The sequence below is a fragment of the Schistocerca gregaria genome, chromosome 5 (genome assembly GCF_023897955.1).
Source record: "Schistocerca gregaria isolate iqSchGreg1 chromosome 5, iqSchGreg1.2, whole genome shotgun sequence".
Taxonomy (NCBI): domain Eukaryota; kingdom Metazoa; phylum Arthropoda; class Insecta; order Orthoptera; family Acrididae; genus Schistocerca; species Schistocerca gregaria.
Genome location: NC_064924.1, coordinates 115,030,130 through 115,102,218, shown reverse-complemented (window position 1 = coordinate 115,102,218; position 72,089 = coordinate 115,030,130). Strand labels below are relative to the sequence as shown.

The window sequence follows — 72,089 nt, the reverse complement described above, 5'->3', positions numbered from 1 at the left end:
GCTGTGTCATTGGCTGGCGTCGGAATTACGGAAAATTGCTACAACTGATCACGATATCTACTATGGTGCTTATTACAGTAAATCGTCCCACACTACGACCTCTTTTCCATCTCGTATGTCCACTGGTATACTGTTGATTAGCACTTAGTCACTGACTGACACCCCTTGTTTGATGTGGAGAGAGCCTTGGTGGAACACTCAACATCTGTTTCTATATGCTGCGATGCCCTTCACATTTCTTTTTTACCAATAAGATAACAGTACCTCTTTATTTCTACCACCCCGTGTATGTTGTTAACAGCACCTTCCAAGGATAGTAAACACCGGAATAGCCATCATGTACAAGGCTGCAAAATGAGGAAGCAATGCTTTTGGTGTCCTCAAAATGGAGCACCGAGACTTCTGCTACCCCGTCACTGTGGAAGATGAGGTTAAATGTATAGGTCGTCACATTCACTTTTGGACATGCTCCAGAGTGCAACAAAAGTTTCCGATTTTCATATTTTCCATATTTTTGTCTACAAAAAACATCGGCTCCGTATTTTATTTCTACCATACTGTGTACTGTGGGAGTAGCAAAGTTCACACCAAGTGACTTCGATCACTGGACACTTGCTCCAGTGGACTAGTATGTGTTTATGTAACATACTTTTTATTAACACACATATGATAATTGGTTTTCGATATATCAGAAGATAGAGAGAGATATGGTAAAATGTTATAGGAGGTTCTATTACAAGGAGTATTATGACTGGTTAATGTTTGGACTCAGCTGTTTGTAGTTTATTTTTACCCTACTCTGGATGTTACAAAACAACGATAAGGAGTGCTCTCAAACGCAGTAATGCCCTTAAACATGACAATTTGTAATTTGAACATGCAGAATGCTCTCAAACTACACTAATTTTTCTCATAAAACTAATAGAAATCATCTGTAGCTGTTCTCATGGACTAATGACAATTTTTGTACTGATCATCATGATTGTGCCTCTGAAAATAAATTTTACCACAAGTCCTGCCTTACTCCCTACTTAATAATCTCTAGTTATGTAAATAGCCACCACTAGAATTATAGTTCTTTGTGAAACCTTGAAATGATAGTGTCTTTCTTGTTATGTGAGTAGATTGTCTGAAACAGGCTGTTCTTTTTATGACCAAATTGCTTACAAAATTATCATGCAAGAATCTGCTGTTATTGCAAATAACAGTTTGCAGGATGTAGACTTCTTAAAATACTGGTGACAGAAATAACACACACAGGTCAGTTCAGGGGAGTTATGGAGCAAATAAGGCAGCACGTTGATGGTATTTGTTGTTCATGTATCAGAGGAATCTTATAAAGTTCTCTACTAGGTGACATTTGGAGGTTCTATTTCAAGGCATGTTCTCACGATTTGTTTTTTACATTTCGTAAATGCCAGTGTGAAATCGCATCGCATTAGCTAAATGGGACCTGCATTAGTGTACAAAACAACAACATTCTCTTCAATTATAGTTTGTTTATGGAGAACGTTAAGTGATGGTTTTTGCCGGCACGTGAACAAACGGCTTGAGAGGCTGTAGTCTGTAATGTTATTTCACGCATGTGAAACGTTTATAATACACATATACAGGACAATACATTTACAGACTCAAATCCGACTGTCAGGAACACTCACAAACCATGAATGTTGTCCATCAAACTGAACGAAATAACCTATCATAAACTTAAATTCTAGCGTTTTCTTTACTCCAACGAAATTTTCGAAACAACGAGGACATTCTGCAGTGATTGGTACTTTTCACAGCAAACTAGCGAAAGTTCCTTCAATTTTGAGCACGGTACACATATATAGGAAATGTAAGATAAGTTAATAAATCTATCAGAAGTTCTGCTATAGAGCTCCAACATCTGCAGTTTGCTTATCGGTAATTGGCAGCAGTGCTGTAATTTTGTTTCGACATTGTTTGATGTGGCAGAATAATAGGATGCAGAGAGAGAGAGAGAGAGAGAGAGAGAGAGAGAGAGAGAGAGAGAGAGAGAGAGAGAGAGAGAGAGACAGAGCGTAAAAGGATGGCTGTATAGATGCCATGATATATTGATAATTGAATCCTCTGAAGAGAGTGCAATGTCCTTGTGCATGACAATTTATAATTTGAACATGAAGTATGATCTCAGAGTATAATTATTTTGCTCATGAAAGTTATTTTCATCGAAACAGGAAATTAGTTATCGTCATGATTATTATTTTCTTTTTGGTAAATGCCCTCTTATAAGATTTATATTGGCGTTCAATACAGCTGTTAACAGTGAAATGTCTTCCCTTGCAAGATGGCGAGCACTTGGTGGTTGGGATGTTGCCAACGTGGGTCATGCTGCCACAGCTACACTTTTAGGCAACCAACATACGGTCGTGGTACAAATCATTTATTTTACTTTCTTCTGTGGCTTGCTGTCCTATTGCGTATGAGTAGCTACTGTCGGTGTCGGTAGCGCTGGCTGGCTGGACTGCCTCGGCCTCTGCAGGAGAGGCTGCTGAAAGGCACTGCCTGCCTGCTGGATGGGTTCTGCGGCGGTGTGCAGAAGCAATAGCGGCTGGCCATTTTCCAACTAGCAGACGTTTGAAAAATGGTTCTGGAAAGTTCTCTGAAATTTCATTGTTGTTCCAGGAGGAAGGTAACGGTAGAAGGGTGGGGGGAGGGTAGGTGGACAGCAGTCTTTCCGAGAACTACGTTTAACATTTTGCAGGAAGCGTCATGTTCTTTTTCTCCATCGGTGACTGATTTCCACAGACCGGAGACAGTTTATCAATGCCACTAGATGCTTCTTTTTGGGAACCATCGACGGCACAATACCTACCTACAGTGAGGAGCGGGAGTGATAGGTAGTGATAGGGGGAGGATGTATGACGGTAAACCCCACATCGAGGAGAACACATGTGCAACTGCTGACTTTCTATCCTGGTGATATCTTTTGGAGTAGTTTTTTGCGATAGTTGTATTGTAACGATGTTTTCTCATTCCCCAGTACGTATGTTGTGTAACGACCAATTGTTTATGAGTGTTGGTAATTAGAACAGTGAAGCGTTTTCCAACAACTGTGACAGCTTGTACTGGTCTTCGTGTATCTCGACCACCAAGGCTGTAGTTTTATTTTTGAGCAATGCAGCAGGAGGCATATGAAGCGAACTCAGACATCAAACAACGATAGAGTTCTCGGGTGTGAGCATACAGGTAATACTACTGTTAAACTCCTTTCTGTACAACAAAAACATCTCGTCAGTTCAATACATATCTCTCCAAAAATTAAGATAGTACCTTCCACGAAAGCTTTTTTCCAACCATCTTGTAGGTGAAGGGATCATCCTATGTAGAGTCTGAGTATGTATGCCACTAGTTTCGAATGACGTTGTGAACCTCTTTCCCAGCTGGATAACACAAGTTCCATGACATCGTCTATTTTTGGTACGTATTACGATTTTAGACGCTCTTTGTGTTGCGCTATGCAAATAAACGTATGATTATACCTGTGATTTAAAATTAATTACGTAACTATGACTGTTTTTACTTCAGTTTCCCACCAAAAATAGCACCTGAACTGTTTACCTGTCAGGAGGAGCACTTCGGCTATCCTTCCAGGAGGGCCCGGGTTCAAGTCCCCGTAAGGCTCCCGTGGTCTAGGGGTAGCGTCTTTGATTCATAATCAAAACGTCTTCGGTCCCGGGTTCGATCCCCGCCACTGTCTAAATTTTGATAAATAATCAGCATTGGCGGCCGAAGACTTCCGGCATAAGAAGTCAGCCTCATTCTGCCAACGGCCTTGTCAAGGAGGGCGGAGGAGCGGATTGAGGTTCAGGGCACTCTCTTGTCCTAGGGGTGGGAAATTGCCCCTAAAGGCGGAAGAATCAGCAATGATCAACGACATGAGGATGCAGAAGGCAATGGAAACCTCTGCATTAAAGAAACGTAATGTGTATAGGGGGGGTGGGCGTAGGTCAGATGGTAGAGCGCTCGCTTAGCGTGCGAGAGGTACTGGGATCGATACCCAGCGCCTCCAGAATTTAAACGAAGTCGGCCTTTGGCTGTGGAGCGGTGCGGTACGTCCCGGCCGCTCCGTGTCGCGTTTCCGGGTGTGTTGTTGTTTACCGCGCCGGCGCGCTAGTGTTACGTATTGCCGTCACGTTCCTGACACACGATGGCTCTTTCCTATCGGAAAGACACGATCAAGCTGCAGTTCGACACTACGTATTCTAGACCCAAGGCCCACGAAGTAGAGCGTTTTTTACGCGATGTGGTACATGTTGATCCTAACGAGCTGATCGGTATCCACTTATCTATTGTCTCCAGCGTCGTATATCTTAAGTTCACTGACGACGAAGAATGTGACAAACTTCTCAGACGCTCGACGGCAGGTTATCGGTTCTGCCACTCAGACGGAAACGTGGGTGTGGTGACGCTTGAACGTGCTGGATTGGGAATCCAAAATGTGCGCGTGTTTGAGCTCCCTTTTGAAGTTCCAGCGGATTTGGTCACCCTTGCTCTTCGACCCTATGGAACAGTTCTCGGCCACACGGCCGAAAAATGGAAGACCTTCGACACCTACCCTGTCCTTAACGGAGTGCGACAAGTCCGTATTGACCTGCATCGCCATATTCCTTCGTATCTCACGATCGCTGGTTGCAGGGCAATAATTATTTACGACGGTCAGCCGAGAACCTGCTCCGGTTGTGGCCAGACGGACACATGCGTACCGAATGCCTGCAACGCCGTCTCGTGCAGACACCCTCGACCGACCAGATTCGTCCGTCGACACCGACCTCTCTGCCGATTACGTATGTTGCGGCGGCGAGACGGGAGACGCCAGCTGTATATGACGACCCCACTGTATTGGTGCGAGCTTTGGAGGACCCTGCAGTAGCTTCCACGGAGCCCCAAGCGTCTTTCAGTGCTGATGCTACTGATGTCCTTTCGTCGGACCCCGGCGCACCGTCACAACGGCTCGCCGACGGTGCGATGGAAGTTGAAGCACAGGATGCAGCGTCCTCCCCTTGCCCTACGTCGGAAACAGAGGCGCGGCAGCGTAAGCAGAAATCACCCAAGCGTCATAAGAAGCGGCGCAAGACAACCGACGACGTAGAACAGCCCGAGGCGACACCGCTGGATGACGAGGTGCCTCAACCGCTCCACCGCGCCGACACAGGCGACCCTACCGTCTCACACGGTTCGACGTCTTCTCCCACTACCGCTGGGTCTGGACCACATGGGGATGCGGGAGATCACCGCAGCTCCGACACCGGGGATGCACCCTTGCCTCCGTCTGCCTCTCGAGATCCAGTGGTGTCAACGTCCCTGGGCAACTGGGCGCAGGAGATGGAGTTGCAGGATGCGTTTCAGAACCAAGACGATGCACCGATGCCGATGGCAGCGTCTACGCGGCCGGCGACAGACGCCTAGGACGGCATGAGCACCTCTCGTCGCTGCCTAGCACTTCGCAAGACCGGCGCTCCACGTCACGACTACTGCCCTCCTGTCATACCATGGTCACCTCCCGAGACTTGATGGACCAGGCATACCGCCTCGCCACGATCAACGTCAATAGCATTACATCTGATGTCAAGACCCGTATGCTGAAGGATACGTTACGCGCTGCGGATCTGGACGTTGTTTTCCTTCAAGAAGTCCGATCAGGACTCTGTCTCGATGCCTACGGATATGACGCCTACACTATGCCTGCAGATGTGGGCGGCGGAGGTACGGCGATTCTACTGCGGGAAGGGATAATGGCCACTGATGTCTCCTATTTACCGTCGGCCCGGGGGGTCGCACTCACGATTGGTACAGTACGTCTGGTGAACTTATATGCTCCTTCAGGCACCGGCAAAAGGAGAGAACGGCGCACCTTTTTTGCCGAAGATATAGCCCCGCTCTTCCAGGGCAATACCGACCACTTGGTAGTAGGCGGCGATTTTAATTGTGTGCTCCGCCCATCCGACCAGGAGCCACACTATACCACCTGCCCGGCACTCCAGGCACTTGTACAGGACTTGGCCTTGTTGGACACCTGGATCATCCAACACGGCGACCGTCGAGCACACACCTACTTTACTAGTCACTCCGCGAGCCGTTTGGATCGAGTCTACGTCACCCGCGGCCTACGATCGGCCGTTGTCGACGCTGAGATGTGGCCGGCAGCGTTCACGGATCACCTCGCAAATGTGTGTACTCTCACCCTTCCCCGCCAGCGCGTCCGCCGAAGCAGGGGTCCGTGGCGCCTCAATGTGGCCCTTCTTGATGAGATACATTGCAGACGCGCAGGCGAGTCCACATGGAGCAATTGCCACCGGCGTTTACTCGCCTACCGTTCTGTACTTCAATGGTGGTTACGGTGTGCAAAACCCGCACTGTGCCGAACATTAGTCAACTATGGACGCGACCGAGCGCGCTGGTATACTGCGACTACTCATTTTTACTATACTGCGCTCCGCGAACTGGCTGTACAACCGCCGTCGCCAGAGCGACAATCAGCAGTACAACGCGTCAAGGCACAATTGCTTCGTATCAACGCCGTACGTCTTGCGGGTGTGCGGGTGCGAGCGAGGACGACTGATGATGTTCGTGGTGAACGACCTTCCCTCCACCATATCATTCAAGAACGCCGAAGACGCAAGAGGCAGCTCATTACCGAGGTTGAGACGGAGGACGGGCGACGCGTTGACGCACAAATGGATATCGTCCGAGCGTTCACACAGTCATATAAACTTCTTTACGAGAGGGAGTCCCACATGAATGTAGGGGTCAGGGAAGTCCTATCTGACCTACCAGTCTCTCGGAACCTACAAGATGATGCTACGCACTTGTCGGCGGTGACTTTGGAAGAACTGCGAGAGGCTCTGTTGCGTGGCTCTCCCAACAAAACGCCTGGCCCTGACGGCCTCCCTCTTGAATTTTACAAGCGGTTCTTTGATCTCATGGGCCCAATGTGGGTCAGGATGTACAGTGAACTCCTGGACGCCGATTTTCAGGTACCATCTGACTTTACTGAGGGTCTCTTGATCCCTGTGCCTAAACCCGGCGGAGGCCGTCTCCCTCTTGATTTTCGCCCGTTGACAATGCTAAACACTGACTATAAGCTGTTGACACGCATGCTCCGTGAGAGGCTCAAACCTACGGTAATGGCGGCCATTCACACTGATCAAACCTGCCTCGGGGGTGACACTAATGTGTTTACGACTTTAAGCACCTATAGAGACGTGGTGGCGCTCATGCAAACTTGCCGCCTCCAAGGCGCTCTTGTTGCGCTGGACTTCGACCATGCTTTCGACCGCGTTAACCATGGTTTCCTGCGTACTGTTATGGAACACATCGGTGTCCCGCGTCTGACGACGTCTGTTGTGCTTCGATTGATCCATGGGGCTGTCACGAGGATTATGATCAACGGCTGTCGGTCCGCCCCCGTCCGTGTCAACAGGTCCGTCCGGCAGGGTTGTCCTCTTTCTGCCATGCTCTTCGCCGTTGCCCTCGAACCAGCTCTTCACGGACTACGGCGACGCTTAGAAGGACTTACCCTCCGTTCCGTAACCTTTCGATGTGGTGCATACGCCGACGATGTGATCTTCTTAGCACGGTCTGGTGACGAAATACACACGGCGTTTTCCTGGCTCCACCAGTATGGGGCGGTGGCAGGCAGTGTGCTCAACCTTCGGAAATCACGCTACATGGAGGTAGGACGAGGAATGCCTGCAGGTCTTGCCGTACCTCTGACAAAGGTCCCGATGCTCAAGTGTTTAGGGATATCACTCCATCGACAAATACAACGCACGGCGGCCTTTACGTATCGTATGGTCTTACGACGACTCCGTTTAGAGGCTCGTCTCACTAAATTCAGATCATTGAACATTTTGCAACGCGCCCAATACGTTAATGTGTACATGGCTTCTCACCTTAACCATTACGCCCATGTACTGCCGATAACGGACACGATGGCTTCCAGGATACAGGCAGTGTTTGGACACGTGGTGAACGATGGTGCTGTTTTCAAGATCCGTTTTGTTACGCTTACTTTACCCTTCGACAAAGGCGGTGTTGGACTGACTCACGTCAAGCACAGAGCGCTGGCACTGTATCTCCGTTCCATGAGGCGACTCTGGCTTTCACCAACAGCCAGTCTCCCCGGCCTACTGATTGAAGAAGTGGCCCCACGTACGCTGTACCCACCGGTACCAGTTGGACATTTATCGCCCTCGCTGTCACACATTAGAACGTTTTTCGTCGAGCATAGCTATGTGTTGCGGGTTATATCGGAGACACGGAATCCGACAGCGAAGACTTATTATAGTGCTCTCCAGCACTGGACTCCGGATAACGACATTGTACGGCGCCACCCTACGGTCGACTGGCCACGAGTATGGCGAGCCATCCACGCGCCGTTCCTGTCTACTTTCGTGCGATCGACGTGGTATGTGGTCGTTAACGAGAAACTTCCAACCCGACAACGGCTGCATGCCATTCACCTAATTGACGACCCTGTGTGCCCCCGTTGCACGACGTTAGACACGGACGAACATAGACTGAACTGTGGCCCCGCGCGTGAGTGCTGGAAACTGATCCGCCAGATCCTGGCTTTCCTGCTCCGCCGCCCCTACGTTTCGTTTTTACCCCAAGAACTCTTTCATCCCGACGCTGTCTATTTCCCTATGACCCGGATGAATGCGGTTAATTGGGTACGAGGAATGGCGATACACTACATATACCGCGATGGAGACAAAGACGTCCTCGATTTATGGTACTATATGATCGACGAGTTTCTGGTCTTAACGAACAGACAGGATTACCGGAACGTTTTTGCGAACTATTTGGGTTCGTCATTCATGGACCCACCACCCAGCTGGGGTGTGCCGGGTGTGAGAAGACATTAACTTGTAGATGTGATCTTTCCACGATTCCCCTATGGTAACAGAAACAGTCTCTGACTGTGTGCAGCGGCCCCGGGCGCTCCAACGATTGGTGGCTGGTGATGTCCAATGCAATGACGACCGCCCGTTCCTGGCCGCCCGCCTAGCAATGTGACCGCGGCGAGCAAGATGGCCCTTTTTAGTTCACTTTATTGGCAACTTTTTGCGCATGGCTGCCTTGTTTTTTTTAATGCATTCTCAAAAAAAAATGTAGTTAGTAGTTTGTGAAATAAGCATTGTAGGCTGTGATTATATTTTTGTTGAGCTTAATAATTAGTGTGTGTAGAAACACCATTTTCTTTAAGTATTCATTGACATATTTCTGTACATGTTATTTGCATAAGTGCCTTAGTACAACTTCAGTTTTGTGGCTTTGTCATCGCATTTCCATGAAAGTAACCAAAAAGATGGGAGGTTATTTTATGCACAAACTGATTTTTTCTTTTCTTTTTTTGTAATATTTTTATTTTCCATTTGAAGAGTAAAATATGAGCTTAATAATAAAAAAAAGAAAAAAATTAAAAGTAAAAAAAGAAAAAAATGAAAAAAAAGAAAAGAAAAAAATAAAATGAAAAAAAGGTAAAGCAACAAAAATAGAAAAATAAAAACAAAAAAATAAAAAAAAAAGAAAAAAGAAAAAAAAAGAAAAAAAACAAATGAGAAAAAGAAAAAAAGGGGTAGCGTCTTTGATTCATAATCAAAACGTCTTCGGTCCCGGGTTCGATCCCCGCCACTGTCTAAATTTTGATAAATAATCAGCATTGGCGGCCGAAGACTTCCGGCATAAGAAGTCAGCCTCATTCTGCCAACGGCCTTGTCAAGGAGGGCGGAGGAGCGGATTGAGGTTCAGGGCACTCTCTTGTCCTAGGGGTGGGAAATTGCCCCTAAAGGCGGAAGAATCAGCAATGATCAACGACATGAGGATGCAGAAGGCAATGGAAACCTCTGCATTAAAGAAACGTAATGTGTATCCACAGGACATGTGGCCTGTAGTTGAATATGTGACATTATGATCTCTCCATTGGCAAAAGATTCCGGAATAGTCCCCCATTTGGATCTCAGGGCGGGGACTGCCAAGTGGGAGGTTACAATGAGAAAAAGATTGAATAACCAACGAAAGGATAATGTTCGACGAGTCAGGGCGTGGAATGTCAGAAGCTTGAACGTGGTAGGGAAACTAGAAAATCTGAAAAGGGAAATGCAAAGGCTCAATCTCGATATAGTAGGGGTCAGTGAAGTGAAGTGGAAGGAAGACAAGGATTTCTGGTCAGATGAGTATCGGGTAATATCAACAGCAGCAGAAAATGGTATAACAGGTGTAGGATTCGTTATGAATAGGAAAGTAGGGCAGAGGGTGTGTTACTGTGAACAGTTCAGTGACCAGGTTGTTCTAATCAGAATCGACAGCAGACCGACACCGACAACGATAATTCAGGTATACATGCCTATGTCGCAAGCTGAAGATGAACAGATAGAGAAAGTGCATGAGGATATTGAAAGGGTAATGCAATATGTAAAGGGGGACGAAAATCTGATAGTCATAGGCGACTGGTATCCAGTTGTAGGGAAAGGAGTAGAAGAAATGGTTCCAGAAGAATATGGGCTTGGTACAAGGAATGAAAGAGGAGAAAGACTAATTGAGTTCTGTAACAAGTTTCAGCTAGTAATAGCGAATGCCCTGTTCAAGAATCACAAGAGGAGGAGGTATACTTGGAAAAGGCCGGGAGATACGGGAAGATTTCAATTAGATTACATCATGGTCATACAGAGATTCCGAAATCAGATACTGGATTGTAAGGTGTACCCAGGAGCAGACATAGACTCAGATCACAATATAGTAGTGATGAAGAGTAGGCTGGAGTTCAAGACATTAGTTAGGAAGAATCAATACGCTAAGTAGTGGGATACGGAAGTTCTAAGGAATGACGAGATACGGTTGAAGTTCTCTAACGCTATAGATACACCAATAAGGAAAAGCGCAGTATGCAACACAGTTGAAGAGGAATGGACGTCTCTAAAAATGGTCATCACAGAAGTTGGGAAGGAAAACATAGGTACAAAGAAGGTAGCAGCGAAAAAACCATAGGTAACAGAAGAAATACTTCAGTTGATTGATGAAAGGAGGACGTACAAACATGTTCCGGGAAAATCAGGAATACAGAAATACAAGTCGCTGAGTAATGAAATAAATAGGAAGTGCAGGGACGCTAAGACGAAATGGCTGCAAGAAAAATGTGAAGACATCGAAAAAGATATGATTGTCGGAAGGACAGACTCAGTATACAGGAAAGTCAAAACAACCTCTGGTGACATTAAAAGCAACGTTTGTAACATTAAGAGTGCAACGGGAATTCCACTGTTAAATGCAGAGGAGAGAGCGGATCAGTGAAAATAATACACTGGAAGCCTCTATGAGGGTGAAGATTTGTATGATATGATAGAAGAAGAAACAGGAGTCGATTTAGAAGAGATAGGGGATCCAGTATTAGAATCGGAATTTAAAAGAGCTTTGGAGGACTTACGGTCAAATAAGGCAGAAGGGATAGAAAACATTCCATCAGCATTTCTAAAATCATTGGGGGAAATGGCAACAAAACGACTATTTAGGTTGGTGTGTAGAATATATGAGTCTGGCGATATACCATCTGACTTTCAGAACAGCATCATCCACACAATTCCGAAGACGGCAAGAGCCGACAAGTGCAAGAATTATCGCACAATCAGCTTAACAGCTCATGCATCGAAGATGCTTACAAGAATAATATACAGAAGAATGGAAAAGAAAATTGAAAATGCGCTAGGTGACGATCAGTTTGGCTTTAGGAAAAGTAAAGGCACGAGAGAGGCAATTCTGACGTTACGGCTAATAATGGAAGCAAGGCTAAAGAAAAATCAAGACACGTTCATAGGATTTGTAGACCTGGAAAAAGCGTTCGACAATATAAAATGGTGCAAGCTGTTCAAGATTCTGAAAATAGTGGAGGTAATATATAGGGAGAGACGGGTCATATACAATATGTACTACATCCAAGAGGGAATAGTAAGAGTGGACAATCAAGAACGAAGTGCTCGTTTTAATAAGGGTGTAAGACAAGGCTGTAGCCTTTCGCCCCTACTCTTCAATCTGTACAGCGAGGAAGCAATGATGGAAATGAACGTTTCAGGAGTGGAATTAAAATACAAGGTGAAAGGATATCAATGATACGTTTCGCTGATGACATTGCACTTCTGAGTGAAAGTGAAGAAGAATTAAATGATCTGCTGAACGGAATGAACCGTCTAATGAGCACACAGTATGGTTTGAGAGTAAATTGGAGAAATATGGAGGTAATGAGAAGTAGTAGAAATGAGAACAGCGAGAAACTTAACATCAGGATTGAAGGTCACGAAGTCAAAGAAGTTAAGGAATTCAGCTACCTAGGCAGTAAAATAACCAATGACGGACGGAGCAAGGAGGACATCAAAAGCACACTCGCTATGGCAAAAAAGGCATTTCTGGCCAAGAGAAATCTACTAATATCAAATTCCGGCCTTAATTTGAGGAAGAAATTTCTGAGGACGTACGTCTGGAGTACATCATTGTATGGTAGTGAAACATGGACTGTGGGAATACCAGAACAGATGAGAATCGAAGCATTTGAGATGTGCTATAGACGAATGTTGAAAATTAGATGGACTTATAAGGTAAGGAAAGAGGAGGTTCTACGCAGAATCGGAGAGGAAAGGAATATGTGGAATACACTGATAATGAGAAGGGAGAGGATGATAGGACATCTGCTAAGATATGAGGGAATGACTTCCATGGTACTAGAGAGAGCTGTAGAGGGCAAAAACTGTAGAGGAAGACAGAGATTGGAGTACGTCAAGCAAATAATTGAGGACGTAGGTTGCAAGTGCTTCTCTGAGATGAAGAGGTTAGCACAGGAAAGGAATTCGTGGTGGGCTGCATCAAACCAGTCAGTAGACTGATGACTAAAAAAAAATTCCCACTGACATCGAGTTGTGGATGTGATGGGACAGCAGGAAGGAAATCCCCAACATTTTTGAAATTCGCAGCACTTTTTAATTTCCCTCCAAAATTCGAAACCCTCGCCATAATTGGGATTTCTCGCCAATATTCGAAATGGCCGCCTATAAGGCGGGAGGGATGGGGAGGAGAGCGGGAGAGCGGGGACCCACGTTCCAGCTGGAGAAAACTCATGACGTTATATGGGGATGGACGGTAATTAATTTATCAGTTTCATTAAATTGTGTATCAATTTGATATCAAAAGTGTCCTCATGCCGCCAGCATCCCACTACTCATGGTGGCGCATCGAGTAGTCCCCTATTTGACGTGTTGTGGGACTACAGCGTAGCGAATGCCGTTTGCCATTAAAAGTTATGAAATGCTGGCCTGTCCTACCCTTGTAACATCGAGGATGGGTCTCACACGCCATTGGATATTCAAGGGCCATTAGTGGCATACTCTAAATTAAGATTGTGTGCCCATTTCTGTTCCTCCGGTTACGGGGCCATGTGTGACGAAACGAAGAAAATGGTTCAGGATAAAGGTTTATAGATTTTGCTGTAAAATAATTATCTGCAGTAATAAAAGGGTTTTCCAATTACAGATTTCAAAGTTGCCTCGCACCGCCCTCGCAGGAGGTGGGTGGTTGGTGGAGTGTGGTATGATTGAATGTCCTCCTCCGAGACAAACAAATTGGAATTATAACACTTTTGATCCAATGTGTAGTTTTTCATGTAATTAAATGTCTTTAATAGAAATCAAACACCCATTATACTCAGAGTTGCTCTCTAAACATTCATGGTGGTGTCTGTTTATTCTATATCGTGTCTCCCTACCACTTTTGCGCAACGACGCTCTGAGTGTGTTTTTTAGGGAATTAATTAGTTTGAACCTGTGACCTGTTGATGGTAAGGAGACACCAGACCACACATGACATGTAGAATTCAGAAGAGTTCAGTGAGACTAGCGATGATATAACCAAATACTTAATGATCTCAGCGTCAGCTCCACTGCACTCCCTGTGAAAGAATCTTAATACTAACTAAATTTAGTGGTAGGGGTTCTAGGCTTTCTTATTTTTATTTAGCTGGTAAAATAACGTCGAAAAAGCAGTTAAGTTTACCATTGGAAATTTTATTCTACTCACAAAACATTGTTTATAAGTTGGACTATTGATAAAAGGAGATGTTGTAATACAGGATGGTAAAAACCAACTGCGTTCAACAAAAATGTGAACGAATATTCCCTGAATGGGTTTCCAAGTTCTACGCTGGATCGAAGGATGACCTATACCATATAACATCTGTAATCTAGGTTTAATTTAAGTTTCACAAAAGAAAAAACTATCAAAATAGTCTGTAGTGACCCTCAATTATCGTTAATTACTTGTCTAACTTGTCGTAAATTACAGTGGCTGATGTGGCTTCTCAATAACTATATAAAAGAAAAATCATCGCGTTTCAGATCTGTTCTTCAAGGAGCCAATGTGAACACCATGAGTTTCAATTAACGATTGACACTAGTATTACGTAAAGAAGGGGGTGTAACAAATGAGACTTCTGCAGTTCTGAGTGAAGCCTTATGCGCTCAAAAATGCGGCATCGCGTGCGTTCATTACCTTGTTGGTGTTAGGCAGCGTCAGGGCAGCGGCGGGCAGCACAGCTCCGCTCACCTCGCCATCTCGGAAGCAACTCTTGCCTAACTTCTCGTTACTACATTTACTGAAGTTGGTTTAAAAAAAAAAAAAGTATCTGGCAGTGTTTTGATCTGACCAATCAGGGTCTCAGTGTTAACCTTAAGCTCTGCCTATAAAAATTCTGTCTATCCAATAAGAAATGTTATACTTTTCGTGGTGGAGCACTGTTTTTTAAAGTTTGCAACGTAACAGAGACGCTAAAAAGTCTCACACTAAAACCTGCAGCTGGTGTGGTCCTTTTAGAGTTATCGTAATATCTATACTGTTCTTCTCGAGGGCTCTATCTTTTAACATGGGCTGGTGGGTGGTTCTTGACGTACCTCAGACGCGAAAAAGTCTCACGCTAAAACTTACAGGTGGTAGTAGCCCTTTTTGTGTTATCATAAGATCTATACTGTTTTTCTGAAGGGCTCTAGCTTTTAACATTGGCTCGGGGGTGGTCCTTGACGTAACAGGGACGCGACAAAGTCTCACGCTAAAACGTGCGGATGATAGTCTTAGAGGCTGCTGGCGACGTGGGTGTCCAGTCCGTCCCTTATCGTAGGGCCTTCTAGCTTGACACGGTTCTGCTCTCAGCTTCTATCCTCATTTCTCTCCTCGGAACTGCGTCGGTCTCACAGTGGGAAGGTACGACATGCATATAGGCATTCTTGTGTTAGTCTGTGGTATTCCATTTGCTCACTCGTTACTCGTATTATTTTGGTTAATTTAATGTCACGATTTATTCGGAGCTATGTGACATACTACTGGATTTGCTTATCATGTCAGGGGTTTCATGGAAAGTGTTGGATTTGCCTGACACCTTACATATCACCACCATTCGAACTTAATTTTTGCACTGAAGTTAGGCAATGAATAAATCGTTGTCTAAGACAGTCCAAATTATTCCGGTGTCTAAATTTTGTTGCCTACTGTTCAGCCATGTTATTCTGTTCTATGCTAGTTCGTATTAGCAATTTATATTTTTATATTCTTCAACATTATAATTAAAAATGACAAGAGAAGAATATTTTATGCTATTATTAATTTTTAATTATTTTCTTTCTTTATTTAAGTGTGAAGTTTGTTTTTTAAGAAGTTTGTTGTCAAAAGTGAGTAGTCTTTCACATCGATTTTCTTAGAAGAATTGTTTTTATAAATATAGTAATTAAGTAAAATCTATTCGTAAGACATTTTCTAAATAACATGTGCAAGTAAAATGTTTTTGTTTCTAGACACTCATTTCAACATTTTTACACTAACAAATAAGAATTATTTCCAAGAATTGCTTTGACAAAGTAATATTCATACACAAGTATTGAGATATTATCCTAACAAATGGTATAAATGTTAAAAAAGGGGAAAACATCCAACAAGATAATATTTATTCTTTGTTTTTATAAGGAGAAAATAAGTAAAATATAGTTATTCTTTTCTTTTTATGAGGAGAAAATAAGTGGCATATTGTTTCTTTATATACTGTCCATTTCAGAACTAATAACTTATTTTTATCGATAGTCTATTTTTTACTTAAGTCCATAGTCAATGACTGTTATTTTCTAGTTTATTAGCTGTCTGGTGTGCTTAACTTATTTAGTTTTTCACACGTTTCTCTTGCACAGTTCCTACATCACATAATTTGATTTCACACGTTCACACAATCCTATGAATGTTTAAGCATAAGGTTGGCGAATGTTTTCGCACAAAGGTGATGGACTTGAGCGAGATGGTTGTGGGCAAGTATTTGATGTACAGCTTCGTTTGTCGTTCCTTATCGGCTTTACATGCATGTGTTGCTGTTGTGGAGGTCCCATAATGGAATGTAGCTGTGAGTGCAGAATCTCACGGTTTACTGGCTTTGTATGCGTGAAAGTCATCGTTATATGTCGGTGAATGCGGTCGTTTTTTGTTGTAATACTTCGCAGACGACTAGTTTACAATACGATAGGTATTTGGGAAGGTATGTCGTGTATTCTTCACCCATCTTCTTTCTTGGTCTCAGTCTTGCGAATCTTCAACTTCTTTTCTTCCTGCTTTTTCTCTGCTTTTTACTTGCTTCTTGGTTCTTCTCTGGGCAGGATATGGAAATATTTATTGATAACTAGTCGCTTTGAAGTCCTCTTCCTAGTAACAGTTTGATAAATTGTTCGGGCGTGTCATTTTTAATTTGTGGAAATTCTTCTTCAGTTTTATGCATCAGCGTGCTGTTTAATAGCAGTAGTGTGACTTTTACGCATATTTTTTGCCTCTGGTGGCTTGCTCCGCTGTGTCGGGGGCGCCCCGGGGTTTACAAGCGGTGAAAATCCAGTGTCTCTGCATGGTCGCTTCTGACGTTCGGGGTTCCCCTGCGTCTCTGCAGGGGTCTGTCAGTCTGCGGCTACATGTTCCATCCTTGCAAGGTTCCTCCTAGAGGGTAAATTTATTGCCCACTTTCTATACAAGGGCCTTCTGTTGGTTTCGCTGTCCTTTCCCTTCTCTCGACGCTCCTGCTATGTAGGAATCGTGTCTTGCTAATTACATTCTTTTCTTTCTTGATACATCTCGCGTTGCAACTTGTGGGTCGTTACATCTCTTCCTTGCTGGAGTTTTTACAATGGTTCTTACAATAAGTTTTGCTTATAATCATCTAACATATGTCTAGTATGTACTTGTTTTACGCCTTCATAAAAAGCTTTACAAATTTCGGCGCCCTTTCCATTTTACAATTCTAAGATATTTGGAGTCTTAACACCTACTCAAGAATCCTCAAATTCGTTTTTTATTTTTGTGTAGTGTCGTGGTGTATAGCATTTTAGTATTTCATGCTGTTAGACTATCTAAGCTTTATCTCTTCACCTTAATCTATGGTACTATTGGTGTCATTATTGAAACTACTTTCTTTTTCCCACCTTCATCTCTCTTCATTCTTCTTTCTCCTGACGATCTTATCTGCAACATAATCTTGAAATATTGTGCTGATTATTTATCAGTAATGAAATTAATCTTCGAACTTGTACTGAAAGTGTTTCATACTGCCAGCCTTAGGTAAAAATACCTCTGCTTTATCTCGTAAAATGCCCTCTAATTCTCTTATAGTGTGTTCCGAAATACCTTGAACTTCTTGCAATATTTCGTCGATTCCTTTATGGACTTCTAACATGAGTTGAGGCGATTTTTTCTTTTGTGCATACGATTCTAATTCTTCATCCTCTTTATCTCGTGTCATTCTTAATTATTTGTTTATAAATGGTATCTCTTCAAATTTTAGCTTTTGCTCAAAGAGAAGTGTGACATTCCCAAATGTTATGTTACCTTTCCCCATATCTATTATGGCTCGTCTCTCATTTCAAAAATCTGCACCTATAATCAAATCACAGCTAGTTTAGGTATAATCACGAAGTTGGCTTCGATCTTTGGACCTTCGCACAAAAGAGTTAACCTTGTTTGTCTTGTAACTTCAGCAGCATTGTTTCTAATAGGACCTCTTACTTTAATCTGACATGTTTTCAGAACTGGCAATTCCTCATTGGCATTACATTGCATGAATAAATTTTCTAAGATCGCAGTCAGTTCACTTCCGCTATCAATTACAACATTGACTGTGATATGCTTTACCATGGCCTTCACAATTGGTTGAATTTGACAGGGTTGGTTCTGTTCTTCTTCTTCTTGCATTAACGAATCCTCCACTGAATCATACATGAGTCTTTTTAGGAATTTCCCTTGTGAATTCGAACTTTCTGTAGGATAAGCTTCGACTGGTACTTCTCTCTCTTTTATTTCCTCTTCTCTATTTCCTCCTTCATTTACGCTTTCTTCTACATTCTCTACTTTTTTCTCATCCTCGTCTATCTTCTCCTTCTTCGACGCTACTTCCACATAATCGCATGTCTGGATTGCGTTTAATCCACGTGCCTGATTCATGTGGTTTTATCACTTGCTGTTCTACGTTAATATGTAGAGAGGTGTTTTTGGTAACCAACTGAGCCATTTCTTCTACCTAAGTCTTTATATGGCAGGCTTACTACAATTTCCTTGCAAGAGCATTTCCAGAAAAAGACTGCGCATGTGGTTCCAGCATGACGGGACGTGGGCATACTTTAGTCGTTCTTTGCCTCTGTCTTTCATCCAACTGTTTCCAGGAAAGTGTAGAGGGAAAGGTGGTCCTATACTACGGCCAACTTGATACCCTGGTTCGTTGCCTGTGGACATTTTGTGTGAGCTATGTGAAACCTTGTTTACAGAACTGCTGTTGACTCAGAACATGATCAGGCTCCCCAGATAGTAACAGCAGCTGAGGAAACGTAGGGCACTTCTGCAATTTTGATAATGTTTGACATATCATGTCGTTCCACTATGGTTCAAATGGCTCTGAGCACTATGGGACTTAACTTCTGAGGTCATTAGTCCCCTAGAACGTAGAACTACGTAAACCTAACTAACCTAAGGGCATCACACACATCCATGCCCGAGGCAAGATTCGGACCTGTGACGTATCGGTCGCGCGGTTCCAGACTGTAGCACCTAGAACCGCTCGGTCACTCCGGTTGGCCGTTCCGATGTGTTTAAGGTCATTATAGACAGAGCACCTGTTAACTTCCGGGAAGAGCTGGATGAAGAAACTGGTCGTATAGTTTACGTAAAAATCTTCCTTTATTGATTTTGGGACACCACAGAGCACTTACACCTGGCTGTTCAAATAGGGGTATGAAACGCAGTCCTCCCAAGTGTCAATCCAGAAACCCACCACTATGCTACCTGATTTTACCAATTAGTTTTTCCCATTGGCAACGCGTGTTCCTTTGAGTGTAGTACGTGAAATTAGATTCACCAAGTAGGTAACTTAAGGCATCCAGTTGAAGGTAAATGCTGACGACGACGTTACCTTCCACAACTATTCATTTTCAACACAGATAAGAAAGCTTATTTTAAATGAAATCATAAGCGTATCAATCTTTTCATCCGAACACGTAATCCACATGACGCCACTCGTAGCGGCAGTTTGCTACTTGTGACTCATACATTGAGTATTTATTATCTATTCCAACGCTACTGGAGAATTCGATTGCAGCTTCTAAATTTAAAATATGTACTCACATAATAACTGTAATGAATGACAACTGTGCCGTATTTGCATAAGACGCACAGTAACCGCAGATCAATGATCCTTGCTTTAGATGTCTTAATAAAAATACATGTCCACCCGCTTCGCTGGGTGGTAACGTGCTTGCCTCTCATGCACTGGTCCCGGGTTCGATTCGCGGCCGGGTTGGAGATTTTACCCGCTTAGGGACTGGGTGTTGTGTTATCATCATCATTTCATCCTTATCATCTAGCTCCAGTAGCCCAATGTAGCGCCGACTCAAATAAGACTTGCACTTCGTGGCTGAATCCGAACGGGATCTCCCGGCCAACAATCCCATACGATCATTTAATTATTCAATGAAAATGCATGTTTTATTAATTTTTCCTAATATTTGGGCATGGCTTAACATATATAAGTTGTACATGCACAATCCAATCTGTAGTAAAATTTGTCACTTCAAGAATTATCTGAAATGCAGCGTAAGAAAGTATAGAAGTGTTGCTACGAATATGTATATAGCGGTTTTTAATTTTCTTCGATTTATGTTAATTGAGCTTGGATATAATTACAGTGAACATTGTCGTTGTTCATCCTTTGAAACAGTGAAGCACTGGTGCTGATCACTGACATACCGGACTTCGAAAAACGGAAAACCGCAGCCAAGATGAATTACATTTTCAACTGTCTTATAGAAAGCATTCCGTACGAATGTGAAGTGGTATGGGACTATAAATTGCACGAACAATGCGTCACGCTTTGAAGTTTACTTTACAATAAGTTTTAGAGGGGCTTCATTAAAACTACTTAAGAAGTTCACAATGGTATAAATGGGACATTATATGCTTTATAGCTATTCCATTACCTTTAAGTGGAAGAAATAGTGCTTCAATGCAAGTTTCAAACTTCGTCAATGGACTTTACTACACTTTTGTATGTTGGGATAGACAAGACAAAATTAAAACGTTATGTAGTACCTGTAGAACATTCAGGTCCAGGACTCAATCAAAGAGATAGCACGTTAAAACAAGCAGGTAACAGAAATGCTATAAATTGTTCCATGTTTGTAGAAGCAAAGACACAGAAGTAAGAGGTAAATGAAATTACTTCCAAAGGAAGGTGGCCCGCAGTACGAACCAAAGCAGTATTTACATCATAAAATCTTCTTAAGTTGTATACAAGAGAAAATCTGTAAGAAACTGATATTGAGAAGCATGACAATGTAAATTTCTGTCTAATACACTGTAAGAGGGAAACCGAAGATATTTGGTCATTTGATTATAAGTACAAAGTACTTCTGTAACTTTTTTTTAAAAACGCTGCTAATGTAAGACTAAATTTTGATTCTTTTATGTGTCTACGTAAACTTATCTCGTTTTATTTGGCGTTCACGAACAGTGGAATTAAATTATTTTCGTTTGTCTCCAGTATCGCTGTCAGTTCAGCAGTAAGTTGTTCTGTGGCGGCGCAAATGGAGTTGGTGACATGTTCTTCAGTGTGTGAAGATGACGCAAAAAAAATAATAAAATAATAAAAAACACCATGAAGTAGAACACTAGTAGCACTTTACCATGTCTTGCTCTGTACTACACATCTGATGCTCTCACATCTGTAGAAAATTATTGTTGTTGTTGTTGTCTTCAGTCCTGAGACTGGTTTGATGCAGCTCTCCATGCTACTCTATCCTGTGCTAGCTTCTTCATCTCCCAGTACCTACTACAACCTACATCCTTCTGAATCTGCTTAGTGTACTCATCTCTCGGTATCCCTCTACGATTTTTATCCTCCACACTGCCCTCCAATGCTAACTTTGTGATCCCTTGATGCCTCAAAACATGTCCTACCAACCGATCCCTTCTTCTAGTCAAGTTGTGCCACAAACTTCTCTTCTCCCCAATCCTATTCATTACCTCCTCATTAGTTACGTGATCTATCCACCTTATCTTCAGTATTCTTCTGTAGCACCACATTTCGAAAGCTTCTATTCTCTTCTTGTCCAAACTAGTTATCGTCCATGTTTCACTTCCATACATGGCTACACTCCAAACAAATATTTTCAGAAATGACTTCCTGACACTTAAATCTATATTCGATGTTAACAAATTTCTCTTCTTCAGAAACGCTTTCCTTGCCATTGCCAGTCTACATTTTATATCCTCTCTACTTCGACCATCATCAGTTATTTTACTTCCTAAATAGCAAAACTCCTTTACTACTTTAAGAGTCTCATTTCCTAATCTAATTCCCTCAGCATCACCCGATTTAATTGGACTACATTCCATTATCCTCGTTTTGCTTTTGTTGATGTTCATCTTATATCCTTCTTTCAAGACACTGTCCATTCCGTTCAACTGCTCTTCCAAGTCCTTTGCCGTCTCTGACAGAATTACAATGTCATCGGCGAACCTGAAAGTTTTTACTTCGTCTCCATGAATTTTAATACCTACTCCAAATTTTTCTTTTGTTTCCTTTACTGCTTGCTCAATATACAGATTGAATAACATCGGGGAGAGGCTACAACCCTGTCTCACTCCTTTCCCAACCACTGCTTCCCTTTCATGCCCCTCGACTCTTATGACTGCCATCTGGTTTCTGTACAAATTGTAAATAGCCTTTCGCTCCCTGTATTTTACCCCTGCCACCTTTAGAATTTGAAAAAGAGTATTCCAGGCAACATTGTCAAAAGCTTTCTCTAAGTCTACAAATGCTAGAAACGTAGGTTTGCCTTTTCTTAACCTTTCTTCTAAGATAAGTCGTAAGGTCAGTATTGCCTCACGTGTTCCAACATTTCGACGGAATCCCAACTGATCCTCCCCGAGGTCCGCATCTACCAGTTTTTCCATTCGTCTGTAAAGAATTCGCGTTAGTATTTTGCAGCTGTGACTTATTAAACTGATAGTTCGGTAGTTTTCACATCTGTCAGCACCTGCTTTCTTTGGGATTGGAATTATTATATTCTTCTTGAAGTCTGAGGGTATTTCGCCTGTCTCATACATCTTGCTCACCAGGTGGTAGAGTTTTGTCCTGACTGGCTCTCCCAAGGCCGTCAGTAGTTCTAATGGAATGTTGTCTACTCCGGGGGCCTTTTTCGACTCAGGTCTTTCAGTACTCTGTCATACTCTTCACGCAGTATCGTATCACCCATTTCGTCTTCATCTACATCCTCTTCCATTTCCATAATATTGTCCTCAAGTACATCACCCTTGTATAAACCTTCTATATACTCCTTCCACCTTTCTGCCTTCCCTTCTTTGCTTAGAACTGGGTTGCCATCTGAGCTCTCGATATTCATACACGTGGTTCTCTTCTCTCCAAAGGTCTCTTTAATTTTCCTGTAGGCAGTATCTATCTTACCCCTAGTGAGATAAGCTTCTACATCCTTACATTTGTCCTCTAGCCATCCCTGTTTAGCCATTTTGCACTTCCTGTCGATGTCATTTTTGAGACGTTTGTATTCTTTTTTGCCTTCTTCATTTACTGCATTTTTATATTTTCTCCTTTCATCAATTAAATTCAATATTTCTTCTGTTACCCAAGGATTTCTAGCAGCCCTCGTCTTTTTACCTACTTTATCCTATGCTGCCTTCACTACTTCATCCCTCAGAGCTACCCATTCTTCTTCTACTGTATTTTTTTCCCCTATTCCTGTCAATTGTTCCCTTATGCTCTCCCTGAAACTCTGTACAACCTCTGGTTCTTTCAGTTTAACCAGGTCCCATCTCCTTAATTTCCCACATTTTTGCAGTTTCTTCAGTTTTAATCTACAGGTCATAACCAATAGATTGTGGTCAGAGTCCACATCTGCCCCTGGAAATGTCTTACAACTTAAAACCTGGTTCCTAAATCTCTGTCTTACCATTATATAATCTATCTGATACCTTTTAGTATCTCCAGGGTTCTTCCACGTATACAACCTTCTTTCATGATTCTTAAACCAAGTGTTACCTATGACTAAGTTGTGCTCTGTACAAAATTCTACTAGGCGGCTTCCTCTTTCATTTCTTAGCCCCAATCCATATCTACCTACTATGTTTCCTTCTCTCCCTTTTTCTACACTCGAATTCCAGTCACCCATTACTATTAAATTTTCGTCTCCCTTCACTATCTGAATAATTTCTTTTATTTCATCGTACATTTCTTTAATTTCTTCGTCATCTGCAGAGCTAGTTGGCATATAAACTTGTACTACTGTAGTAGGTGTGGGCTTCGTATCTATCTTGGCCACAATAATGCGTTCACTATGCTGTTTGTAGTAGCTTACCCGCATTCCTATTTTCCTATTCATTATTAAACCTACTCCTGCATTACCCCTATTTGATTTTGTGTTTATAACTCTGTAATCACCTGACCGGAAGTCTTGTTCCTCCTGCCACCGAGCTTCACTAATTCCCACTATATCTAACTTTAACCTATCCATTTCAATTTTTAAATTTTCTAACCTACCTGCCCGATTAAGGGATCTAACATTCCACGCTCCGATCCGTAGAACGCCAGTTTTCTTTCTCCTGGTAACGACATCCTCCTGAGTAGTCCCCGCCCGGAGATCCGAATGGGGGACTATTTTACCTCCGGAAAATTATAAAATCGAAATTTAGTGGAACCACAATGTAATAACCCGCAAAACAATTGCGTCTCATGTAATCACGGTCACGCTATATAAAAGTGCTGCTCCTTCATGGATACTTCCCGAGCATATAATTATAAGATGCTCCGAAGGATGTCGAAATACAAAGAAAAAATACAAACTAAACATTACAGCAATGGAAAACTATACAGTATTATCTCATCGATAGTGTTAATTTCTGAGTCCGGTATCATTACACACACATCACTAACAGCTGTATAGTGCGTGATAATATGAGTTTTGCTGGCAACAGTGACCTCGTCATCCATCGGTGTCAGAGGTAATTAAGATCTCGTTTCCTTTCTCGTGCTTTGTTCAGTTTCCACCAGCAAAGTAAGGTACCGTAGCGGTCTACGGAAAAAAATCAAGACTGTAGTGATATGTTTCCTATTCACTGTTGTAAATAACCTCGGTGTAAATGAGTGAACCAGTAAATAACAGCATTAGTAAATACTGAATTGGACAGAGGCTTCAAGTCGTAAGCTCCTTCAGATAACATTATCAGTTTCCTATTCACAACATGCCCATCCACGTACCGTCCATACAATAAAAAATACACTGAAGAGATCTGACTTATATCGTGCTGGGCCGCAGCGAGCACGCAGAAATGCCGCAACACGACGTGGCATGGACTCGACTAATGTCTGAAATAGTGCTGGAGGGAAATGACACTATGAATCCTGCAGGACTGTCCATAAATCCGCGAGAGGCATCCCAGATATGACAATAATGTTAATGTCTAGGCAGTTTGGTAGCCAGCGGAAGTGCTTAAACTCAGAAGACTGTCCCTGGAGACACTGTGCAGCAATTCTGAACGTGTGGGATGTCGCAATTTTGTGCTTGATTTGTCCAAGTCGGTCAGAATGCACAATGCACATGAATGGTTGCACGTGATCACACAACCTTACGTACCTACGTCACCTATCAGAGTCGAGCCTAAATGTATCAGGTGGCCCCTATAACTCCAACTGCACACGGCCCACGTCGTTGTACAGCCTCCACCAGCTTGAGCAGTCCGCTGCGGACTTGCAGGATCGATGGATTCATGAGGTTGTCTCCACATCCGTACACGTCAATCCGCTCCATACAATTTTAAATGAGACTCGTCCGACCAGGCAACATGTTTTCGGTCATCAACAGTTCTATGTCGGTGTTGACAGGCCCAGGCGAGAGGCGTGAAGGTTTGTGTCGTTCGATCATCAAGGATACACGAGTCGGCCTTCGGCTGCGAAAGCCCATACCGGTGATGTTTCTTTAAATCGTTCGCGCGTTGACACTAATGGGCCAGCATTAAAATCTACAGCAGTTTGCGGAAGGGCTGCACTTCTGTCCAGCTGAACGATTCTCTTCAGTCGTCGTTGGCCCCGTTGTTGCAAGATCTTTTTCCGGCCTCAGTAGTGTCGGAGATTTGATGTTTTCCGGATTTCTGATACTCACGGTACACTCGTGAAATGGTCGTACCGGAAAATCCCCACTTCTCCGCTACCTGGGAGATATTGTGTCCCATCGCTCGTGCGCCGACCGCTACACCACGCTCAAACTCACTTAAATACTGATAAGCTGCCATTGTAGCAGCAGTAAACGATCTAACAACTGCGCCAGACACTTGTCTTGCATAGGCGTTGGCGACCGCACCGCAGTATTCTGGCTGTTTTCAAATCTCAGTATTTGAATACGCATGCCCATACCAGTTTCTTTGGCACTTTAGTGTAAAATTTCATTCACATAGTATAAAATACGTGAATCGGAAAGTTATGTTGTCTTTTTTTTGTATCCTGTTTACAATGTCAAAATTTCCTTTCTTTGCAGCTAAACGCGAGTTATGCGACGTCCTGAAGTAACTCTTCGTCACGTTAAGTGATTCGCCGGCGGCTGGTGTAAGAGGAAGCCGGCGCCATGTTGTCCATGGCGAACGCCACGGAGCTGATGGCGCGGTTCAACCTGTCGTGGGAAGAGTGGGCCATCCTCATCAACTTCTCAATGCAGACTGTGCCGCCGCCATTCGTGTGAGTACAGCCACATGTTACGTTCCACTTGTTGCTTGCCCCTCTTCACGCTTTCCGCACCGAAATGCTGCCTGACCGTACGTCACGCACCGTAAGCTTCGCATCGACAGCTCACTGTACACGTAGTCTGAGAACAGCGTGCTGAAACGTACTCCAGCAGAACGCTGGCTGAAGATGTTCCTCTTGCTTCAAAGCAGTAACTAAAGTACAGGAATGTGATCCTGGGGTAATGATTGCAAAATTGCTATATTGTTAATTGTTGAATTCCATAGAATTACGGTAAATATTTCTAATAGAGTGTTACAAAGAGTAACTGCAGTGATTTTTCTGTGGTGTAAAGCAGATATACAATGCCTAACGAAATAAGTGAAACGCCCAGTAGGTGAGGGGAAACAGAACGAAACTTTGATTTGATGGCGCATGTTATGTTATTTCAATAATTTCAAAATCGAATCAGATGTGTAAAGAATAAGACAACACGAGTCCAGTGATCAGTATCACAGAATGTACGCATTGATCCGGTTGGGAATGGTGTCAAATGGTGTCATAAAGCAGTTCGAACCCCCCCCCCCCCCCCCCTAATGCAAAGTGTCCCAGTAATTACTGAACTGTCCCTTCATATCCTGGATACGACCTTTCATATCCCGTATACTGACACTGGGAAGGAGTCGACATGAGAACTAACCCCACAAAGGTACTATGGGGGACAGATCTGGCGAACATGCTGGCTATGGATTACCTCAGCATAACGTAGACAGGCTTTACAGACAGGTGCGTGGACGATCATTGTGCTATTGAAAAACAGCAATACGACGACGTCGCGCGAGAGGTAACTCGCGAAGATGCAGGATGTTCATGAGGCATTGTTGTGACTTCACAGTTACATAAATCACTTGATATTACACCTGACGCCTCCGCAGATAATTAAATATTTATGGTGTGGTTTTATGGGACCAGACTGCTGAGGTCAACGGTCTCTAAGCGTACACAATACCTTAATCCAACTTCAACTGACATACGCTAAGGACAACACACACACTCCCATGCCCGAGGGAGGACTCGAACCTCTGATGGGGGAAGCCGTGCAGATCGTGACAAGGCACCCCAGACAGCTCGGATATACCGAGTGGCACGCCTCCGCAGAATATGCTTCTCATAAACATGGAAGAAAGGGCGCTCTCCACAGGTGACACCAAACACGCAGACGACGTTACCCTGGAGTAGTAAAGTACCACAATTCATCGAACACAAGGCAATACTACTCATAAACAGTCGTTAGTACCCAGTCACAGCACCACTCAATTCTGAACCGCAGATGGTGTGAACTTAACGGCAGCCTATCCACAGGACGCTCTTTTCATAATCTGGAAGTTGCTAGACTCTGACCAGCGATGTGTGATGGCGTAGAATAGTCTAGGATGGAAGGTGCACATGTGAATCTATTATAACGTGCATGGTACCGTTACGAGCCACCGTAGGATATGAAAATAAATTAAACTTTTCTCTTAAATTCACGCTAGCGAATCCACAGGCGACACCAGGCAGATGTGTTGACATAGCTTGCTGCAGAATGGAGAGCTATCAGCACTGTAGATTGTTCGTGGTCATGAGCAGACGTTGTTATATTGGCACTGATCACCAGGCATATGTTACACACGCCGCAGAGCGTTCACCGAGATGCGGAGAGACAGAGATATCTTCGACCGCTCTTTTCTCATGGAACTAGCTATATGACAGACACAAAAACACGTATCATACACTTTATAATGCAGTTAATAGCCTGTAATTAATTGTTAACCAAGAACAGCGGAACTGGAACCGCTGATCACTATTAAGAAGTAGACCACATTCTTTCATAATGAAGAGAGGTGCACGTCGCTGCTTCGTACCCATCTCCATAAATACTGCACTTCTTCAGCTCTGAATTCAGTTTCTCACTAGTACCGATGGCGTTCGCACTGATGCAATCGACTCAACGATTATTATGGCGTACTGACATTCATGTACTTGCTAAACATGTTGCTTTCCGTTTTGGAGATAGAAACATCAATGTAAGCTTGATCTGCCACTCCTGGGAAATCACATTGACTGTCTGCCTTATCACTGATGGGGTCTTCCAACAAAATCACTTCTTGGGTTGCTTGTCATATAAACAAAATCGTCATTGCTGAGTGACAGGGGCATCTAGTGCTCCTGTTACTGATCACCGCTGCTGGCACCTCAAGGTTCCAGTACATGTTGGTCCGGTCGGGTCAGGATCTGCCAACTACTCGACTTCTGTACATCTTGATGGGTCACTGCCTACAGCTTCGCCTACCAGGCATCAACTCACAGGATTTCGGTTGGACTGTTGATATAGTGGGATTTGGTACCAGCACAACCTAGCTGACTACAGAAGTCTGTGGAATTCCCCCTTGTCATTGGCATAAGGCATCCGCTGGCATTAGCTACCAGCACAGATCTCTGACGACAGAAGTAAGCAGAAGCCCTCTCTACCACTGGCACAGGACAACAGCTGATCCTAAACTGAAGGCAAAGAATTGTATATCTGAATATTAAAATCCTAATCATTTGTTATTAGCTCCAAAAGTGCTCTACAGGTTCCACAACATCATTCTGACAATGTAGAACTGTTTCCACTTGGCACCCCTACAATTTGGCGCCATAACTGGTTCACTGACGACATCCTTATGACACATACGTCCTGGAATGATTGATGAGCCAGGAGAGGAAGTTATATCGTTAGCAACAGCGTTCTGACATATCGAACGGCGTTCACACGTCTCAGCTAAGACTGCAATGTGATGAGTTAAACGAGCATTTTCTACTAACATTTTCACATTTTCTTAATTTATGGCCACGATCCGATGTAGAAATTGGCATGCAGCGTGGAATCTTTCGTCAGACCTGAAGAACCTGTAGACTTTTCGCAATTTAGAGGAAGTAAGGACTCTTATTTTGTACCCACGAAATGTAGGATTTGTAATATAACTGGATAGTGTACCAAGTAATACACTGGAACAAGCAACTTGCACCACTTCTAAGCATTATGGTCAAGCTCCACACGATGGTACCAAGTCACTGTGTAATGATTAGATATAAAGATTAGTTTAGATTGTTTCTATGAATTGTGGACGCAGTCATGTCTGTTGAGTTTTGCTGTTCATTTTGAAAGTAGAAGTGTTTCTTCTGTATTAGTGTTGTAACTGTGAAAGTGATAACAAATTGAACAAAGATACTGGAAAAAAAGGATGCTGTATCCCCTGTGATGGGACAGCTGTTGAAATTGTTAGAGGATAATAACCAGCAGAAATTGCATAATCATGAACTACACAAGCAATTAAAAGCTTTGAAAACTGTGCGACAGTTCCTCTCGGGCTCATATGGGGTTAAAGCAGTAGTGACTGTACTCTTGTCCTCCTCTTCCATGGATCACTTAACAGATAACTTTATAACACCATTCTTTGCTAAAACTGCAAAGGACCTGACAGTTCAAAAATGGTTCAAATGGCTCTGACCACTATGGGACTTAACTTCGGAGGTCATCAGCCCCCTAGAACTTAGCACTACTTAAACCTACCGAACCTATGACATCACACACATCCATGCCCGAGGCAGGATTTGAACCTGCGACCGTAGAGATCGCGCGGTTCCAGACTATAGCGCATAGAACCGCTCATAAATGATGTATTGGCAACAGCCGAACTGAGGAACTGGGAAGAGGAAAAAAGTCCTCAGATGAGCAACCTACGGCTGCATAATGAGAATCAAACGTATGTGACATACATCGAAACATTTAGCGAAGCTCGCACATTTCAATAATTAGCAGACCGTTACGTTAGAGATATCGTAAACTGTGCTATATTTTTTAGAGAGGAGTTGAGCAGCTAATGCAAGAAGTCAATCAAACTGTTTCATCGTTTGTTATAGAATTAGAAAAGTTAACACAAAGACGTATGAAATGACACAGATTCCTGAAGTGGATCGAGCCATTCCCAGAGAAGCGGAAAAGATAGTTCTAGACGTCTATCTACACTCCTGGAAATTGAAATAAGAGCACCGTGAATTCATTGTCCCAGGAAGGGGAAACTTTATTGACACATTCCTGGGGTCAGCTACATCACATGATCACAGTGACAGAACCACAGGCACATAGACACAGGCAACAGAGCATGCACAATGTCGGCTCTAGTACAGTGTATATCCACCTTTCGCAGCAATGCAGGCTGCTATTCTCCCATGGAGACGATCGTAGAGATGCTGGATGTAGTCCTGTGGAATGGCTTGCCATGCCATTTCCACCTGGCGCCTCAGTTGGACCAGCGTTCGTGCTGGACGTGCAGACCGCGTGAGACGACGCTTCATCCAGTCCCAAACATGCTCAATGGGGGACAGATCCGTAGATCTTGCTGGCCAGGGTAGTGACTTACACCTTCTAGAGCACGTTGGGTGGCACGGGATACATGCGGACGTGCATTGTCCTGTTGGAACAGCAAGTTCCCTTGCCGGTCTAGGAATGGTAGAACGATGGGTTCGATGACGGTTTGGATGTACCGTGCACTATTCAGTGTCCCCTCGACGATCACCAGAGGTGTACGGCCAGTGTAGGAGATCGCTCCCCACACCATGATGCCGGGTGTTGGCCCTGTGTGCCTCGGCCGTATGCAGTCCTGATTGTGGCGCTCACCTGCACGGCGCCAAACATGCATACGACCATCATTTGCACCAAGGCAGAAGCGACTCTCACCGCTGAAGACGACACGTCTCCATTCGTCCCTCCATTCACGCCTGTCGCGACACCACTGGAGGCGGGCTGCACGATGTTGGGGCGTGAGCATAAGACGGCCTAACGGTGTGTGGGACCGTAGCCCAGCCTCATGGAGAAGTTTGCGAATGGTCCTCGCCGATACCCCAGGAGTAACAGTGTCCCTAATTTGCTGGGAAGTGGCGCAGCGGTCTCCTACGGCACTGCGTAGAATCCTACGGTCTTGGCGTGCATCCGTGCGTCGCTGCGGTCCGGTCGCAGGTCGACGGGCACGTGCACCTTCCGCCGACCACTGGCGACAACATCGATGTACTGTGGAGACCTCACGCCCCACGTGTTGAGCAATTCGACGGTACGTCCATCCGGCCTCCCGCATGCCCACTATACGCCCTTGCTCAAAGTCCGTCAACTGCACATACAGTTCACGTCCACGCTGTCGCGGCATGCTACCAGTGTTAAAGACTGCGATGGAGCTCCGTATGCCACGGCAAATTGGCTGACACTGACGGCGGCGGTGCACAAATGTTGCGCAGCTAGCGCCATTCGACGGCCAACACCGCAGTTCCTGGTGTGTCCGCTGTGCCGTGCGTGTGATCATTGCTTGTACAGCCCTCTCGCAGTGTCCGGAGCTAGTATGGTGGGTCTGACACACCGGTGTCAATGTGTTCTTTTTTCCATTTCCAGGAGTGTATGAGGAATTCCCGTGGAACTTTCAAGTAGAGTCTGGATGCAGAATCCAGATGATATAGTCGCAGCACTTTGCATTGTAATGCACTTACAGGAAAGCGACACTGCTATGAAAATAGGCAATGATCGACAAATCATTGCCTCCGAAAAATCATTTTTATCAGTGTGCGAAGAAAGGACGTTTGAAGGTGCACCGTCTTCGTCTTTGTGTTATAGTTGTGAATGCTTTGGTCGCAAGGGAAACAAATGCAGAAATAAGAAGTAGGTTAAACGAAACCGAAATAGGCGTTAAATGCAAATGGGAATATTTCTTCCGTCAGGAAGATTTACAGCAAACCAAACTCCAGCAAAGACATGGGCAGTCACAGTTTGTTGCTTGCTGGGCTTAGTATATGGCAAGTAACATAAATTCCTAGCAATCACTGGGACACGTGTATGTCAGCAGTCAGGACCTCGACAGCAGTAGAAGACTAAACGCTCCTGACAACAAATTACGTGGGTTAGAAATTAGTGACATGAAGCCATTGCAAACAACACACCTCAGCTTTATGATATGAACTAAAGGGTTTCGTGAGCAAACGGAAGTGTTGCCAACTGTTGGTCAAGAATATTCAACGATTGACTTCCTAGACAGACTGCACACCAAAACTGATGATAGGCAGCTTTCTGTTGAACTTAGCGTAAATTCATTCCTTGAGTGCAACAGCTGTAAATTTTTCTATGTAGCAAGGCACAGTGTTTGCTAAAATGTCACCAACTGAACTACGAACAAGTGCATTAAACGTAGTTTCGTATGACAAATTGCCGGCATGTACTGGGAAGTTGATTTGGGTACCGTGAATTTCGATGTATTAATTGTAGTTGAAACTGGAGAACAAGGAAACATTAGATAAAAGGCATTGTTTTGTATGCAAAAGCATAGTGCACGTGAGCAATGTACATCGCGAATTAACAGTTCCAAAAAGCATGGATGGTTTTTAGATGGACTACATGAGTCTCCTGAAGAGATTAAAAGTAGTAAATTTAGATACGCGCGATGAGGGTGATATCGATAGATCAATCAGATGAGCACAGCAGCAAGTAAATCGTCAGTGCATCTGCACTGTGTGCCAGGGGTAGCCACATAAAGTACAGTGACCAGGAAGACATTGCAACATTGTTTTCTTCCTTACGATGAGGAGCAGGATGCAGGCACTACCATTGACTGTTTCCCGCCCACATTCATAGTACTCGTCTGGAATATGCAGCTCTGGCCAGGACTTTTCAGAACTTTTGGATTACAGGAAAGGCCTACCTATCGTCTCAGGGTGGGACTCACGAGGAGAGCACAACAACTACCATAATTCAATTTCTTGCCAATTTTTCTCTGTGAAAGAGGAATCATAATAACCGAACACGTATATCTTCTACGTTTTTCAGGTACTTTATGTTCCTTATACCGAGTATGCAGTTCAAATCACAGTGGTGGCCTAGTGGACGTGCAGCTTTCGTACTGTTACTTTTATTTTTATTTTTAATCTATCAACCCATGGCTGTAGAATGTTACTACACTAATGATTTCGCTGTGTATGCTGAAGCCGGCCAGGGTGGCCGTGCTGTTCTAGGTGATACAGCCTGGAACCCCGCGACCGCAACGGTCGCAGGTTCGAATCCTGCCTCGGGCATGTGTGTGATGTCCTTAGGTTAGTTACGTTTAAGTAGTTCTCAGTTCTAGGGGATTGATAACCTCAGAAGGTAAGTCCCATAAATCTCAGAGCCATTTGAACCAATTTTAGTATGTTGAAGTACCTTTGTCCTTATTCGTCTACTAATTGTACGTCTGCTGAATATTTAAAAAAAAGAAACAGCAAATTATAGCAAAAATTGTTTTTAACTGTTTTCGGTGAAATGACTGTAATGTATTTTGATTCATAATCAATCCCAAGCAGCAGTTTTCGGAAAAGTTATCCGTTATGTGTAGTTGTCTGCGGCATTGTTCCCAACACATGAAATTATCAACAATATTAACGACATATCCACCTCGAGTGAGATTCTTACTAAGAAATGTCGCTGTAGCAAACCTGCCTTCACACAATGCTCGTGGTGTTCCGAATTTCTGTGTTTTGAATGTTTCTACGATCGGTATCATCGAAGAGAATGCACCAAATATTCCTGAAGGAGAAACGTACGAATAAAATATAAGAATTAAAAATTGACATAAGAATGAAACGTAACGATACTGCTATGATAATTAAAAAAGATTACAACTCCTGAAAATACCGCACACATAAATTACGTAATGAATGTATGGCACTTATTGTGAAACCCAGCTGTAATGTTACAATTAAAATAACATCTTAGGGGATACAAATTGATGAGTAACATTCATGTAGTAGCCTTCTGCGGACATCGGTAGATACATGAAAAAATTAAATAAATCAATGTCCAGGTTTCGAACACTGGATGCAAAAGTGAGACGTCGCGAAACTACCCACCACATCTCTATCTGAGCTGTGCTTCTCGTTCCCTAAAATGCTTCTACAATATGTCAGAAACTATGACGGTCGTTTTCTCAGAAGCAATCTAATGTCTATGGATAATCTGAGACAGGTGTTTGCTTATTTTCACTCCTTTCCCACTGAGCGAAGTTTCTGGTTCATAATGGCTCTGAGCACTATAGGACTTAACTTCTGAGGTCATCAGTCCCCTACAACTTACAACTACTTAAACCTAACTAACCTAAAGCCATCACACTCATAAACGCCCGGGGCAGTATTCGAACCTGCAACCGTAGCGGTCGCGCGGCTCCAGACTGAGGCGCGTGAAACCGCTCGGCCACAGCGGCTGGCGTAGTTTCTGGAGATTCCAGTTATGGCACTTGTCGTGTTCTCCTCATAGGCCTGCTTGTACGAGATTTGTACAGGAGAGGTGAAATGCCCATGAGAGCAGAGGGAGCAGACAGCTCCACAAGTACAGCCAAGAACAATATTTTGCAAGCTGGAAAGAGAATCCAGCAGACCAAGGTACTTGCAAGATAAGAGAATGAAGACTCTCTTACTGAATTTTGATGATTGGTTTCGTGATGTCACAACGTTTCGACGAGTTTGTTTTCCCTTCATTAAAATTTCACTCCCCTGTTCCATATGGGCAGGGGAGGGGTGGCAATGGCACAATCCACCCGCTTTTCAGCCAATTGGCTTCACAATAATACAAAAGAGAGATTACATAAAAAGGAGGGGATAAAACGCGGACATAAAAAACAGTAAATGGAGATAATGCGAATTCAAATATACACTAAGATGGGGACATGCCCGGAGAACAGTTAAAAAGTAGACATAAAGTTAAAATAACACAGGTGGCAAATCAATGTGCACTTAAAATAACACTGGAGGCCAACACAAGTTAAAAGTCGGCCACAGGATAAAAATGACACAGAGCAATACACTTAAAAATCGACTGGAAACTAGGGAGCACTCATGAAGAATAAGAAGCTGCTGGTAGGGAACTGGAAAGAGATTGGAGGCTGGAGAGGAGGGAAAAAGAGGAGAGGAAGGTGTGATGTGGGGGCTGGGGGGTGGGAGGAAGAGGAAAAAAAGGTTAGGGGGTGCACCAAAGGGCAGGAGACATGCCGGGCGGGAGATGAAGAAAAGGACAGTGCAGAGTGCAGAGACACTGGAGCACAGGAGAGGCAGAGGATGCAGTAGCTCAGGAGCTCAGGAGAAGGGCGGGGCAGAAGAGGAAGCCCTGAGGAGGAGGCAGGAAGAAGGTGGTATTGGAGTTGGCAGGAGGGGTAGACGTCAGGGTGAAGCTCATCATCTGGGAGGGGTAGGTGTTGGAAGTTGGGTTGGGAAAGGAGGTGGATGGCGTGGAGATGGAGAGAGGGTGGTAGACAACGGTAAAGGCACGGCAATGGGCTGGGAGCCAATTAGGTTGGGGGACAAAAGTGGTTGGGAGGAGGGGGATCGAGTTGACGGGCAACATACAGGGTGTAGAACTGTTCATGGAAGAGGAGAAGGTGGGCGAAGGGGATGAGGTAGTACAAGTTGTGTGTAGGGGACGGAAGGCGGATACAGCAGGTGAGTCAGAGAGCAAAGCATTCTACTATTCTACGAGTTTCCTCCTCGTCATCTTGAGGGGATAATAACGCCAGAACATGGGGACTATGAATCTCGTTGAAACGTTGCGACAACAATACACTATGGTAGACTGTTAACAAATCGACCTCATGCGTATCTGTGCCAGCACTGGCAGGTCTAAAGTTTTGTGCGACCCACCAGTGTTCGCCACAGCAGATTCCTGAGATGTGCGCCGCCCTCGTGCGCAGGTCGGCGTGCTACTGCGGCGGCGCGCTGCAGGAGGCGCTGCTGGCGTACCGGCGCGCCCACGGCTACTGTGCGCTGCTGGTGTGTGCGCTGGGAACAGCGGCCAACGCGCTCAACGTGGCGGTGCTGACGCGGCGGGAGCTGGCCGCCGCGCCCATCAACCGCCTGCTGACGGCGCTCGCCGTCGCCGACATGCTGCTCATGCTCGAGTACGTGCCCGTCGCCGCCTACCTGTACGTCGTGCTGCCCGAGCAGCGGGAGTTCCCCTACGGCTGGGCCGCACTTCTGCTCGCGCACGCCCACCTCTCCTTGCTGCTGCACTCGGTCAGCGTCTGCCTCACGCTTGCGCTGGCTGTCTGGAGGTACATCTCTCTCAGGTGAGTGCCTGTCGTTCACTGCTGACACGCCTAAAGGAGCAGAACAAAACTGCCCCAGAAAATACTTCACTCACCTTAAGATAGGCAATCCAAATGTGTGTGTGTGTGTGTGTGTGTGTGTGTGTGTGTGTGTGTGTGTGTGTGAAGTCCTAAGGTACCAAACTGCTGAAGTCATCGGTCTGTAGACTTACACACTACTTAAACTAATTTAACCTAACTTATGCCAACATACACTCACCCATTCCCAAGGGAGGACTCGAACCTCCAGTGGGAGGGGCCACACAATCAGTGACATGGCACCTCAAACCACGCGGTCACTCGGCTCAGGAGGCAACCCAACTTGCTACATCCGATAATGGGGCATAAGATGTACTGAGATGTTATAATTAAAGTATAGCTACTCCCTTAGGCCTAGTGTCTCCTGTAAATGTTGTCCAGCAGTGAAACTTGGTAGATACATTAATGTGTTAATTCGGAGCCAATTTAATTTCTTTTACTAAATTTCACTTTCACAGTTCGTTCAATATCAGCTCAGGATGCCAACTAGATGCTTTTACCATAAAACGACGTGATTTGCAATTCCTCGCAGCAGGTCCAGTGACATCTGAACCCCACATCCCTATATACTGGCCTTCAGGACACGTAGATAGCGAATATGTTACTGGTAATTTCCACTGGGATATGATGCCATACTCTTCGTCATGTCACACTCACCTCACCTATATTTTCGAATTTTATCATCAAATTCTTTAAACTATTTAATGACACTGGTCCTCTCCTCAGACTGTCCAGTCCGTGATACTCTCACACTGCGGCATTTTAATTGCTAGTGTTGGCAAAAAACAGTTTGACAAGCAGTGGTGGCGCCACATTCCTCGGTGCATTGTGTGTTCCCACCACTCACTGCATCAAATGTAAGTCCAGGATCAGTACTCAGACTGAGTCACTTCTCATCCGAGTCCAGTATGGAACCCAACCCCTCGCTGATACAGTCTCTATTCTGTTTCCACAGTCTCTCTTCTCGACAGCCTTATTGTTCACTCATATTATTGCCTGTCCAGTGACAGCATGTATGTCACACTATCAGTATACAGTGTCAAATGTGTACCTGGTGGCAATAGTTGGAACTATTATTTTTCTACTGTAAATCAGTTCCACTTCAACACGTTAGCATACCTATCAAGTTTCGATGCATTATGATGATTACTGCTGACACCGCATCTCTGTGAATAGCTTCATTTTGATTATAACCACACAGTATTCTGTGCACCTTAAGACGAACACAACCTACATCATCCAGTCCCAGGGCATATGATGTATAGGACATGATCAAATGAGAACAAGAATACAGTTACATGAAAAGAAATGTTAACAACGTGGGGAACAGTGTAAATATACACAATTGATGTTGAAAATAACACACCAATCTCAAGGCATAGGAAGGGAGTGAATCGCTTTAGTGTAAAAATTCATGGATTACTGAAGGATCTAGTTTACCACAGTGTTCTGCACAGGTGAGCTTCTGATCATCCACAGATTTATTTAAGGAGCTGAAGATGAGTAATATGGCGAGACAAGGTTGTAAGAATAATGTGATCTCCCCCAGAAATTTTGTAGTAGTTCAAATGTACTGTAGCTTTGTCATGGAAAAGTACTATCTCTTTCAAGAGCTTTCACCTGTGCTTGTTCTTGATGGGCTGCTTGAGCCTCAGAACTGTGCTGCAATACTGCTCAGTCGACGAGAAGAGGTCCTTCTTCATAGAAAAAGATACTTATCATCACTTTTCCGAACTCTGGGGCGAAATGAGCTCCCTTCGGACAAGGGGATTTGGGATGCCACCATTCCACATTCATGTATTTTGAGGCAGTGTCGAAGTGATGATTCCACATTCCTCAGTGCATTCCGTGTTCCCACGAGTCATGCCATCCAAAGTAAGTCCAGGATCATTACTCAGATTGAGTCTGCTCTCATCCGTGTACAGCATGGAACCCAACTCCTCGCTGATACAGTCTCTATGCTCTATTCACGATCCCACACGGTGCCTTCGATGTGGGAGTGTCAACAGGATACAGCGTACTGCTCGTCAGGCAGAGACCACACCTATTTAGACACTGTAATACAGTGAGGTGTGAGATTGCATTCCTTGGTGTCGTGGTAACTGTGATTGAAACTGAAACTATTGTTCGACTTGAGTGCGTTGTTGCCTGTTGGACAAAGCAGCGGTCTTCTACTGGTGTAGTTTACTATAGTCGACCATTGCTCCCCTTCAAGCAACAGTGCCTGTGGTTTGAAACAAACCCCACACAAGTAATTATGATGTGAGCATTACTGGACTCCTGAGCTGCACTCATCACACTTCGTCCGACTTCTAGTTTCATTATAATTTTCTTCCCCATTTGAAGTAATCTAAATGTTGTCTGAAGCCACAGTGTAATGAATTACACCATTCGTGTGCACCGTACGTCCTACATAACTAACACACACAATCTTCTAGCGTTCTTGAATTGCCACTTGTTGGAGGTCACCGCCATGTTGCGATGCTCCCACATTTTCATTTATTTCCTCCCTGTAGTTAATATGTTAATTTATTAAGGACGTCCATAAGTTCTGCGCAGTAGTGGCTTTCGTGCACCTCACGATAGGCAACCCGAGTTACAGCCTCAGCTTCCAGGACAGATGGCGTGAGCTGGGTTGCCTACCTTGAGGTCCACGAAACGTTTTCGAGGCCTCTTCTACCTTGTCCACCGTGCAGCAGGCCGACGTAACTCACGTGCTGACTAACCGCAGCGCCCCTTCCCCTGCTCTCCGGCAGGTACCCGGAGCGCGCGCGCACGCTGTGCACGCTTCGGCGCTGCCACGCGGCCATCGCGCTGTGCTACGCACTGCCCGCCCTCGCCTGCAGCCCGCCCATCGCCATCTTCGAGATCCGCGAGACGCAGGTGCGAGAGCCGGAAGGAGAGGTGACGCTCTACCACGTGGGGCTCAGCGACGCCGCCGAGCGCGACGACCGGCTGCTCTACCACGCCAGCTTCTGGCTCTACTCGGTCAGTACTGTGTCAACACTTTGACCAGAAAATCTGTCTCTGTTACACGTACTTGATATTATCAGCGTGGAATTATAAAGCATGGCTCGAGCTCAACACAATATCCTGCATATCAACAGATATATTCTGCAAGTGTAACCGCTACAAGCTTCAGATATTTCTGTTGGTGACTGATGAAGATGTACTGAATAATATTTCATCAGTGGTTACTTCATTTACAGATCTGAATTATAGCTAGAAGAGTAGTATGTTTTATGTTGGTTATTACCTCGAAGTACATCATGTGGACGCAAAACAAGTAGTCCGTACTGACAGATCTAGTCCATTTAGTGGTGTAGTTGGAGCCAGGTCATAAATTCTGTGAGGTGTTACTGGGAAGACTTTTCGACGTAGAAAAAAAAAAAAAAATCAACACACTGATGTGTGTTCACATTAAGGTAACACATATAAAAATAGCTGCATATCTGTATATTTCGATATGTTTAGAAATGTTCGACAGTGTACTGTGCTGTACTCTGTTAACCAATTCTCAACCCCGGCTCAGACAACCTAACAAAAAGTTCTAAATACAGAAAGACCGTCCAATGCGATGGAATCACGAGAAATGTAAAGTATGAGTATAGGTTTAAAATGGTACCACACTGTAGTTTCGGTAATGAATGTATTATTTAGCAAGGTGAACTGCAATTTAAAGAACGTCGTCTTTTATGTACTCAAGTATATACAGGTGTATCGTAATTAATAGCGTAAACGCATAATTTGAAATTACACGATTCTAGAAGCAAAGAAGTCTCAGTAAACATACGGTCGAAAATGCTTACCTTAAGAGCTACAAGGAATTTTTCATTTTCTTTACTCTGAAACAAACCTCTTCCACTGCAAGTTCTTTGCTTTTCATATTTTGGGAATTGGTAGTATGGACCAAAATAAGAAAAAATGTGCAGCAAACATGTGCTCTAAAACGCATACATTAAAAGTTACCATTACTTGATCATTAGAAGAGTTGTGTTTCAAAGTAGCCAAGATGATCAAATGCTCATAACTCTTAAGGAATGTAAGAACAACATCGCAGCGGGTCAGAAATCGTTGGTTAATATATTAAAAAACTAGAAACCCGCCTCAATTGCCAAAAAGCGCCTAGTATTAACCTAGTTTATGGCGGGTCATGGCCCATCGAACATAGGCCGGTGTGAGATGGAGGTTACACCATTAAGTTTAGTAATGGTTTAGACTTTGTACACATGTACTGTTTGTGTTTCCCCTTTTTTTTCGTTTATAAATGTATAGCTATGGTGTTCTTTTAATCATTGACAAAGGTCTTCTTAGGCACTTGTAGGTTTTATTGTTCTGAAGAAGGTGTAGTTATCTTCGCAATCGAGGCGGATTTCTAGTTTTTTAATATCTTAAGGAATGAATTTTAGAGCACATGTTTACTGGAAGTTTTTTCTTATTTTGGTCCATACTACCAGTTCCAAAAATATGTAAAGAACTCGCAGTAGAAGTGATTTGTTTCACAGTATCGAAGATGAAAAATTGCTCCTAGCTCTTGCGGTATGCATTTTCGACCCTATGTTCACTGATACTTTTTTGCTTCTAGTATCGTGTATTTGCAGCTGCATGCGTTTACGCCAATAATTATGTTACACCATACTGCAGTTATAATTGTTACCACTGCAACTATTAGTTTCTAATGTTTAATGTTTTAGACGAAAGTCTCAAACAAATTTTCGACAATCCCTAACAAACATTAATTTCACTCAACTTTACAAGTCGAACAAACTGTCTCACCAATGCTAACTTTTACGCTACTAATTTTCTTAGAAAGGAAGTTAAGTCTTTTTTTTTAAGTAATTGTGTGCCACCTTTCACTTACGATGAACCCTTTACTTGAAACTGATCCCTCAACAGAAAAATTTTGCCATCGAAATTAATAAATAACTCACCTTGGTGGATCCGCTGTCCCCCCACCTTATGTTTTCAGCAATGTTATCTTTCTGCTGCAGGATTGGAACTACCTCCAACATACACTTTTATCCTTTTCGATACATCCTATTTTTCTTCAGTTATTAATTTTTTTGGCTCTCTGACTCTTTCTTTTTTATCTGAACAACTCGAATAATCGGATATACCAACTTTTGTTCGTCTTATGGAGTGTTTCAAGCGGTCAGTAATCACAATTACTTCTATTTAAAAAGCATACCAAAACATATCAGACATCGTCGACATACCGATATTTCTCCTATTAAGTTGACCAAAGCATCTATTTCAGCATAAATTTGCTTTGTTGAGGTTCCAGTCAGTGAGAGTCTACTGCTGTGTGACTGGACTGAAGGCTTTTTGTAAAATGAGGATTGTCCAGAAAGTAAGTTCCGATCGGTCGCTAATTGTAGACTACAATGAAAATCAGAAACATTTTACTTGCAAGAGTTAGCTACACTTTGCAGATACCTCTCTACGTAGTCGTCTCTCCAACTTAGACACTTCTCGGAGCGTTATACCAAATTTCCAACACCATAGTCAAAGAAGGCAGCCGCCTGTGCTTTCCGATAACTCTCTACGCTGGTCTATAGCGCGTAGTCTGCACCCAAGTGTTGTTTTCGTATCCAGCGTTTCATGTGAACAGAGATGATAGTCAGGACGAGCCAATTAGGGCTGTTTTCTGGGTGATCGAACACTTCCTATCGAAAAGGCTGCAGGAGTGTCTTCACTGCCCCTGGAGACTGCGCCTAAGAATTGCCATCAAGAAGGAAGTGTGTGGTAGTTGTGTTAGGTGAGTCGCATTCATTAAGGCGAAGCCTCTCAACGGACCCTCCTACATCGCGGGAGACATCGTTGTTCTAGGCACTTTTACTCGTTCACAGAGCGCTCACAGCTGAAAAGAGTGTCTTGATACGATCGACGGTCATACTAGAGACACTACCCAACACATCTGTGGAAAGCTTCATCGGATTTTCCACTGTGGTGTTCATTTCGCGTCTGACTGGAACTTACTTTCTGGGTAACCCTCGTAATAAAATGGTTCAAATTGTACTCAGCAATATGAGACTTAACATCTGAGATCATCAGTTCCATAGACTTAGAACTACTTAAACCTAACTAACCTAAGGACATCAAACACATCCATCCCCGAGGCAGGATTCGAACCTGCGACCCTAGCTGTCGAGCAGTTCCGGACTGAAGCGTCTACAAACGCTCGGCCGCCCTCATAACAGAACCTACGATTTTCTAGTGTGTAGCGAGTATTCATCAGAGACCAGGGTAACCTCAGAATTTAAGAACCCTTAACATCGCAGCATGTCAGCAATCGTTGGTTAATATATTAAAAAACTAGAAATCCGCTTGGATTGCGAGAAAGCACCTAGTGTTAACCTAGGTTTCGGCGTAGATAACTACACCTTCTTCAGAACAATAAAATCCACAAGTGCCCAAGAAGACATTGGTCAATGATTAAAAGAACACCACAGCTATACATTTATAAACGAAAAAAGGGAAAACACAAACAGTACATGTGTACAAAGTCTAAACCGTTATTTAACATAGTGGTTTAACCTCCACCTCACACCAGCTTATGTTCTGTGGGCCATGACCCGCCATAAAAAAATGGCTACAAATGGTCACTCACTTACACGCCCGACCCGCTACCTATGCACATGCGCAAGACAAGGGCAGTTACTTGAATGCCCATGGGCATACGAATACGTGAAAGTTTATACATAGATCTTGGCTAAATAGCCCTTATATTCCCAACCGTGGATCAACATATATAAAAAAATAGAATGGACAGAATAAGTAACTTGCTAAATAGGAGTTGAAGCTTAAAAATAACCGCACACGGTTGTTTATGCTAGGAAAGAAACATATATGAAGCTACCTATGACAACAGGAGGAACTCTTAAAAACTATTCCTAAAGCCAACAGTATTCTGAAAAGAGCTAAGGCAAGCATGTTTATTGACTTTATTAAACAGTGTAGGATGCTCAACCTCTCCCTAAGTTTTATTGATGGTTTCCTAAGTAAATACTGCCGTAAAATGCAGTCCTTAGAAAGAAGCTGCGTTATCAGATATTTAATGCTAGAATATCCGATATATATGCCAAGACCGATATTTTGAATGAAAGAGCATATATGATGTACTTAGAAATTTAGAAGGTTTATTCTGTTCACTTTAACTTTCAAATGGATGCTTTTTGGTTCAGGGAAAATGAGTGGTTGGCTCTACCATTAAAAGAGATTGCCAACAGACATGAGGAAAAAAATTGCTAACTTAGTTGAGAAGGAGGAGCATCCCAACAAAATGACTCACACTAATTTTACAGCTGAACCTAAGAAATTCTTTGACCTGGTCATTAATAAGACAGAAATTGTATTTTCGCCCCAAGAGGGGTCTCTCTAAAGGATTAAAATTTAATTTCGAGCCTAGGACCGCAAATCGGAAAGTTCTAGAAGACACAATAGTTGACTTGAAAATCGGTCTAGATTATGCCAAAATGTCTAACGAGAAACAAACCCGATTGGCCTACGAGGCCTACAAAATTATGAGTAAGGTCACAAACAGTGCACATAAAGAGGATAACATAAATAGGGTTTCAAAGAGTATTAATTGCTCTTTTGAATAGAAATACTTTTCGTTTATTTTATGCTATTCAGTCACGCTACGACAGCCCAATATTGACTAATCCTCGTATCCGTTCCCACGCTCGTTAGTATCTGAGGATTATTTGTTGCTATGAAGTGAAGTGTATTTTCACAACCATTTACTATTAGGTGGGCTCATGAACTAATTGGTTCAGACAATTTTCAGAAATGCGTTTACCACAATTTCGGGGTGTCTCCGGATTTAAATATGTACCTTTGTCAACAGATCGACGTGACATTGAAGTCACAACCAACTATAACTGAATAAATCGTGAATGTGCTTGAAATTTGACTCTAGTTTTCTTTGAGCCTTTCTGGGATTGTATGATCTGAGTTGGGTGGTCGATGAAAAGATCCAATTATTGCATTACCCCGGTGGCCAAGAAGGATCAGTATCCACAATAACCAAAAGATAAAGCAATTCCAATAGCAACAAACACGTGGGCGCCAACTGTATTGAGCCGAATGCTTCTGAACAATGTTAGGTCCTTCACACGAATTTCAACTCAACTTATCTTTGGCTTCAGACAGCTTCTGTGTTATAACGATTACAGCATCAGTACTTTCTATTACCGCTTGGAGCTCTGGTACTTTCCCAACATTGCCACGACTATCTACAGCAGTTGTACCGATAATATCTAAATCCCTGTTCTTCCTGTGTTAGAACTGCACCCTTTGAGACTGGAGCCCTTTCTGTGTTTCCACAAGGCCCTCTAACCTAATAAACCTCCAAGTCCGTGCCACACAGCCCCTGCTACCCATGTAGCATGTAATGGTTTCCTGACCAAGTCAGTGGAACCGGAAATCCTACCACCATATGCAGCATATGTCGTAAGTCCAGGAATCAACAGGCTGCACAGTCACAGAATTGTCTCAGCCTCTGACTCAGAACCTCCCCACTCCGTTCTTTAGCAGAGGTCTGCAATCGGTCCTATCGACTATGCTGGAAGTGGTGAGCTCTGCTTCCATCTTGCAAGCAAGACAGGCAGTCTGTACCACTTGTGATAGCCACTCTAAAGTAGAGAGAAAATTTATGTATCCATGGCAACTCATATTATAGGTACCGACATGAGCCACCACCTGCTGTGGGCAGCAACCTCTGCTCTTGATGGCAAGGACCCGTCCATGTCTGGAATGACTCCACCCGGTATGCACACGGTGTGCATATTGCTTCCTTCTCTTCTTGGCAGGCATGCCCAAAGGGGCCCTATAATGCGCCTAATACTGCAACTCACAGCTACCAATAATTGCATGGACCTTGAAGGCTGAAAGTTTTCCTTTGAAACAGGACAAATGACTGTTTGTACCTGAGAGACATTGCCAGCCCTAGAGAGCACCTGGTGACCTTATGTTCCGCCTTCTGGAAACTATTTTGCAAAGTCTCAAGCCCAAAGGCGTCCTCCCACTCGTCCATGGTTGATGTGTCAACCACACTGCGGACAGTACTTGGACTGGCCACGAGTACATACCTACTGGCGGATTCGTGTGTCATACTGAACGCCTGTTGGATCCCATGGGTAGTCTACTGCTGTGTAACCGAAGACTACACAGCCTGGAGCTAAGTGAGCTGCGTCACAAACTCAGTTCGCATCTGGACACAACAATCATATTTCCTATTCATACTAAAGACGAGGGAAAATTACTCGACACGAACGACATGTTTCTTTGGCTTGTTTGACGGATACTATTTTGAGTTTGCTGTGTGTTAGCCCCTTATAAGAAGTTATGATGGCATATTTTATAGGCGCTGGCGGTGTTCCGTGCACGTACTGCTAAGATAAGTAACGATTTTTGCTGAGTGGTTACCTAGTTTAACGTCATATGGGGAAATTTAGATGGGTAGATAGGTTGATATATACGGATTTGTTCACCACGATACCCTTTGGGTGGTCCTTGGTGACACAATGGTTTATCCGATTGATTTTAGACTTCAAAATTTTAACACTTTTAATGTTTCGCTTTTTAAAAATCTAGAGCTCTGCAGTATCTGGACAGCAAAAGTAGGACTCGAGCAATTGTCGTGCCACTACTTTATATTAGGAATGTATGAGGTATAACCCAAGTGTTTGTTTTGGGATTTAATGAAATTGCCCATCCTCTCGCATAATTTTTTTTTTCCAGTTGGTAGAGTGGTGTGAGTTGTTGTTTCGAGGGTTCTACTTCGGCAGATATGGCCCATGAATATTACTTGGCTGTAGGTCGATGGGCAGATGGCTGCCATTGACGTGGTTGCTATTGGCTTTAACAGACGGCGCCTAAGACGTTTACGTACGTAAGCTGGTCACATTGTTTTAGTTTAAGATGGATAATGTTGGTTATATTTAAACTGGTGGTATTCTCTTAGATATTTGGTAGGTTGAAAGGTTTATTCATGAAGGAATTCCTCCATATTACTTATTTTATATTGACATGTGGTTTGAGTTGTGCTTAGTCCCCCTACTGGCTACAGATATATTACGGCAAAGTAAAAATTTGGAAGTTTCTAAAAAATTGCTTTCAAAAATCCTTTAGTGTTAACGTGTACAGAACAACCATTTCGCTTGCTAGTCGTAAATACACCCTGTTACATGTTATATGCTGAGTATATTATTATTAAATTGCATTTTAACGCATGGAGCACATGACCATGCGGCACCCCCTACCGAGGGGTTTCGCTGCTAGTTGACTTGTTTAGCGTCAGTATACGCTCTGCTTCAAAACTGCTTGTGACGCAGTTATAGCCATATGTTATTGGACACTTTCTTTGAGTTGTGAAGGCTGTACGCCTAGTTGGTTAAGAAGGAATTGAAATTTGTGGTGTTTAACTCAAATGACCCGATATCATTTTCTGTGACATTGACATGTTGAGTGTGCTGATCACTTATGTCTTGTACTTTTTTGTAATAGATGTCTGAAGATGGGTGTAATCCCGAAACGCATAACATGTTCTAATAAAAGAGTCAGTTTAACATCTCATGACTTTATTGCGATTGTACAGCATTGGTGGCCAATTTTAATTAACAAACCAGCGACCATCGACATGCACTATGGAACTTTGCTATAGACAGTGACTAAAATACGACAACTGTGTCTAATAAATTTTGGTAACATACACAGATTCAAAAACTAAACCACGAAAGCTCACACGTGACACTAGTTAATTCGCTTCTGGCTGCTGTTGTTGTTGTGGTCTTCAGTCCCGAGACTGGTTTGGTGCAGCTCTCCATGCTACTCTATCCTGTGCAACCTTCTTCATCTGCCAGTACTTCCTGCAGCCTACATCCTTCTGAATCTGTTTTCTGTATTCATCTCTTGGTCTCCCTCTACGAATTTTACCCTCCATGCTACCCTCCAACGCTAAATTTGTGATCCCTTGATGGCTCAGAACATGTCCTACAAACCGGTCCCCCTTCTTGTCAAGTTGTGCCACGAAATTCTCCCCAGTTCTATTCAGTACCTCCTCATTAGTTATGTGATCTACCCATCTAATCTTCAGCACTCTTCTGTAGCACCACATTTCGAAAGCTTCTATTCTCTTGTTGTCCAAATTACTTATCGTTCATGTTTCACTTCCATACATGGCTACACTCAATACAAACAACTTCCTGACACGTAAATCTATAGTCTATGTTAACAAATGTCTCTTCTTCAGAAACGCTTTCCTTGCCATTGACAGTCTACATTTTATATCCTCTCTACTTCTACCATCATCAGTTATTTTGCTCCCCAAATAGCAAAACTTCTTTACTACTTTAAGTGTCTCATTTCCTAATGTAACTCCCTCAGCATCACCCTACTTAAATGGACTACATTCCATTATCGTCGTTTTGCTTTTGTTAATGTGCGTCTTATATCCTCCTTTCAAGACACTGTCCATTCCGTTCAACTGCTCTTACAAGTCCTCCACTGTCTATAACAGGATTACAATGTCATCCGCGAACGTCAAAGTTTTTATTTCTTCTCCATGGATTTTAATACCTACTCCGAATTTTTCTTTTGTTTCCTTTACTGCTTCCTCAATTTACTGGTTGAATAACATCGGGGGAAGCTACAACCCTGTTTAACCCCTTACCAACCACGGCTTCCCTTTCATCCGCCTCGAGTCTTCTAAATGCCATCTGGTTTCTGTACAAATTGTAAATAGCCTTTCGCTCCCCGTATTTTACCCCTGCCACCTTTAGAATTTGAAAAAGATTATTCCAGACAACATTCTCAAAAGCTTTGTCTAAGTCTACAAATGCTAGAAACGTAGGTTTGCCTTTCGTTAATCTTTCATCTAAGATGAGTCGCAAGGTCAGCATTGCCTCACGTGTTCCATTATTTCTACGGATTCCAAACTGATCTTCCCCGAGGTCAGCTTCTACCACTTTTTCCATTTGTCTCTAAAGAATTCGCGTTAGTATTTTGCAGATGTGGCTTATGAAACTGATAGTTCGGTAATTTTCACATCTGTCAACACCTGCTTAATTTGGGATTGGAATTATTATATTCTTCTTGAAGTCTGAGGCTATTTCGCCTGTCTCATACATCTCGATCACCAGATGGTAGGGTTTTTGTCAGGACTGGCTCTCCGAAGGCCATCAGTAGTTCTAATGGAAAGTTGTCTAGTCCCGGTGCCTTGTCTCGACTCAGGTAATTCAGTGCTCTGTAAAACTCTTCACGCAATATCTCCCATTTCATCTTCATCTACATCCTGTTCCATTTCCATAATACAGTCCTCAAATATATCGCCCTTTTATAGACCCTCTATATACTCCTTCCACCGTTCTGCTTTCCCTTCTTTGCTTAGAACCAGGTTTCCATCTGAGGTCTTGATATTCATACAAGTGGTTCTCTTTTCTCCAAAGGTCTGTTAAATTTTCCTGTTGGCAGTATCTATCTTAACCCTAGTGAGATACGCCTCTACATCCTTACATTTGTCCTCGAGCCATCAATGCTCAGCCATTTTGCAATTCCTATCGATATAATTTTTGAGAAGTTTATATTTCTTTTTGCCTGATTCATTTAGTGCATTTTTATATTTTCTCCTTTCATTAGTTAAATTAAATACATCTTCTGTTACCCATGGATTTCAACTAGCAGTCTTTTTACCTGCTTGATCCTCTGCTGCCTTTACTACTTCACCCCTCAGAGCTACCAATTCTGCTTCTACTGCATTTCCTTCCCCCGTTCGTGTCAATTGTTTTCTTATGCTCTCCCTGAATCTCTGTACAACCTCTGGTTTAGTCAGTTTTTCCAGATTTCAACACGTTAAATTGGCACCTTTTTGCAGTTTCTTCAGTTTTAAACAACATTTCATAACCAATAGATTGTGGTCAGAGTCCACATCTGCCCCTGAAAGTGTGTTACAGTTTAAAACCTGGTTCCTAAATCTCTGTCTTACCATTATATAATCTATCTGATACCTTATAGTATTTCCAGGATTCTTCCATGTATACAACCTTCTTTTATGATTCCTGAAGCAAGTAATAGCTGTGATTAAGTTATGCTCTGTGCAAAATTCTACCAGATGGCTTCCTCTTTCATTTCTTACATCCAATCTGCATTCACCTATTATGTTTATTATGTTTTTTTCCTCTTTTTTTTGTATCCTGTTCTCTAATTCCAGTCACCCATGACTATTAAATTTTCGCCCCCTTTAACTACCTGAATAATTTCTTTTATCTCATCATACATTTCATCAATTTCTTCATCATCTGCAGAGCTAGTTGGCATATAAACTTCTACTACTGTAATAGGAGTGGTCTTTGTGTCTATCGTGGCCACAATAATGCATTCACTATGCTGTTTGTAGTAGTTTCCCTGCACTCCTATATTTTTAATCATTATTGAACCTACTCCTGCTTTACCCCAATTTGATTTTGTATTTATAACCATGTATTCACCTGACCAAATGTCTTGTTCCTCCTGCCACCGAGATTCACTAATTCCCACTCTATCTAATTTGAACCTATCCATTTCCCTTTTTAAATTTTGTAACCTACCTGCCCTATTAGAGGATCTGACATTCATCGCTCCGATCCATAGAATGCCAGTTTTCTTTCTCCTGATGATGACGTCCTCCTATGTAGTCTCGCCTGGAGATCCGAATAGGGGACTATTTTACCTCCAGAATATTTTACCCAAGAGGATTCCATGATCCTTTAACCATACAGTAAAGCTGCATGCCCTCAGGAATAATTACAGTTGTAGTTTCCCCTAGCTTTGAGCCGTTCGCAGTACCAGCACAGCAAGGCCCTTTTGGTCAGTGTTGCAAGGCCAGATCAGTAAATCATCCAGACTGTTGCCCCTGCAACTACTGAAAAGGCTGCTGCCCCACTGCAGGAACAACATGTTTGTCTGGCCTGTCAACAGATACCCCTCCAATGTGTTTGCACCTATGGTATGGCCATCTGTACAGCTGAGGCGCAGAATCCTCCCCACCAACTACAAGGTCAATCGTTCATGGGCTAGGAACTTGGCGACAAAATCATACACAAAGGAATAGGCGAGATCTTGGTCTATTGAATATTATATTAACATGCAGAAATTCAAAAACTAAACGAACAAGGCACACAGATGAAAATATAGAGTACACAGCTGGATTGGAACTTGTAAAAGTCAAAACGTTGGTTACTTCCCTCTTGCTGCTCTGTCTTGATCGGCAGCTGCTGTCATGACTGCTGCAGGCAGTGTCGTTGTCGCCAGCTTGCTACGAAGCGTTTCAATTGTTTCGACGCCACAGATGTTGCAGGTGGTGCTGCGGCTGGTGCCGTGCGCCATGCTCTCACTGCTGAGCGTGTGGCTTCTGTCATGACTCCCTCAGACAGTGTTGTTGTCGCCAGCTCGCCATGACTCGTTTCAATTGTTTGGACGCCACGGCTGTTGCAGGTGGTGCTGCGGCTGGTGCCGTGCACCATGCTCTCACTGGTGAGCGTGTGGCTTCTGTCATGACTCCCTCAGACAGTGTTGTTATCGCCAGCTCGCCATGACGCGTTTCAATTGTTTGGACGCCACGGCTGTTGCAGGTGGTGCTGCGGCTGGTGCCGTGCGCCATGCTCTCACTGCTGAGCGTGTGGCTGGTGCGCACATTGGTGAGAAGCGGACGGCGGCACGCGGCGCTGACTGGCCGCGGTCAGCGCGCGCACCGCACCACTCGCATGCTGGTGGCCGTGCTGCTGCTGTTCCTGGCCACCGAGGTGCCCAGCGGCGTGCTCGGGCTGCTCAGCGTGCTGCTACGGCCATGCTTCTTCCTCAACTGCTACAAGCTGTTCAGCGAGGTGATGGACATGCTGGCGCTCTTCAACGGCGCCGTCAACTTCATCCTGTATTGCACCATGAGCCGGCAGTTCCGCACCACCTTTTCGCAACTGTTCTGCCCACTCATCAAGCGCGGTGCAGGGCATGCGGCGAACGCTGGAGCGTCGTTGGCGGTGGGAGACAACTGTGCACCGCCAGTAGCAAACAACATGAATCATCACCACCATCACAACCACGCAGTCTCCTGCACGGAAGTACATTCGACATTTGTGTGACATTTAAAATAGACAGGGCTTCCCACTTCCAGTTGTTACTCGGAATTCAATAATCGTAATTCTTGGTGTTATCTCCAGAGATTGTTGAAGCATTTGAAATCCTGACTCCACTTGCCATGTGACTGCAACGGAGTGAGTGCTTGTACCTGATGCGATGTGCTTTAAAGAGTTAAAACAAGGGTGACATAATTCGACGGAAGTCTGCATTTTCTGCTTTCCTTTTTTTACGCGATAGTGACTAATCTTTTTGTACAACATGTTCGTTTGTATAAGAAATATTATTACGCATTATGAAAGATGCAACTGGCTGAAGAGCTATTGTTACCCCTTTATAGATATTTATTAAGACATTTTTCATTATGACTAACACGAAAATTAAAGAGGCATACAGTGACATTAAACAATAAACAGTATTTTGCAAAGGTATGTCCAACGACACCAAGACCAAAGATAATGACTCTGACAGCAGTTGCTGGTTTCCAATAGGCAATGGTGCCCTTTAATTAACTACAAAACCTCTGGTAATATAAATGGTGTATTTCATTTCATTATGTGAAATGCTCTACATTTTGTATAAGAGTGACATCAACCTTTTCGTCACTGGTAAGTAGCGGGATTGTAGAATGCCGTTTATCATTTTTATTAATCAGAATTCCTAAGAAACCTACCTTTCATTAACATTTATGCATCACTGAGATGGAAGCTGATTTAAAGTTAAATCTTCACCTCTTGATCACATCGAAAATTGTACAACAGATTACCAAAGCCAAACGCTTTGATCATTTACATGACATGAGCTCAATAAACCAACTGCTTGCAACTGAAAATCATGAGAAGAAAAGTCCTACTTGAAAAATTATTACATGTGCTCCATCCTTTAAATTGTCATAACTAGCTCAGTAAATGATAATAGAGAATTTATTTTTGTAACCACGCAAATTTTCCCAGGTGAAACTACAGGGTAATGTACTTAAAAACGTTTCAATGCTGACATTTAACATAAATACAGACAAGTATTTTCTACAATAATTGGTGTTTGTCCAGGCTGTAGCTGATCTATGTGTCTATAAGTGTAAATTATGTAGGATAAGTGCACAGAATGATGAAATTTTCCTCTGTCTTTTTCCTCATCAATGTGTTATGTGGTAGTGATTAAATCGGTGTCTTAGAACCTGTTGTTGCTTTCTCAAACGACTCTACTAAACTTAAATAATTAACACAACGAAGAGAATTTATGGATATATTGAATCTGTGCTTAAGTTCAATCTATAACAATGTTATTAAAGTCAAAACACAACTGACAGTTTTGACCAAGAGCTGAAGTAATATTATTTTTCCATTGGTAAAAATTCATCTTACGTAAGACGATTTTAGCATTACTTGCTCCATGATGATATTCTTTCATCTGATGTTTTCGCTTAGTATGTAATTTACTTTAAGTACTGTCTTTATTTTCTTTTAAATTTTATTTCACATTACAGAAGGGCATGGAGGTAATGCTAAATGAGACTGTCTGTATTATTCAAACAATGTATGTTCCATATTCAATTGTTATAAATTCAGCTAAAATATACATTTCAGGTAACTCAATGGATTTCTCTTTTCACTGTTGTGAGCCCAAAGTGGAATGAGATCCTATGGTAATCTGAAATTTATAATTAAATAAAAGAGCTGTTTACACATATGACTTGTTTTATATTCATTTTACCAGTGTCCTTATAGAAAAACTTACGTTTTTAATTACAATGTATAAAGTGATCAGGACATTAAATGAATTTAAACAGCATTAGACTTAATCTTATGGCCCTATTACCTTCACAACAATCTGATTTAAAGCGGTTATTTACAAATGCACAGCTGGATAGTGGGTATTAAGCTATTAACTACCTCTTACATATTCGTGTCTCTATGTTCCTTACAAGTTACAAAAACTTCAATGGTCTGTTAGACCTATAATATGTGATTAGGTATCGATGTTTCAGACTACCATGGAAAAGGATGGATTTTCTATTGATGAAACCATGTACTGTACCCCTCCCTTTTGAATCGATATAGATAAAAATCGATTGCGATTTTATGTATTCAGTTTACCAGAATGTCACCGACTGTGCAGAAAATTGAGTGACAGGATGAGACGAAGAGTAGAGCTCATCATTAATCTGCCAATTAAACCCGCTGTCCTAGTAAAGAGACACTGCAGTGAACAGTAACTATTACATTGGTTAGTCAAATTTATCGTTAGTGAAAATGCGTATTTTCGAGAAATTATAATCAAGAGTTGAACTAATGTGGTCATTACTCCTGAACGAGATACCCTTCTTCTTAAATTGACTATTACTATGATCAAATTTACATAATGTACAAATGTATTTATAATGCTAGTAACTGCATGTAAAACAGCAAATTCTTATATTCAAGGGATGAACAAATTGTTGAGAACAACTTCTGTATCAAAAATTTAGAAATGTTTAAAATAACGATTAAGAAAATGAAAATTGAATAGATTACATACTATGCTTGGTAATAATCACATAGTGGAGGTTCAGGGTAATAGTTTGAGTTCCAAATCATAAAAGATCAGCTTTCACAAGAACTTTATTTTCACACTCAATAGCACTTCATTCAACTGTCAGTCTCTTCAGGGCGACAGTAAAATACCATGGCAGGGCTGGGATACGATATCTAAGAGATAACTGTAGCAAATTGCTAAATTCACAAAAAATTCTTTTCTGCCATTAAATAAAAGGGAAAAATAACATCAAACTTTAGTCGATATTGTTGACACAGAAATTTTTATTAATGACGTTTATTGGTATGCCACCATATGGACTTTTACAGTCAAGAGCGAATTTAGTTTTACTTTCTAAGAAAATTAACATTCTCCACATCAAACCGTATTTAAATTATTAATGTGACACTCGAAATATGTTAGTGTTGCAAGTAATAATGTCTAGGGTTACTGATGACTATGAATTTGTGTTTATAATCTGCACAGAAATTATGTTCTTCAGTCCATTCAAAACACTGTCAAGCATTTACAATGCTAAATACACTTTCCGATACTGCAAGTGCAAAGAAGTATCTCAACAGATATAATGTTCCATCAATCCAAGTTATGAACTGTGGAGCAACCCAGGCATTTTTACGTGTGCAAGGGGACGTCAGCATAATCATTTTACAACTAACACAAATACCTAATATATAAGAATCTATCAGCCTGGATTGTGGTAATGGAACCAACCTTTACATTGGTTTCAGCCCAAATAATTGAGCCATTTTCAGAAGATATACCTCAATCTATAATTTGTCTAAGAGGGCATGGTCTAGAAATAAAACTAAAACAGCCTGAATAGGCGTAGTGGCATTTTAAAAATGCGTTACATGCGTACTAAGTCGACACCAAGACTTAAGCTGTGGCGTGCGCCTCGTCTCCATGGACGCCGTGCGGTGAGCTTAGGGATCTCACGTGAAACTAAGTAGGACTAGATAACGCAAAGCAAATCAACATGGCGCGAAAAATTGTGCATGGCTGAGACCATGACTTTTAAGGATAAAAGACCAATGCAGTTATATTATAAATAAATAACTTATATAAAGGTTGATAATCTTAAACATTAAGCCTCTGCACCACGTTATGACTAAAATGGAGCAAACTGTGCATGGATTTATGTTAGTGCGAACCCACTAACCCAACATATACTATTAGAATATATCGACCCTTTCACAACGATGGTGCGTAATACACCCGTCGTTATTCATGAAATATGACATAGGACATAAAACAGTGAAATTGTAGTATTTAAACGCCATAATGGAATATCTTGGTTATTCTGTACACAGACGGTCGAGTATGTGTTTTTATCAGTTGATGTAGATACTCTTCTTATTGTTGAGACGCCCTGAATGAAGAATATTATCAAGATTAATTTTTACCTTATTACTAAAAATAACGTGAACGAACAACACTACTTCAACGCCATGTACTGGAAAATGATGAACCAAGGTCAAAATAAGTTTTATGTGCGAGAAAATGTGGTAATTGCTTGAACGGACGTGCAGCGCCCTTTCATCGCCTTTATACTCTATCGACCGAGAGAGGTCAATTTCACTACGCTCTACAAGAGAGAATTATCGCCTCTAATATTAAAGACTATTGTTAAATAGGTAGGATCTACATGACTACTCTGCAATTCACATTTAAGTGCTTGGCAGAGGGTTCATCGAACCACAATCATACTATCTCTCTACTATTCCACTCCCGAACAGCGAGCGGGAAAAACGAACACCTAAACCTTTCTGTTCGAGCTCTGATTTCTCTTATTTTATTTTGATGATCATTCCTACCTATGTAGGTTGGGCTCAACAAAATATTTTCGCATTCGGAAGAGAAAGTTGGTGACTGAAATTTCGTAAAAAGGTCTCGCCGCGACGAAAAACGTCTATGCTGTAATGACTTCCATCCCAACTCGTGTATCATATCTGCCACACTCTCTCCCCTATAACGCGATAATACAAAACGAGCTGCCCTTCTTTGCACCCTCTCGATGTCCTCCGTCAATCCCACCTGGTAAGGATCCCACACCGCGCAGCAATATTCTAACAGAGGACGAACGAGTGTAGTGTAAGCTGTCTCTTTAGTGGACTTGTTGCATCTTCTAAGTGTCCTGCCAATGAAACGCAACCTTTGGCTCGCCTTCCCGACAATATTATCTATGTGGTCCTTCCAACTGAAGTTGTTTGTAATTTTAACACCCAGGTACTTAGTTGAATTGACAGCCTTGAGAATTGTACTATTTATCGAGTAATCGAATTCCAACGGATTTCTTTTGGAACTCATGTGGATCATCTCACACTTTTCGTTATTTAGCGTCAACTGCCACCTGACACACCATACAGCAATCTTTTCTAAATCGCTTTGCAGCTGATACTGGTCTTCGGATGACCTTACTAGACGGTAAATTACAGCATCATCTGCGAACAACCTAAGAGAACTGCTCAGATTGTCACCCAGGTCATTTATATAGATCAGGAAAAGTAGGGGTCCCAGGACGCTTCCCTGGGGAACACCTGATATCACTTCAGTTTTACTCGATGATTTGCCGTCTATTACTACGAACTGCGACCTTCCTGACAGGAAATCACGAATCCAGTCGCACAACTGAGACGATACCCCATAGCTCCGCAGCTTGATTAGAAGTCGCTTGTGAGGAACGGTGTCAAAAGCTTTCCGGAAATCTAGAAATACGGAATCAACTTGAGATCCCCTGTCGATAGCGGCCATTACTTCGTGCGAATAAAGAGCTAGCTGCGTTGCACAAGAGCGATGTTTTCTGAAGCCATGCTGATTACGTGTCAATAGATCGTTCCCTTCGAGGTGATTCATAATGTTTGAATACAGTATATGCTCCAAAACCCTACTGCAAACCGACGTCAATGATATAGGTCTGTAGTTAAATGGATTACTCCTACTACCCTTCTTGAACACTGGTGCGACCTGCGCAATTTTCCAATCTGTAGGTACAGATCTATCGGTGAGCGAGCGGTTGTATATGAGTGCTAAGTAGGGAGCTATAGTATCAGCGTAATCTGAAAGGAACCTAATCGGTATACAATCTGGACCTGAAGACTTGCCCGTATCAAGCGATTTGAGTTGCTTCGCAACCCCTAAGGTATCTACTTCTAAGAAACTCATGCTAGCAGATGTTCGTGTTTCAAATTCTGGAATATTCCATTCGTCTTCCCTGGTGAAGGAATTTCGGAAAACTGCGTTCAATAACTCCGCTTTAGCGGCGCAGTCGTCGATAACAGTACCATCGGCACTGCGCAGCGAAGGTATTGACTGCGTCTTGCCGCTTGTGTACTTTACATACGACCAGAATTTCTTCGGATTTTCTACCAAATTTCGAGACAATGTTTCGTTGTGGAACCTATTAAAGGCATCTCGCATCGAAGTACGTGCCAAATTTCGCGCGTCTGTAAATTTTAGCCCATCTTCAGGATTTCGCGTTCTTCTGAACTTCGCATGCTTTTTCCGTTGCCTCTGCAACAGCGTTCGGACCTTTTTTGTGTACCACGTGGGATCCGTTCCATCTCTTACCAATTTATGAGGTATGAATATCTCAATTGCTGTTGCTACTATATCTTTGAATTTGAGCCACATCTCGTCTACATTCGCATAGTCAGTTCGGAAGGAATGGAAATTGTCTTTTAGGAAGGCTTCTAGTGGTACTTTATCCGCTTTTTTAAATAAAATTATTTTGCGTTTGTTTCTGATGGATTTGGAAGAAATGGTATTGAGCCTAGCTACAATGACCTTGTGATCACTAATCCCTGTATCAGTCATGATGCTCTCTATCAGCTCTGGATTGTTTGTGGCCAAGAGGTCAAGTGTGTTTTCGCAACCATTTACAATTCGCGTGGGTTCGTGGACTGACTGCTCTAAATAATTTTCGGAGAATGCATTTAGGACAATCTCGGAAGACGTTTTGTGCCTACCACCGGTTTTGAACAAGTATTTTTGCCAACATACCGAGGGTAGGTTGAAGTCCCCACCAACTATAACCGTATGAGTGGGGTATTTATTTGTTACGAGACTCAAACTTTCTCTGAACTGTTCCGCAACTGTATCATCGGAGTCTGGGGGTCGGTAGAAGGAGCCAATTATTAACTTAATTCGGCTGTTAAGTATAACCTCCACCCACACCAATTCGCACAGAGTATCTACTTCGACTTCACTACAAGATAAACCACTACTGACAGACACCAACACACCACCACCAATTCTGCCTAATCTATCTTTCCTGAACACCGTCTGAGACTTCGTAAAAATTTCTGCAGAACTTATTTCAGGCTTTAGCCAGCTTTCTGTACCTATAACGATATCCGCTTCTGTGCTTTCTATTAGCGCTTGAAGCTCAGGGACTTTTCCAGCGCAACTACAACAGTTTACAACTATAATTCCGACTGTTCCTTGATCCAAGCACGTCCTGTAATTGCCAAGCACCCTTTGACATTGCAGCCCATCCCGCACTTTCCCGAGGCCTTCTAACCTAAAAAACCGCCCAGTCCACGCCACACAGCCTCCGCTACCCGTGTAGCCGCCAGCTGAGTGTAGTGAACTCCTGACCTATTCAGCGGAACCCGAAACCCCACCACCCTATGGCGCAAGTCAAGGAATCTGCAGCCAATACGGTCGCAAAACCGTCTGAGCCTCTGATTCAGACCCTCCACCCGGCTCTGCACCAAAGGTCCGCAGTCGGTTCTGTCAACGATGCTGCAGATGGTGAGCTCTGCCTTCATCTCATAAGCAAGACCGGCAGCCTTCACCAAATCAGATAGCCGCTGGAATCCAGAGAGAATTTCCTCAGATCCAAAGCGACACACGTCATTAGTGCCGACATGTGCCACCACCTGCAGCTGGCTGCACCCTGTGCTCTTCATGGCATCCGGAAGGACCCTTTCCACATCAGGAATGACTCCTCCCGGAATGCACACGGAGTGCACACTGGATTTCTTCCCCTCCTTAGCCGCCATATCCCTAAGGGGCCCCATTACGCGCCTAACATTGGAGCTCCCAACTACCAGTAAGCCCAACCTCTGCGATTGCCCGGACCTTGAAGGCTGAGAATGATCCTCTGAAACAGGGCAGGCAGCTGCATCTGGCTCAGCCAGAGACAGTGCCTGAAACCGGTTTGTCAGACGCACCGGGGAGGCTTTCTGGTCAGCTTCCGGGGACGCCTTTCGCTGCCTGCCACGCCTTGGAACGACCTCCCAATCAACCACAGGCGAGGGCTCAGCTCCACTGCGGGCAGCAACCGGGGCAACCACAGCGGCAGACCGATCTGGGGACAGACGGGATGAGGTTGACATCCCCGTGATACCCGAGTCCGGCTCCCCACAGTGGTGCCCATTGGCAACAGCCTCAAGCTGCGCGACCGAAGTCAGCGCCGATTGCAGCTGTGAGCGAAGGGATGCCAAGTCAGCCCTCATCCGAACACAGCAATCGCAGTCCCTGTCCATTCTAATCGATGTTTAACAACAGTTACTGAAACACGAGTCGGTGCCTAGATAACGCAAGCGGAACACGCAAAGAATGTATCAACTAACCTGTACAAATGCCTAACGACTGCGCTACAATCTGCAACGTGCTTTACCGGAAAAGACACATAGGACAAGTTTATGGATACTTGTCATGGGAAACGGCATATTCTTCACAGGGAAGAATTAAAAAGAAATAAAAGATAGCTTGTAATATGCCCATGTGCATGCCATAAATGGACGAGCATGAAGTCGTCTCTTGATATCAGCTACAAATAAATGTATAAGGAATTAAATCCCAAAAGGTCGAGACGGACCATCTAAACTTCATCTTGTCACCTAAGTCTCCATTTCACCTCTCGTGGGCTAGTAATCACTTATATGAATACACCTATTTTCTATGGTATAGATGGAGGAATCTTAATTATTTAAAAACCATGTGTGCCACATTATGTAAGCACCGAGTGTGGAAAGTCCACGTGATGGGAATATTATAACAAAATGACACGCATGTTAACCGTACCTTAAGGGATGTCTAAAATAAAATACATCGAACACCGAAAATCTGTGCCACACCGCCACCGAAAAACTGCACGGCTCCTGCCAACCAACTATTATCTGGTCATGATATTCAAAACAATGGCGTAACACATTCAAAAAAGTTCTTGTTTCCTTTTTTCTTAACTGAAGTTGATCGTTAATGAGGTTATCCTTATTATACTGCCGATGTTGAAAAATCTCCGTGTCTTCTACGTTTTCTAATCTACTACCTTTAATCTCATGATGAAGTAGTTCCGTGCTGGTTAGGGGATTAGGCGCATGTTCCATTTAGATCAGGTGATCAGTGAAGGTGGAACCTGGTGTGCCATCACCTCTTTTGGTTGGGATGTAGCAATGGCTCTGCCTGTTTGACCGATATAATAATACGGGCAGTCCCATAGGTGATTTTATAAACCCCGGAGTGAGACACTTTGTCGTGTGATGCTTGCAGTGTATGGACCAAAGTTTTTTCAGTGTTATTGTTCGTTAAAAATGCTACTTTAAACACATGACTCTTAAGCATTCGACCTAGTATGTAAGAAAAAGTGGCCATGAAGGGAACAGATACAACGGCAGCAGGTTCATTTTCTTCCCCATCATCTAATGTAAATGACGTGTTATTTCTTTTATTTAATTTCTTCTTGTACATTTGCTTCACCAAGTCAGCCTCGTAACCATTATTTCAGGCAATTTCCTCAAGCATTACTAATTAAGATTCTAAAGCATCTGGAGACAAGGGTATTGTCAGTGCTAGACGTATAAAGGAAAGAAAGAAAGCTAACTTACGAGCTTGCGGATGGGCGGAATCGACCATTATGATATTACCAGAGTATGTACTTTTACGAAAAATGCTGAAGTAATTTGCCTGTCTACTATAATGAGGGTAGGATTTAAATAATGTAAAGATCTGTTAGAGGATTCACTTTGAAGTGTAAATTTAATTTTCTCATGGAGCTCGTTAAATGTTAGGAAAACTTCATCTATGTCTTTTTGGCTACCGTCAATAATAAGTATATCGGTCTACGTATCTTGCGTAAAAGGTTATATTATTCATGATGTTTACCTCACTGGCAAAAAAAACACGTTCATAATAGTTTAGAAAAATTTCAGACATTATGCCAGGCAGCGGGTTTCCCATTTATAGTCCACACGGTTGGGAATATATTTTTCCGATAACTATGAAATAATTCTGTTTCAACACAATACGCAGAAGATTCATTAACTTATTTATTTCATTGTCTGACATTTTCTTATATTGTTGCAAATTACCTTCTAAAATCTGGAAAGTTTGATCCACCGGAAAAATGGTGTATAGACTTCTTATATCGAAAAACTCTAACTTGAAGCTTCCAGAGCACGTTACGCGTTACAACCGATACTCTGCAAACACAAAACTTTCTTTTATTTTCTGATGCAGAAATCTAGCTAACTTGTGGTAGGCAATCCCGGTACTGTCTACGATCGAACCTATTGGATGATTATATTTGTGAATCTTAAACTGACTCCTCATCTTAGGTGGTTTTGGATTCATATTGACAAGCCACTTTTTGCGGAAGTCGCCAATTAACTTTTTAGGGTTCTGAAGACCAACCATTATTTCTTTCTTCTCCACGGGAGTGGGATCAGTATCAAGTAAGACAATCTCATTTTCATCAAAGAACGCTTCTATTTTAGTTACATGTTCCGTTTTAGTGAAAATAACTATCGAATTCCTTTTATTGGCTTCCGTTACTATGGCACTGTTCTGTATTATCTTCTGATTGATACTTTTTATGGTCTTATATGTGTAACCATCCTTTTCATTGTTCTTTATACTATTTTCTAAAATTTTATAAAACTCATAGGCTATGGTGTTTGCGTATTTCTGGCTGTTTTCGACCCCTCTAAACCGACTTTAAGATCTACTATCAGATTTTCCATGATTTTTGTTTCTGTAATTCTAGGTTCAATATTATATGTAAGCCCTTTTACTAACTGTGCACTTTCAGAACGTGAAAAAATAATATTTGTCTTATTAATGGGCCGTTCATTTTTTTGGTTCTATTGTTGCTCTGTTGCAACTAGTTTACTTGTTGTCTACATTAATCTTACTCGTCAAGCTAGAAAGCTTCTTGTCATGTTTATTAGCAGTTTCATCCCTACGTCGAGCAAGGCAATCGTTGACCGTTGCCCAGAATGAGTCGATTTGAAAATTATAAAATGTTGAACTAAACTTTGAAATCTGAAGTAAAACATGTAAGTTTCTTTTTCATTTAACCTTTTTTTGCATAATGATCACTTATTCTACTGTTGAAAACCTGCATGCTAAGTTTCTTTTTTAAAGTGGTAGATTTATTGCAAGATATACCTTAATAACCCGCAATAAATTTCTGGGGCAGATTTCGCTGTTTACATTGTTTAATAAAATTAATTTCCATGCTCGTTTTGAACACATTATACCTTTCACCTAAATGTTTGTCAGCTGCTTTAAACTCCTCGGCAGGAAAAAACTTTCGTACTTTCAGCATTGCAGCCCAGTCAGCAATCGTGACAGTCTAATATATGAGAATCTATCAGCGTCGACTACGGTAAAGAAACCAACCTTGAGATCCCGAGGCCCACAGCACGGCGTCCATTGAGACGACGCGCACACCAGAGCTTAAGTCTTGGTGTTGACTTAGTACGTATGTACCGCATTTTTAAAATGCGACTACGCCTTTTCAGGCTGTTTTATTTTTATTTCTAAACCATGCTCTCTTAGATTAATTAATGATTCAGTTCTATCTTACGAAGAAGGATCAATTATTTGGGTTGAAACCTATATAAAGGTGGTTTCATTACCACAATCGAGGCTGATAGTGTCTTATATATTAGATTATCACGATTGCTGACTGGGCTGCAATGTTGAAAGTACACAAACCACCTAAAATCGTATCAGATATATCTTTTGTTAAGAAAAAGTTGATGTAGTGTTCAGTGTGAAAACTGGTTTTATGCAGCTCTCGATGCAACTCTAGCCTGTGAATGCCTCTTCATGTCTGATAGCTACTGCAAACTACAGTCTGCTGAATTAGCTTACTGTATTCATTTCATGGTCGCACTCCACAGTATTTACATCCAACACTTCACTGAAGTACCAAACTGGCTTTCCGTTGATGCCTCAGAGAGTGTCTAACCAACTGATCCCTTCTTCTAGTCAGGTTGCATCACACTCTTCTCCCTAATTCTACTGAGTACCTCCTCATTACTAACATGGTCGACCCATCCAATCTTCAGCACTATTCTGTAGCATCACATTTAATAGCTACTGTTCCCTCCTGGTCTAAACTGTTTATCATCCATGTTTCACTCCCATACACGGCTACACTTCATACAAATACTTTCAGAAACGACTTCCTATCACTTAAATCTATACTCGATGTTAACAAATTTCTCTTCTTTAGAAATGCTTTCCATTTCATTGCAAGTCTACATTTTATGTCGTCCATATTTTGACCATCATCAGTTACTTTGCTTCCCAAATAGCATAATTCATCTACTACCTTCAGTTTCTCATTCCCTAATTTAATTCCTGATTTAATTCGACTACACCACTAGTCTCGTTTTACTTTTTTTATGGTCATCTTACACCCACCTTTCAAAACACTGTCCATTTCGTTCAACTGCTCTTCCAAATCTTGTGCTGTCTAACAGAATTATAATGTCATCGGCAAACGTCAAAGATCTTATTTCTTCTCCCTGGACTTTAGTTCCCTTTAATTTCCTTTACTGCTTCCTCAATATACAGATTGAATAACATAATACGTAGGCTGCAATCCTGTCTCACTCCCTTCTAAACCACTGCTTCCTTCCTGTGCCCATCAACTGCTATAACTGCCATATGGTTTCTGTACATAATGTAAATAGCCTTCTGCTCCCTGTATTTTACCCTTGCCACCTTTAGTACATTGTGAAAAGCTTTCTATAAGTCTACAAATGCTATAAACGTAGGTTGGCCTAAATTTCCTATAAGTCTACAAGTGCTATAAACGAAGGTTTGCCTTTCCTTAACCTATATTACAGGTGGTAAGGTCAGTATGTCTTATATGCTTCTATATTTCTCCGGAATCCAAACTGATCCTCCGAAAGATCGGCCCCACCAGTTCCTCCACTCTTTTGTAAAGGATTTGTATTAGTATTTAGCAGCTGTGACTTACTAAATTGATGTTTTGCTAATTTTCACACTTGTCAGCGCCTGCTTTGTTTGGAATTGGGATAATTGTATTCTTTTTCGAGTCTAAGGATATTTAGCCTGTCTCACAGATCTTGCACAACAGATGGTAGAGCTTATTGTCTTGGGTGGCTCTCCCAAGGCTATCAGTAGCTCTAACTGAATATTATCTTCTAGTGGGGCCTTGTTTCAGCTTACATTTTTCAGCGCTTTCTCACATTCTTCACGCATCATCGTCTCTCCTTTCTCATCTTAATCTACGTCCTCTTCCATTTCCATAATATTGCCCTCAATTACATCTCCATTGTATAGATCCTCCATATACTCCTTGCACCTTCCTGTTTTCTCTTCTTTCCTTATAGCTGGTATTGATATCCTCAGAGATGGTTGTCTTTTCTCCAAAGGTCTAAGAATGGTTCAAATGGCTCTGAGCACTATGCGAATTAACTGCTGAGTTCATCAGTCGCCTAGAACTTAGAACTAATTAAACCTAACTAACCTAAGGACAACACACACATCCATGCCTGAAGCAGGATTCGAACCTGCGACAGCAGCGGTCGCTCGGTTCCAGACTGTAACGCCTAGAACCGCACGGCCACTCGGGCCGGCTCCAAAAGTCTCTTTAACTTTCCTGCAGGTAGCATTTATCGTAGCTCCACTGATATAAGCTTCTACAACCGTACATTTGTCCTGTAGCCATTACTGCTTTGCCATTTTGCGCCACCTGGCGATATAATTTTTTACACATTTGTAATCCCTTTCGCCTGTTTCACTTGCTGCCTTTTTTTATTTTCTTCTTTAATCAAATAAATTCAATATATCTTGTACTACCCATGGATTTCTACTAGCTCTGGGCTTTTCACATACACGATCCTCTGTTGTCTTCACTATTTAATCCCTCAAAGCTACCCACTTTTCTTCTATTGCATTCCTTTCCCCTTTTCTTGAAAGCCGTTCCCTAATGCTCCCTCTGAACCTCCCTACAACCTCTGGTACTTTCAGTTTATCCAGGTCCCATCCAATGAATTGTCATCAGAGTCCATATCTGCCCCTGGAAATGTCTTACCATTTAAAACCCGGTGCTAAAATCTCTGCATTAAAATTCTATTATCAATCTGGATCCTTCTGGGGTGAAAACGTCTCTTCCATATATACAATCTTTATCTTTCATGTATAGAGCCTTCTTTCATATTTCTTAAACCGAGAGTTAGCTATGATTAAATTATGCTCTGTGCAAAATTCCACCATTTGGTTTCCTCTTTCATTCTTTTAACCAGTCCACAGTCACCTTCTAGTTTTCTTCTCTTCCTTTTCCTACTTTCAATTTCCAGTCGCCCATGACTATTAAATTTTCGTGTAGCTTAACTATCTGAATAATTTCTTTTATCTCATCATATACTTCCTCTCCTCAATCTCCTTCTCATCTGCGGCGCTAGTTGATGTATAAACTTAAGCTTTATTCTACAGCAATGTATTCACTATGCTGTTCATAGTAGCTTCCCCATATTTCTATTTTTTATTCAGTTTTAATGCTACTCCAAAATTAAGCCATCCAGACCGTTGCCCTTGCAACTACTGAAAAGTCTGCTGCCCTTCTTCAGGCACCACACGTTCGTCTGGCCCCATTGTGTTTGCCACTACAGTGTGCCTATCTGTATCGCTGAGGAACGCAACCCTCCCCACTAACGACAAGGTGTGTGCTTCTTGGGAATGGAGTGGGGAACAATTTTGGACCACTGCTAGATACATCTCACTCATGATGAGCGAGGATGTGAAGTAACAACGGAGAAAAACTTCTATCAGTGATTTGTGGATCATGATGTAGTGACAAACAGTAGATAGGCAATGCGATTCTGTGCTGCTATGTTTGTGTAGGTCGCATTGAAAGATAACCCTGTGTGGCTGTTGAAAATGATTGGGAATGTATGCAAAATTGAGTTTACTATCAACATTTATTTTCCCAAAACGAGGAGAGACATAAATTATGCTAAACACGTAATTGATTGAATGCAATAAACAACTAACAGGTTGTTTAAGACCACACTGGACAATGATTCTGAGTGGCAGAGGTGAGTCAAGTACTCTGGCCCTAAAAATGTGGATAACGCTCTCTGGATTGATCAGAAACTGAGCAGACTTTTCTTGAGTAAATCTACTGTGGTTTCACTACATAGGTGCAGCTGAGAGCAAGTGGCGTTTAAGATCTGTATGCCCTGACAATGCCGGAGCAGCAGTACGTTACCCTGTTAGCTTCGTGCAGTGTTGTGACATGCACCTGGCGAGAAATGCAAAAATATCATAGTCATGAGATCACGCAGACAGATCGTAGTTTAATCTCCACCACAGCCCTGAAATCATAGTAGATTCCAGTGTTTGACACACCCATTTCCTGGTCATACCAAGCACCAATTTGGATCACTTATATGACAGAGTGCACAAGCATACCAAATGTTAAGCCTGGTAAACCAAAAACTAATAAGTGTGCCCTTGGTAAACGAGTAGTCCGCGATGTTTGAGGTCACACTGTAGGTACAGTGAGATCTTCTAAACTACTGACAAGTGAAGTCATTCTAAGGGCAGGTCCCAAGCACCAAGCTCACATACCAGAGCTTCAACCAGAAGTCGCTCTTACCAGACCAAAGTCCAGCACCTGAGTGCTCCACCCCTCATCAGAAAAAAATCCGTTTTCCCGCAAAGTGCACGAACGACACCGCCTTCACGCCATCATGAGCCAATCTCAGCGCTCTAGAGGCGCTATGTTTCCCTTCCCAAACGAAAGCACAAGTTCCTGTTGAACCAGGAAAGTGATAAGAAACCTGCATCACTGGAAAAAAAGAAACCGCCAATTACTCGCTTTTTTTTCAGTTTTCGTCGTGGGGAAGATTTTTTCTCCAAAGTCATGTGGCCTCTCACAGCAACAACCGAACAGATGCAATCTTAAAGATCTTTATCTAAATCGTCTGTGCCTTGGAGCTTGTTGGTCCTGGCTATCAGATGTAATAAACATTCTATCTGCAAACGATCCTCAGACAACAGATTTTCTTATACAACTGAGGCGGCCAATGGAAATGGGTCACAGGCATATTGGCAGTATCAGCGAACATGAAAACTTGTGAATTATTTTTATTATGCATGACTCTGCACACAATGCCCAGTTTACGACTCCACTGTGTAGATGCATCCCTTCAGTCCATTGCCCATAGCCCAGCCTTTAGCTGGCGCCAATGCAGGTATTGTGGCGTTGTTCTGCTGGAGACCTGTCTCAACGACAGGCGGCTCTGTCTGCCCTGTATGGTTGTGGACCTGTCTGGTATGATCTACTGAGGGATGGGGCTGCCGCCAATTGCTTTCAACTTCAAACATGCCTTTCCTGTGAGATAAGAACCATAAAAATACCTCATGTTTTTAGTGCCCTAGCAGTCTCCATCAACATCTGCTCAGGCCGTTAACTTTCTATAGTCTCACTCAAGGTGTGTCAGGTTCCAGTAAAATCTTTAATAATTTTCAGTATACGAAAAATAGGTGAGGGAGTAACTTTTCCTCTCTCAGCATACATTCAAGGGAAAGCATACATTAAGGGCCACAGTATTCTCCTCCCATTCACTTAACCTATTACTATGTTAATTTATTTATGAACCCCTGGAGATAATCTGTCCTTCTGAGAAACCCCTCCCTCCTTCCCCCAACTCTGTAGGAAAAGTGACACCAATATTCAGGCTATTTCCTGTCACACACTCCCCATGTCAGTCCCAAATCACCATTCGTCTTTGCCCCACTTCTGCACAACCCCTCCACTCTTATGCTCTCATGCTCCACTTGTGAACTGGTTGGAAGAAGACACAGTGTGTGCTGAGTTGCTGGAGGAGAAAGATGCAAGATATTGTCTTCATTTATTTTTGAGGGTGTTATCCTATTGCTGGATTGTCATACAGATGTCTATCTTTCCCAGATCGTTAAACATCATTAAAAGAGTCAGTGTGTGTTCGGCTTCCAGGCTGGGAGGGTATCATGTAAAGTTGAGCAATATACTGTTTATTTAATTAACCATTAATTAAATTGGTGTGAAATGTTGGGCTGTGCATTTCTTTATTTGGGTGGGAAAAATAGGCCGCTCTTATGATATCACAGGGCAAATGATGAAATGGAATGTTTGTGATGTCAAACATGGCAGGAAATGGCAGGAAAAAATCTATGGAACGTGTAAGCGAAATAGATCACTTACAACACTCATCACCACTTTACAACGATTCTTCTTCGCGAGAAAATGTATATGAGGTCCTCAGGATTTGAGTACCATGCACACACATACACACACACACACACACACACACACACATACACACACACACACACACAAACACACACATCAACATTTATGCACACATTAGGCAAATCAAGTAATTAAATTTCGAAATAGGAACACTTACCACAATACATTTTAGCGCTAAATTCATCCAAAATAATTAGCATTGGCGGCCGAAGACTTCCGGCATAAGAAGTCAGCCTCATTCTGCCAGCGGCCTTGTCAAAGAGGGCGGAGGAGCGGAGAGAGGTTCAGGGCACTCTCTTGTCCTAGGGGTGGGAAATTGCCCCTAAAGGCGGAAGAATCAGCAATGATCAACGACATGAGGATGCAGAAGGCAATGAAAGCGACTGCATTAAAGACATGTAACATGTATCCACAGGACATGTGGCCTGTAGTTGAAGAAGTGTCATGATGATCTCTCCATTGGCAAAAGATTCCGGAATAGTCCCCTACTCGGATCTCCGGGAGGGGACTGCCAAGGGGGAGGTTACCATGAGAAAAAGATTGAATAATCAATGAAAAGATAATGTTCTACGAGTCGGGGCGTGGAATGTCAGAAGCTTGAACGTAGTAGGGAAACTAGAAAATCAGAAATGGAAAATGCTAAGGCTCAATCTAGATATAGTAGGGGTCAGTGAAGTGAAGTGGAAGGAAGACAAGGATTTCTGGTCAGATGAGTATCGGGCAATATCAACAGCAGCAGAAAATGGTATAACAGGTGTAGGATTCGTTATGAATAGGAAGGTAGGGCAGAGGGTGTGTTACTGTGAACAGTTCAGTGACCGGGTTGTTCTAATCAGAATCGACAGCAGACCAACACCGACAACGATAGTTCAGGTATATATACCGACTTCGCAAGCTGAAGATGAACAGATAGAGAAAGCGTATGAGGATATTGAAAGGGTAATGCACTATGTAAAGGGGGACGAAAATCTAATAGACATGGGCGACTGGAATGAACTTGTAGGGGAAGGAGTAGAAGAAAACGTTACAGGAGAATATGGGCTTGGGACAAGAAATGAAAGAGGAGAAAGACTAATTGAGTTCTGTAATAAGTTTCAGCTAGTAATAGCGAATACCCTGTTCAAGAACCACAAGAGGAGGAGGTATACTTGGAAAAGGCCGGGAGATACGGGAAGGTTTCAATTAGATTACATCATGGTCTGACAGAGATTCCGAAATGAGATACTGGATTGTAAGGCGTGCCCAGGAGCAGATATAGACTCAGAACACAATATAGTGGTGATGAAGAGTAGGCTGAAGTTCAAGACATTAGTCAAGAGGAATCAATACGCAAAGAAATGGGATACGGAAGTTCGAAGGAATGACAAGGTACGTTTGAATTATTCTAACGCTATAGATACAGCAATAACGAATAGCGCAGTAGGCAGCACAGTTGAAGAGGAATGGACATCTCTAAAAATGGCCATCACAGAATTAGGGGAGGAAAACATAGGTACAAAGAAGGTAGCTGCGAAGAAACCATGGGTAACAGAAGAAATACTTCAGTTGATTGATGAAATAGGAAGTACAAACATGTTCCGGGATAATCAGGAATACAGAAATACAAGTCGCTGAGGAATGAAATAAATAGGAAGGGCTGGGAAGCTAAGACGAAATGGCTGCAGGAAAAGACATCGACAAAGATATGATTGTCGGAAGGACAGACTCAGGATACAGGAAAGTCAAAACAATCTTTGGTGACATTAAAAGCAACGGAGCTAACATTAAGAGTGCAACGGGAATTCCACTGTTAAATGCACAGGAGAGAGCAGATAGGTGTAAAGAATACACTTAAGGCCTCTATGAGGGTGAAGATTTGTCTGATGTCATAGGAGAAGAAACAGGAGTCGATTTAGAAGAGATAGGGGATCCAGTATTAGAATCGGAATTTAAAAGAGCTTTGGAGGACTTACGGTCAAATAAAGCAGAAGGGATAGATAACATTCCATTAGAATTTCTAAAATCATTAGGGGAAGTGGCAACAAAACGGCTATTCACGTTGGTTTGTAGAATATATGAGTCTGGCAACGTACCATCTGACTTTCGGAAAAACATCATCCACACAATTCCGAAGACGGCAAGAGCTGACAAGTGCGAGAAATATCGCACAATCAGCTTAACAGCTCATTCATCGTAGCTGCATACAAGAATAATATACAGAGGAATGGAAAAGAAAATTGATAATGCGCTAGGTGACGATCAGTTTGGTTTTAGGAAAAGTAAAGGCACGAGAGAGGCAATTCTGACGTTACGGTTAATAATGGAAGCAAGGCTAAAGAAAAAATCAAGACACGTTCATAGGATTTTTCGACCTCGAAAAAGCGTTCGACAATATAAAATAGTGCAAGCATTTCGAGATTCTGATTAAAGTAGGGTTAAGCTATAGGGAGAGACGGGTCATATACAATATGTACAACAACCAAGAGGGAATAATGAGAGTGGACGATCAAGAACGAAGTGCTCGTATTAAGAAGGGTGCAAGACAAGGCTGTAACCTTTCACCCCTACTCTGCAATCTGTGCATCGAGGAAGCAATGATGGAAATAAAGGAAAGGTTCAGGAGTGGAATTAAAATACAAGGTGAAAGGATATCAATGATACGATTCGGTGATGATATTGCTATCCTGAGTGAAAGTGAAGAAGAATTAAATGATCTGCTGAACGGAATGAACAGTCCGATGAGTTCACAGTATGGTTTGAGAGTAAATCGGAGAAAGACGGAGGTAATGAGAAGTAGTAGAAATGAGAACAGCGAGAAACTTAACATCAGGATTGATGGTCACGAAGTCAATGAAGTTATGGAATTCTGCTACCTAGGCAGTAAAATAACCAATGACGGACGGAGCAAGGAGGACATCAAAAGCACACTCGCTATGGCAGAAAAGGCATTTCTGGCCAAGAGAAGTCTACTTATATCAAATACCGGCCTTAATTTGAGGAAGAAATTTCTGAGGATGTGCGTCTGGAGTACAGCATAGTGAAACATGGACTGTGAGAAAACCGGAACAGAAGAGAATCGAAGCATTTGAGATGTGGTGCTATAGACGAATGTTGAAAATTAGGTGGACTGATAAGGTAAGGAATGAGGAGGTTCCACGCAGAATCGAAGAGGAAAGAATATGTGGAAAACACTGATAAGGAGAAGGGACAGGAATATAAGACATCTGCTAAGACATGAGGGAATGACTTCCATGGTACTAGAAGGAGCTGTAGAGGGCAAAAACTGTAGAGGAAGACAGAGATTGGAATACGGCAAGCAAATAATTGAGGACGTAGGTTGCAAGCGCTACTCTGAGATGAAGAGTTTGGCACAGGAAAGGAATTCGTGGTGGATCGCATCAAACCAGTCAGTAGACTGATGACCAAAAACAAAAAAAACATCGAAGATTTTGTATGCACCAACGGC

General features: G+C 42.7%; 1 protein-coding gene across 1 annotated transcript; it reads left to right on the top strand.

Annotated features, from left to right (window-relative positions):
• Nucleotides 1-26,279: 26,279 nt before the first annotated feature.
• On the top strand, nucleotides 26,280-51,608 carry LOC126273252 (G-protein coupled receptor dmsr-1-like). The gene is made up of 4 exons (XM_049976797.1): nucleotides 26,280-26,305; nucleotides 36,061-36,435; nucleotides 39,249-39,480; nucleotides 51,102-51,608. Exons 1-4 carry the CDS (start codon nucleotides 26,280-26,282, stop codon nucleotides 51,606-51,608), a joined length of 1,140 nt encoding a protein of 379 aa, XP_049832754.1.
• Nucleotides 51,609-72,089: the final 20,481 nt, after the last annotated feature.

Excerpts from the sequence above, each read along its gene's own strand:
- LOC126273252 (XM_049976797.1), top strand. The coding sequence starts at position 26,280 with ATGCAGACTGTGCCGCCGCCATTCGT. Across the intron at positions 36,436-39,248 it reads TGGAGGTACATCTCTCTCAG|GTACCCGGAGCGCGCGCGCA; the intron begins GTGAGTGCCTGT and ends GCTCTCCGGCAG. Across the intron at positions 39,481-51,101 it reads CCAGCTTCTGGCTCTACTCG|GTGGTGCTGCGGCTGGTGCC; the intron begins GTCAGTACTGTG and ends CGGCTGTTGCAG.